The 70,704-nt window shown below is 45.6% G+C and overlaps 6 protein-coding genes across 8 annotated transcripts in view; 2 read left to right on the plus strand and 4 right to left on the minus strand.

The window, feature by feature from the left end:
- Positions 1 to 838: 838 nt before the first annotated feature.
- CLXN (calaxin) lies at positions 839 to 8,688 on the minus strand. The gene is made up of 6 exons (XM_061555322.1): positions 7,978 to 8,688; positions 5,100 to 5,255; positions 4,249 to 4,353; positions 2,913 to 3,064; positions 2,361 to 2,465; positions 839 to 1,389 (listed from the first exon to the last, which is right to left on the minus strand). Exons 1-6 carry the CDS (start codon positions 8,051 to 8,053, stop codon positions 1,339 to 1,341), a joined length of 645 nt encoding a protein of 214 aa, XP_061411306.1. The 5' UTR covers positions 8,054 to 8,688; the 3' UTR covers positions 839 to 1,338.
- A 1,652-nt stretch (positions 8,689 to 10,340) lies between these two features.
- LOC133345295 (glycylpeptide N-tetradecanoyltransferase 2-like) lies at positions 10,341 to 22,960 on the plus strand. Of its 2 annotated transcripts, none has more exons than XM_061555930.1 (12): positions 10,341 to 10,510; positions 13,516 to 13,627; positions 13,892 to 14,015; positions 16,669 to 16,787; positions 17,185 to 17,276; positions 17,429 to 17,545; positions 18,114 to 18,284; positions 18,812 to 18,920; positions 19,378 to 19,548; positions 19,851 to 20,021; positions 20,816 to 20,953; positions 21,668 to 22,960. In XM_061555930.1, exons 1-12 carry the CDS (start codon positions 10,401 to 10,403, stop codon positions 21,686 to 21,688), a joined length of 1,455 nt encoding a protein of 484 aa, XP_061411914.1. In that variant the 5' UTR covers positions 10,341 to 10,400; the 3' UTR covers positions 21,689 to 22,960. The 2 variants fall into 2 exon arrangements, with proteins under 2 accessions (XP_061411914.1, XP_061411915.1); XM_061555931.1 differs by having other exon boundaries at positions 13,895 to 14,015.
- A 1,031-nt stretch (positions 22,961 to 23,991) lies between these two features.
- Positions 23,992 to 25,126, minus strand: RPP38 (ribonuclease P/MRP subunit p38). The gene has a single exon (XM_061555932.1). The coding sequence runs from the start codon at positions 25,116 to 25,118 to the stop codon at positions 24,567 to 24,569; it is 552 nt and encodes a 183-aa protein (XP_061411916.1). The 5' UTR covers positions 25,119 to 25,126; the 3' UTR covers positions 23,992 to 24,566.
- A 5,303-nt stretch (positions 25,127 to 30,429) lies between these two features.
- On the plus strand, positions 30,430 to 32,470 carry LOC133345298 (acyl-CoA-binding protein homolog 1-like). The gene is made up of 4 exons (XM_061555933.1): positions 30,430 to 30,574; positions 31,577 to 31,694; positions 31,967 to 32,029; positions 32,222 to 32,470. The coding sequence occupies exons 1-4, from the start codon at positions 30,566 to 30,568 to the stop codon at positions 32,293 to 32,295; spliced, it is 264 nt and encodes an 87-aa protein (XP_061411917.1). The 5' UTR covers positions 30,430 to 30,565; the 3' UTR covers positions 32,296 to 32,470.
- Positions 32,471 to 36,800: 4,330 nt separating this feature from the next.
- RPL19 (ribosomal protein L19) lies at positions 36,801 to 40,814 on the minus strand. The gene is made up of 6 exons (XM_061555934.1): positions 40,732 to 40,814; positions 38,466 to 38,572; positions 37,985 to 38,107; positions 37,398 to 37,518; positions 37,155 to 37,265; positions 36,801 to 37,004 (listed from the first exon to the last, which is right to left on the minus strand). The coding sequence occupies exons 1-6, from the start codon at positions 40,734 to 40,736 to the stop codon at positions 36,878 to 36,880; spliced, it is 594 nt and encodes a 197-aa protein (XP_061411918.1). The 5' UTR covers positions 40,737 to 40,814; the 3' UTR covers positions 36,801 to 36,877.
- A 7,617-nt stretch (positions 40,815 to 48,431) lies between these two features.
- The window catches only part of LOC133345300 (corticotropin-releasing factor receptor 1-like), a 34,698-nt gene continuing 12,425 nt past the window's right edge, over positions 48,432 to 70,704 (minus strand). The window contains exons 4-13 of one of the 2 annotated variants that reach the window (XM_061555935.1): positions 69,024 to 69,109; positions 66,648 to 66,751; positions 65,029 to 65,146; positions 63,840 to 63,993; positions 61,953 to 62,013; positions 60,531 to 60,603; positions 60,329 to 60,414; positions 60,060 to 60,195; positions 54,509 to 54,550; positions 48,432 to 52,280 (exon numbers count right to left, since the gene is read on the minus strand). In XM_061555935.1, the coding sequence (XP_061411919.1) occupies positions 52,140 to 52,280; positions 54,509 to 54,550; positions 60,060 to 60,195; positions 60,329 to 60,414; positions 60,531 to 60,603; positions 61,953 to 62,013; positions 63,840 to 63,993; positions 65,029 to 65,146; positions 66,648 to 66,751; positions 69,024 to 69,109 (1,001 nt within the window). In that variant the 3' untranslated portion in view covers positions 48,432 to 52,139. The remainder of the gene's footprint in view (positions 52,281 to 54,508; positions 54,551 to 60,059; positions 60,196 to 60,328; positions 60,415 to 60,530; positions 60,604 to 61,952; positions 62,014 to 63,839; positions 63,994 to 65,028; positions 65,147 to 66,647; positions 66,752 to 69,023; positions 69,110 to 70,704) is intronic. The other variant, XM_061555937.1, reaches the window with a different exon arrangement.

Consider the following 70,704-nt stretch of genomic DNA (forward strand, 5'->3'; position numbering starts at 1 on the left):
ACTTCAAATCTAGAACTATAATTTTTAATGGAAGAAGAACGGCTAATACACTGTAACATGATAACAAATGTATGTTAATAACTTCAAAAAGTCAGAGTCTCCACTTGTTCGCCATCATTGTCAACACGTTGCCTGGAATCTTCTCCAGGTGGTCTCCAGAGCCTGGAGGCAGCAAATTTATTGTGGTGTTGTTGCAAATTCTCGGATGTGTTCACATTTTTTTTAGGCACCCTGTACATTTAATATAGGGAACGTATGACCGAGCTACGAGTACAATATTGGACGCTTACTTTTGTAAATGCAGTTTGAATGTGAAATTGAAACGTGTTTTTACAACACTACCTGCACTAATGTACTAAATGGCACATGACATTCAGCGCGAGGCTGATCCATGCTACAATGTTGCTGGAAAATCCGTTTAACACGTAGACTTTCGCGACCAATATCATCCAAAATACAGGGGTTTTTGGAGGGGTTAGATAGTGTAAAGATATAGACGTGTCTTTCTGGAAAATATCTTAGGGTTTCATCGCATTCAATGGAGGCACAAATATAGGACGTACTCAGTGGTTGATTTGTATTCAAGAGGTGCTGCCAGATTCCCTTCGCATTTCATATATTTCCAACGTTAGGGCTGCATGTGCATCGTTTCAAAGCACTGGCCAGAAGCAATGGGACACCCACGTAATGAAATGTGTCTGTTCATTACACTTTTACTTTTACTGTGTAAACACTGCCACCTTGTGGCAACTATATGGGCGGTCGTTGCCGATCCAATGCAGGGAGCATTTCATCATCAGCCTGTGATGATGATGATTGAATATATTGCCGCTTATCCGTGAGTGTATATTTTCAAGATCGGCGAGATTTTGTTAATTCGTATGCAGTGAACATACGTGTTGAGACGATCACTTCCATGTGCTTTAAAAGGCATCTAAAGTTAATCAACTTTGAACAAAATGACCACACTAAAAACGTCAACATCCAAAAATACGTTTAGATGACAGCGTACTGACACAGAGATATGTACTACAAGCACGAAACTTCGATGAACACAATCCAATTCCAAACCTGACTTTGCATTGCAACAATGTTTCGCTTGACAAATGTTTTATTGACAAAATACGAGTCGACATTTTGACAGCAATATTTGTAATATTATAGTGTGCAGACTTTAAAAAAACAACCATTGACAAGGTAAATTATATCTGGATTTGTAAATGCCGGTCATTACATGATTTGTTTGTAGGCACCTGCCTGTAAACATTACTTGAGTGTAAGAAAGTAAAAGTATAGAAAGCACAGAGAGCGGCTTGGGTCCCTGGTCGGGGGCTTTCTTCAGCTGCTACTCTTGTCTTTGAAGACTTGAGTTTCAAACGCCGTTGCACTCTGAATCACAAAGGGATCAATGTCATACATTTTGCTCGGATAACAAAACAGCTGTTTAAATATTAGGCAATTTGCTTCACTGTATTGCCCGTTATTAGGCAGCTTTACTACCATATTGTACTGATCAAAAATGTTCCGTATTTTATTCACCGTAGAGATATGTTCACAACATGGAGTACAGAAAGGAGAAAAAAACAATAATAAAAAAACATGGCCCAGCATATTTGCACACTCCCGATTCGTAATTGCTGTTCACAAAAAATGTTGCCGCGATAAGTTAACAGCTGCGCCAAACAGCTTCATGTGCGTACTCTATTTGGGTCATGGTTTCCTTAAAAAAAGGTGTGCAGTTAATTTGGTGAAGATTGTTTACATAACAATATCGTGTAACACAAATATGGCAAATACTGGGTGGGACGACCTCCAGTCACTATTGCATGGGTCTCATGTGTCCAGTAACGTGTGATGACCCCCACACAATGCTCAGCTACAAATACGGGGCACTGTTATAGCAAGATCCTTGGTGATGCTTAATGTCGTAAAAAAATCTATATATATTAACGGGAAATTTGTGAATGTGTGTCTGTTCGAAATGTTTAGCATACTTCCTGACAAGCAACAAACTTGAAATTTGGCATGTGGGTAGCTTCCAGACTGTACACAATGCTAAAAGTATAAAAATAGACTTTTGTATTTTTTTTTGGGGGGGGGGGGCGCAATAATGGATATATTTTGCACGACAAGTGAGCGGTGACGTCACATCTGTGATGTCACCCGCATGCGGCAGCATTACGAAGTGTGCCTGCTGACGTCACGCATCCCACCCTCCGCGTAGGCCGTGTATTAATCCAAGACAAGAATCCAAGTCTCGGGCGAAGCCGGCTAGTAAAGCTAGTATAATATATAATGGGATGTTTAAAGCTAAGATAATAAAATCAAAATTGCTGAAAAGGTGTGTTTTATGTGCGTACTTTGGCATCGGGCAGACATGGTCCAAATGCTTCCAGCAGCAAATTATCTTCCCGGACGGACTGCTCAAAGTCAGCATACGAGAGTCTGCTGTCATGGTCGTGGTCCTGAAATGTCAAGAGCACAACAAATACAACACAGGCTGAAACTATATTACATATTGATCCAGTAATCTTCAACACAGGGCACCGCTTGAGGCAAGGTTAGTAAGTACACAAGCTCTAAGCTGTGACATAGGTGGAAGTGTGTGTTATATACTCTTAGTGTACACAATAAAAAGTCAGCTGGATGGCATTGTGGCCATACGAATGGAAGTTGCCAGTGAAAATCCCAGTTGGGCACCAATCCAGCCCTCACGTCCCGAGGCGATCAAATGAGCAGCAGGTTGTGTGGAAAAAGGCCACATTGGATGTCCTCCAAGGAGATTGGTTTGAGCCGTAGCAATGTTGAATTCTCACCACTGACTCAAAGCCAGCAACTAATATGGGACATACACAATGCTTGTTTCAGCGTGGGGACACACTTGTTATGCATTTCCAGGATCGAAGAGGTACCATTTTTTTGAGAGTGATTTCAACCAGGTCTTTGATGCCTTCGTCAGGGTCCTCTTCAGATGGTTGCTTTATCAAGCTGCTCTTCAGCAAGTGGAACATCTCCTCCCGTGAAACGTACCCATCTCCATTAAGGTCGTATACCTCAAAGCAATCTGTCGTCCACAGGAGCATATGCATGTCATCAGTTAATTTCAGTTAGTGTGCATAATCCAAGTAAAAACATCCATGTTGGTTGATATACACTGTGTATTATTTGAAATATGTTCTTATGCAGTACAGCAAATGTCCAATAATTTGTAGTCCAATAATCCGTGCATCCCTGTATTTCACAGATCAATAATTGGTGGTTTGCATCTGTTCCCGTAACAAGTGGTACACCGGCGACAGATTGAAACGCTTAGTGGTCTGCAAACTGTGATCCGTTTAAGTGGGCAGGGTTAATGGAGAGTTGCAGAGATACAGCTGCAGGAAAAGGACTAAAGTAACACTTTTATTGTATTGTATTTTGCAATTCTTTTATTTTTTACTTACGTCGCAAAGCCTACCTCTGCTGACATAATTTTTTTATAAAAAACGATTTAAGCATTTTTTATTGTCTTGAATATTATATCTAAAAATGCCAAAAGAAATTGCTTCAACATACACTAACATACACCTATTGGTCCATATAAAAAAAAAAATCATATAATCTGCAAATGTATTGTGGATTAAGTTAGCCATAAGTGGTTTTCCACGTTTTCCCCCTGTAATCTGCAAACTTTTCACAGATTAATGGAATCACGTGGATAATTCCAACCAATTTCCATGGCGCACGGCGTCAGCAAAAACATTGATTCGTGGGTTATATAAGTTTAAGCTCACGAGGTGCACCAGATTATAGAAACTGCCATAGTGTCTGAAGAATGAAGCTACATCTGCAAGTTGGCCAAGAGATGGCAGAAATGCAATGGATTCATATATTGATGCACAGGAGCTTTTCATGTTATTCTCTCGTGTGTGGGGTTTCTCCGATTACTCTTGCCGCATGCCAAACACTCATTCATGAATTTTGCTAAATATCCCAATGCGGGACCTTCCTTCAAAAGTCTGCAGACTAGAGAGACTTTACTGGTTTAAATAAAAGGGCATTATAATGTGTGGGATGTTTATTTAGTGTTTAATAAAAAAAAAATTAAATGTGCCTCAATAATGCAGCTTATTAAATCCATTTGTGTCTTGTGTAGCCTTTTAAAAAGCAGTAGTAAGCAGTACAGAATATTAAAACAACTTCATATCTGTGTGAAGAGCATGTGCAGATGCACTGCAGTCACACAGAAACATCAATGAATGTGCTTACATTTCATCCTCTCCTCCAGCGTTCCACGTAAGAAGATTGCGAGTCCTTCTACCCACTCTTTGCTGCTGATGTAGCCATCGTTGTCCTTGTCGAACGCCCTAAAAACTTCAGTGAAACACATCATTGCAAAAATAAGTTCGTGGAAGACCAATGGCAATATGAAGGTTATGAGTTGAAATCATGGTCGTGGGTTATCTCGACTTAACATCCGTCTGGGTTTAATACATTTGGTACAATGTTGTGGGTAGTCAAATATGATCATTCCTGTGGAGGGATTGGTCCGTATCATGGAAATATTATTTTTATCAATCAGGTGGTCACTGGTGGAGATGAGCATCATGCTCATTTGAAAAGTGGGACACTTTTTGTTACTTAAATCAAGTATCGAAGATTAAATGTCTCCAACACGCATTACACTTTCTCATCAATGTGTTCCGATTTCCGTCTCTGAAGGTAGATTTTAAGCATGCATCTCTCCACGCTCCTTTGTGCACTTATCAGCGGATTATTATTTTTCCTCATCAGTATATGATGATTAAATATCCAATGTTTTGTAGTGTTTGAACAGTTGCAAGCCTGTGCTGCTGAGACTTAAAACACATCCACGCTAATCAATATAAATAAGCAGAAAATACACCTTCCCATATCAGTCCCTCCACGTGCAACACCTTATTTAACATCCCATCAGCGGCACGGCTTTCTTGAAGTGCGTAATTTCATCAGCACTGGCTCAACTCATCAAACTCCATATCGGTTTCACCATTCAGTGTACCGTCAGCCCTGAGGCTTGCTTCAACCAATGTTAACCAAAGAGGGGAGGGGGATGGTGGAAGCGTGACAGCGTTAGCCACCTCTATCCATGATCATGTCGTCCGTCATGTTGAACATGTTGTGCAGAATGCTCCTGAAGGGGTTTCGCTCCAGGCCGGCCCTGGGTCGTCTCTCCGTGAAGCTGGAGAGGAGCTTTGCGTAGAACCCCAGCAGATCCTCCACTTCCTTGCGGGTAACTGCACGCATTGCACACACATACACACACATGGGGACAGCAGAGAGCTCTCAGAGGGCAGCCTGATTGACGTCAGCGTTGCGAAGTGCGATTTTGTCACTAGATAGAGCGACTTTTTGGGTATTTCCTCGTGACAACATTGTGTAAAAGTGACGAGCAGTAGCGAGCGACTTTTACTGGAGGCAACAAATGCATAGGGGCCGTCCATAAATGACGTCACGCGATTTTGGACGATTTTTGATCCCCTCCCCCCCTCGTCACACGGCGTCACAAAAAGTCAGACCCCCCCCCCCACAAATATGACGTCACAAAGCTCTGCCCCCACCCCCCAAAAAATAAAACATGCTTCAAATCGCTTTAAACTACTGTCATTGCAGTGTGTATTTAATGTGGCGCTGCACTCTGATGTTGTTGGAGAAAACTATTATAAAAAAGTATATTTAATTAAGTAGAACGTGTTGTCTATATTTATTTAAAGTTGCGCATTTGAGGTGACGTCACATTTCTCAAACTCCCCCCCTCGTCACACGTCGTCACAATTGTCTGACCCCCCCCCCCCCAGGTGCGTGACGTCATTTATGGACGGCCCCATACCAGATTTAAGAGCGATTCCAGCTATGTTGTACAAAGCATCCCGTGTATGCGTTTTCATCAAGTAATACTTGCCATAACAGGCTTCAGCAGCAGAGCAAGCGCCTCGTAATCAGGTTATAAGTTCATACCTTGGTTAACTCAGCAGATCATCCCACTTGAGGGTAGATAAAATAGCTACCACTTTCTGCTTAGCGTAGTGAATAGTGGCTGTGCTATAGATTGGCCGACGCCATGGGAATGAGGAATATTCACTTCACTCCAAGGCCGCAATATTCTAATATGCTCAAAATGTCCCCCCCAATATATTGCTATAAAATTGATTTCTGTTTATATGATTGTGGTTATGGTTGTACTTTATTAATCTCTAATTTCTGCCATTACATACAATGAAACAAGAAAAGGTAAAAAAAAAAAGAAAAAAACAGAGCACTCTAATACACTATTAGACATTATTGTTAAAATAAATAAAAAGTCCATCCCATGTGTTAGTGAATTTTTTTATATTTTAGGCAGGAAATTCGTTTTAAAATTTAGATTTTTTTTCTGGGGGGGGGACCGCCAGACCCCCTGGAAGATTTTGTCCCCCCCAATGTTGACTCCATGGCTACGGCCTTGCTTCACTCTCATAAGAGAGTTCAAGTTAATTTATTTCAAGTTCATTTATTAGGTATTGCCCTGTGAGCCATTCGGCTCTTGAGAGGACGCCTCAGAGACGCGAGGAGGAACCACAGACGAGCGGGAAGGCAGCAGCAGCAGCAGCCACGCGGTGAGCCAGAACCACCAACAAGTGCCCGAGCTCTGCTGTCCTCTAAATGTGAATGCGTTAAGGGCCCATAAATGAGTGCGGGAGGAAACTTGGGCATTGGGGGAGAAAACCCGGACACATGCGATGAGGGGACAACACAGCACTACCCCGTACGGAGAGGACAGTCCACACTTTGTTTAACATTTTTGCGACCAATATCATCCAAAATAACGGGGGGTTTTTTGGGGGTTAAATCGCGTAAATATATAAATGTTGTGTCGTTAAAACCCGCCACCACCCGACACAGCCAACTAGTAAGGGTTGTCACGTAAACAGAACGTGGCCAATTCGTCACTAGTACAGCACACGGGTGTGTTGGAGAGCCAAGCCACAACATTTACAATCTGAGTACGACGTTTCGCCACTGACCCCCCCCCCCCCCCACGGGAAGAAGAGGGGGGGGGGATTTTGCAACAATCCGCGTCTGATCCACCAGCCCTGGCCGCTGCCTCCTCCACAGTGCGGGGTTTAGAGGCCACGCGCGTAGCGAGGAGGACATCGCTCAGACTCGGCTGCCGTGATCGTGATGCTGATCATTCAGTTTTACTGGTAGGAACCTCCTGGTTACACCAGCCCACAGGGGATTATTGTGTCCGTCCGTCGTGCATCCAAAAATGGGAGGGGTGGGACTGAGTGGAGAGAGGAGGGTGGAGAGGGGCTGGGTGGGGAGGGTGGGGAGGGGCTGGGTGGGGAGGGTGGGGCTGGGTGGGGGTGGGAGGGGTGGGGCTGGGTGGGGAGGGGCTGGTCACCCCGTGGTGCCCTTATAAAACTCAACGTTTAACCTACTCACGCCGGCTTGTGCCCGCCCTCACAGTCGGGCATATTTGCGGAATACACCACGCCGCCGTTGACCCTGGCCATTGACCGAGCAACCCAACGTTCCTACCAGCTCCCTCCGCAGGAATGTGTTTTAGTTTCATTTATTTGGTATAGCCCTGTGAGCCATTCGACTCTTGAATCTGGTGCAACCACAACAAACAAAAACATGAACAAGAAAACATCTTAAAGTGAACAAAAAAATCCAGGAAAAAACTGCAAAGTCTTCCAAAAAAAGCACCGTACACCAACGCTGTGTGCAAAAATCCCAGTGGGATGCAAGTCAAACAAGAACAACAACCACAAGACAACTTAGATTAAAGCCATCAGTCTAACTCCGTACTACAACAAACAAAACATGACCAAAGCAAAACACGTGTTCGAAATCACCAAAATAAAGCCACAAAAGCAATGAGACAGTGATCATAGGAACTGCCCGGATTTTCACAATAAACGACACAAACAACATGTACCACCAAGCCCTGATGATGATGATGGTGTCACTCACAGTGCTTGACGCGTTTACTCAGCGACTCGGCCAGCTCCTGCAGCTTCTTCCCACTCAACGCGGACGTTTGCGGCATCGCGGGGAGGAGGTGGGTGACGAGATGGGTGACGAGGTGGGTGACTAGCTGGGTGACGGGGTGAGTGACGAGGTGAGTGACGAGGTGGGTGACTAGCTGGATGACGAGGTGAGTGACGAGCTGGGTGACGAAGTGAGTGACTAGCTGAGTGACGAGGTGGATGACGAGGTGAGTGATGAGGTGGGTGACGAGGTGGGTGACTAGCTGGGTGACGGGGTGAGTGACGAGGTGAATGACGAGGTGGGTGACGAGGTGGGTGACGAGGTGAGTGACTAGCTGGGTGACGAGGTGAGTGACGAGGTGGGTGACCAGGTGGGTGTCGAGATGGGTGACAAGGTGGGTGACGGGGTGAGTGACCAGGTGGGTGACCAGGTGAGTGACGAGGTGGGTGACGAGGTGGGTGACGAGATGGGTGACGTGGTGGGTGACGAGATGAGTGACTAGCTGGGTGACGAGGTGGGTAACGAGATGGGTGACGGGGTGAGTGACGAGGTGACTAGCTGGGTGACGAGGTGAGTGACTAGCTGGGTGACGAGATGGGTGACTAGCTTGGTGACGAGTTGTGGGTGACGAGTTGTGGGTGTCCCGGACACGCGGGCGCCCAGTGTATTCTCGTCTCCCCGAGCGACCGAGCACGCCGCGCATGCGCACAGCGATTCACGAATCGAACAGTGGAGAGCGGCGAATCGATAATTTTCGATGTGGCGCGGATACTCAGTCAGAGCTACACGGTGGGACGACTGCGTGAGCAGACTTGGTGAACGTGACAGAGAGAGAAGGGGTGTGGGGGGGGAGGAAACGATAAACAATGCAAACGAGTGGGTCAATTTGAGACAATTTGTTCTTGAATCGATTTGCAACACGGAATCGTGACGAGTTCTAAATTCGTTTGGGGTCGTGGATCGCGTGTACCGCCTTGGGGCCGTCCATAAATGACGTCACGAGATTTTGGACGATTTTTGACCCCCCCCCCCGCTCGTCACACGGCGTCACAAAAAGTCAGACCCCCCCCCTCAAATATGACGTCACGAAGCTCTGCCCCCCCCCCCCCAAATAAAACATGCTTCGAATCGCTTTAAACTATTGTCATTGTAGTGCGTATTTAGTGTGGCGCTGCACTCTGATGTTGTAGGAGAAAACATAAAAAAGTCTATTTAATTAAGCAGAACGTGTTGTCGATATTTATTTAAAGTTGCGCATTTTGATTGTGACGTCACATTTCTCAACCCCCCCCCCCCCAGGTGCGTGACGTCATTTATGGACGGCCCCCTTCCAGTCGGGGCGGTGTTAACGGCGCGTCGAATAATCGATTAATATCGATTGCAATTTATCGATCACAATATCGATTGCGATAAAATACTCGCGTCGAACCCCGTGTATTGGTTTGTGTTCGTGTCTTATTTTTCGATTTAAAGCTTTCGTGACTGCAGGGATTCATCTTCTTGGTTCTTTCGGTAAAGTCACGTAGAAGGGAAGTAATAAAATAATAAAAATAAAACATAATAAAATAATTCTCACGACGTTTCGGCCACAACGCAAGCAGCCGTCCTCAGGTGAAGAACATGTCTGTCATTTAGACTCAGGTGAAGAACATGTCTGTCATTTAGACTCTGTCTTATCGACATACATGTTCTTCACCTGAGGACGGCTGCTTGCGTTGTGGCCGAAACGTCGTGAGAATGATTTTATTATGTTTTATTTTTATTATTTTATTACTTCCCTACTACGTGACTTTACCGAAAGAACCAAGAAGATGATTCGTGTCTTATGTTCACATGGTAAGACACACACACTGTGCAGTGCAGCAGATCGCATCGCGAACGCAATGCCTGCACTCTTGACACTCTTTGCACACGAGATGTTTCACATCTTAAGGGATTACTCCGGGTAAAATATTCGAATAAAGTTACAGAAGAATCACCGTGCGTCGATTATTGCAGCCAGCAGTGGATACACAGCGTGCTGACGTCACCACGCCGCCCACCCGCTCACGTTGCGTGCTGACGTCACCACGCCGCCCACCCGCTCACGTTGCGTGCTGACGTCACCACGCCGCTCACCCGCTCACGTTGCGTGCCGACGTCACCACGCAGCCCTCACACTTTCACACGGTGCATGCTCAGTCGGCCGGCTCACGAGAGGCGCGAACGGGTGGGGGGTGGGGGGCGGGGGCGGCAGCAGCAAACGGAAACCGGGGGGGCCGCGTGCGCGGTGCATGATCGCTCTCTCCGCGCACCGCCTTCGCCGCGTAACACGTGACGGCGTGCGCGAGCGCTGATTGGCCGTGGGCACCTTCGCGCAGGCGCGCTGGACGCGTTGGGGGCCGGGACCGGGCGGTGCGGCCGCGATGGCGGAAGACTCCGAGTCGGCGCTGAGCGCGCAGAGCCTCGAGCTCGAAGACCCCGACACGTGCGGCATCGACGGCGACAACGAGGACGAGGCCGAGCACGACGACGGGTACGGAGAGGATGTGGTGGCGGACGAGGGTGTGGGGGTGAAGGCGGCGTTGAGCGAGGGGTTGTGAGGGGGGTTGCGTGTGTGTGGGTCTGGGTGGCGGTGGTCGACCCTGCGCGACCTGAGGCCCAGGAGGAAGGAATGGGCGACTCGGCTTCGTCGGCTTCGTCGGAATCATCGGCGGTGTTTCGTTACGCGTCTGTTGTCTTTTCATTGAGTCGTGGTTGTACTTGGTCGTTCTTGCAGCCGGTACCGTCACACATCGGCAGCAGCAGCAGCAGCATTTCACCTCGTCATTATCATTACACCGCCGATTGTTGGACCTCATTGTAATAATTGCGTTGCGGTAGTATCAGGTCAAGCTCGTCACTATCATTGTTAATCGTCAAGTGTGACGATTATTGCGCGTTAGTCCTTGCTAATTACCTCAGATATCACACATTGTATTTACGCATTCGTAGCATTAACTCGCCATCGTCCCACCTCGTCACATTCGACGTGAAACACACCGCGCGATTATTGCACTTATCGTTACAAACATAACACCTAATCAATAACACCTCATCAATAGCACCGCTTCACATTAAACATCAGCGATCGTGAGACGAACACATCCCCATCATCTTCATTATCGCCATTAAACGTCTTATCCAGTTGCCAAAGTGTCACTCTTGTGGCCAGCTTGGGTTCTCGCCTGATTATAAATAAACCAAAACTATTACAATCTTACATACACCTCGTGAATTAGAATGTATTATCATTTATCTTAACCAGCGACATTACCGGCTCATCGTTAACCCCGTGATTTATTAACGTTGCCATTATCAAACAATTGTTCGCAGCGCTACAACCTCGTTGTCATAGTTAAACTCCGTCGTTTTAAAAATCAACATGAGGTTATTCATTCATCTTTAACACCCCCCGCCCCCCCCTCCTTAATTAATCGATCATTACTCGATCATTGGCACGAGTACAACCGGGACACGATGGTCGACTTCACGATCACAGAGGGCGCACGTGTTACAGTGATTGCTGATCTTCATAACCGTCGTCATTCAGTCATCATTCATCCGAGCTGTCATTAAAACCTCGTCACGCTTCAAGACGCCTCGTCCAAAGAGCATCTTCATCTAAACGTGGCGAAAAAGAGCGGCCAACTTCTCATCCGCCGTCGTCATCGTCGTCTTCACACATCAACATTACACATTTTGTCATTACGTATGATCAGCGTCGTCGTCTTCACCACCACCACCATCCCTTTTTTTATTTTAGTAAAGCCACGATTGTTGGTTGCGGGTCGTGGCGGTCTTTTTGGCCATGCGTCGTTCGCCACGTGGGTTTCAGACGAGCGGGCGGGAGGGAGCATAGAACGGACGTCCCGAGTACAGTACAATTTTTTTTAGTTTGCTGCATTGCCCCCCTCGTGTTCGTCACACGTCGTTCAACACGGCGATCTGAGACGCACACGGCTCGTCATCAATCGCCATCGTTAAACGCGATTGCACATCATAGGCCATACTTCGTCGTCCCACATCATCATCACACATCACACATCATCATCACATCATCATCAATCACATGTCAAGATGAGCGGGGAGGGGATTGCTCCTCGTTACGGTGATGACGATACACTTATCGTTTACATGTGTCGTCGTCGTCTTTATACTCGATGATCGCACCTCACCATTGCACACCACGTGCATCATCATGACAAATGTTAAGGGGACGGCCCCCGCATCATACCGAGCATCATGACACTTCGTTGTAATTGCACTATCGCCACACACACACAACGCTATCGCTGGGGGTTCCAAAGCAGGTGGGAGACAACTCTCACTCTCATTGCACCTCATCGCACATTCAACTTGGGCATTGTTAACCTCGTAATTACGCACCATTATTATTCATCTCATCACCGCCACAAACAAATACACTCCCCCCCCCCTTCACCGCGCGCATCCTCTCGTCATAATTACACAGACATTCCGTCACCAAATGCACGCCGGGTAATTACAACGTTTCGTTAAACATACACTCAAATCGCATAAACATGCCGATTGTTTTTTTTTCATCATCCCACAATAGAAGAACATCGTTATTACTCATCGCATGGCCAACTGAGTGGGGTCACGAGCAGTTGTTGGTCACACGTCATCACACCTCGTCATCATCGTTGACCTTGCCATTGCACGTGCACCTTGTTAAATCCCACACATCGGTGCGAAACATATAATGGATCACCTTCACACACCGTGCACACGTACAACCCTTTTTATCAGCCCGCTGCTGGGTGGGAGCCTCTTCCATTATTTAAGGGGAGTGATCTTCCCAAACTTAACTTCGTAAGTCAATGCGGGTTGGTGCAGGGCGTAGGAGCGTTGAAGTACAGTACAGTCAAACAATGACGTTTTCTCCATCGCCGTATGCTGCCCCCCATGGTATCCCTGCAGCAACAGCCTGTAACACCTGCCCATCCTCGCTATCCAAGCTCAACTCTGCTTAGTGTCATTTTTCTTGCACCTCCCAGTAGCATGGTTGGCTACGTACGGCGCGAAAGAAGTTCAACGTATATCGCAAGTTGTCTGTGCATTTGCGTCATAATTATACGTCACACGTCATCATTATACTTTATTACAGCTACAAATCATCAACCTACACTTGATCAGATCAATAACATAACCTGATCATCACATGTCATTATACCTCATTGTTGCGTATCATTTCACCATCTGTATCCTACACTCGTCATTCATCATCATCTTCCACTTCCTCCCCACCACCTATCTCACATCACTCTACACCTGAACGCACAACCCACTCCATATTCCTCTTCTACTTCCTACATTGTAACTCGCTCTCACCACACGTCGCCTTAAAAACTACCTCCTCATCTCCTCACTGCCATGTGCTTGACCCTATCCGAGGTGATTCACTTCCTGAACTCTCACGCTCACCTCTCTCCAGCTTGCCACGCTCGCCCTAACCCGTGCTGCGTGTTTATGCGTTAGGAGTCCCAGTGGGGATCCCGCTTCAGCAAAGAAGAAGAAAAAGAAGCAAAAGAGAAAAAAGGAAAAAGGACTTACGAAGTCCGACTCTGCTTCAGACTCGCAGGATGTAAAGGTAGATCCAAGACTTTTAGTCTTCTCTGCGGTTGTGCCACACTGACGTGCACTGGCGTGCTAGATCTTGGGCTTTGATTGACTGCTGATTGGTTAGAGTTTACGTAATATATTCTCTCGCAACCATATAGCCGTTGGTTTGGCATAAAGCTCGTGCAGTTTCGGCGAGCACGTGGCAGTCCCATAGTTGTAAATCGTCTTTGTTACTTGATGCGGGTCACTGCCGTATGTGAAGGGTAATGCCGTGACCGCCGTTCCGGTGCAGAAGCTGCAGGATCTGCAGCGCGCCATGGAACTTCTCAATGTTTGCCCGGGCCCTGCACGCAACTTGGAGGAGGCCAGCAAGCGCAACTACCAGTTCTGGGACACCCAGCCCGTCCCTAAGCTTGGTACGTGTCGGCCGGTGCCACCGCACATGCACAGTTGTGTACCCTTGCTTTCTCACTGATGGGGTGGACTTGCTTGTAGCTGGGAGAAGGGCACGCGATACATTGTTGTGACTGCCTCATTTTAAAACATGACTTGGCATACAACAGTGTGTGTCTGTTGCATTTAAAAAAATGTTTAATGTAGGAGCGTTCTGACAGGATGATGAATCTCATTACTTTGTTTGTCCTGAACAAAATACATTTAATCATATAATTCCAGCAAACCTTGGTCCAGAATGACAACCCATTACATGGATGTGGTTAGCGACGGGCCACGTCGCATATTGTCGACGAGTGGCCCCTGACTGGACTCAACGGTGGTCTCAGGGCCCTCCACGCTGCTGATGAAGCAACGGTCGCCTGTCTTGCCAAGACAAACATACGATAGTATAACACATAATAGAAGCAGACTAATGTCAAGCCAAACAAAGTCGTTCCTTCAACTGTATTCCTAACATCGTAGACAATGTCCGTTTAAGTACTAAAAATAATAATCATTGCACGTTATTTCCATTTCTCTAAAGACACATTTCTACGAATGGTCTCTTGTCAAGTGCACGTGACGTGTCAAGAAAACACAGCCTGCATTGTGGTTCCTATTCTCAGCCATGTTAACACAACGTAAAATGAATAAAACTAATGATACCGCATTACACATTCTCATCATCGTGCTGAAATATTACAGCGTATAGGCAAATATTCAAGTCCTGATTACTTCCAGTTATCTTCACAGATATTTTTATTCTAATTATTCGGTCATACTGCATCGTTAGTGGTGCACAAATTACAAAATAAATGCATTCATCAATAACCCTGTCTTAAAAGGAAAATAGTGTGGGGAGAGTGTGATGATGTGTTGATTAGGTAGGAGTATTGAGTCTCTTAGTTTTCATGTCACATAAATGGTTAGTGTATCCTCTTGGATGGACTGGCTGATGTCCAAAAAGCGGAGGCTGTTCACACCAAAAAGGCAATATACAATTTTCACAGTTTCTCCACCTCCAGCGCTTATACAGCAACGATGGAGATTTTGATAACTAAGCCAATGAAATGAAAGGTTTTTCACAGCAAACCAATTCCCTGAAGAGGTAGTCGACTGCATACCAATGTTCCTTCTCAGTAGATTGTGAAGCAACATGCAAGTAGTTAAGCGAAAGACAGGATAGGGTGTCAGTTGTCCTGACATACCACCCATCAAACCTGTATATCAAAAAAGTCCTTAATTTGAATATCCTAAGGAGTGATACAAACTGACAACATGATTAAGGAAACCACCCACCAGGTTGCGTTCCAGAGAACTTGCAGAACAGCTCTACGTGAAACACCAACAATAGCATACCAGGCACCTTCCCATGTAATCGGAGAAGCTGTAACATGTGTATCTTCTTGTCGACTGATACACAGATCAAATTACCCAGAGCATAATTTTTGACATACCATAAGTTTACATGCACAACCAACATTCAGTTTTTTTTTGCGTCACGCGCAAACACTGTGGCCTCCACTGCATTCAAAAACACTGGTGAATGCCTCGCTGATAGCTTACCCAACATCTTCGTTCAGCTCACGATGCAGACAAGCCCAAACCACTGGCTCGTCACTTCCACATTGGGGACCATAGCCCCAGTGACATGTCAGAAATATGATAGAAGGCCCACCTCATTTTCAAATTGAATACCGTTCAGCTAGCAGGACTGAGTGAACACCTCGCCTTCATTTCAAACATTGCTTTATTATTGCATGCTAGACAAACCTTATCCCTTGTTAAGTTAAAATATGGTGTACCTCATTTTGGAGCACACATTTGTTTACATAAGACATTTAATTTAATTTCTCAATAATATTGGAAAGCAAGGCTAAAAATACGTATAGAACTCGTTTTTATATTTCCTCTGATCAATGACCCTCCCCTGCTTGCAAGGTGCAGGAAATTCAAACCATTACAAAGTCCCTTTATCTCTTTTGACCCTTACATGTCTGGAGAATTCTTATACAATTTGAACTTATAATTGGGCCCAGGAATGCATTCACGAAGTTGATTGCGCATTAACCTCACAGTTAGCTACGTACAGTGTGGAATATGTTCAGCATGCATACGTCCACACTTGAACCATTCTTGCGATAGCGCAATGCGCCAGCAAGATTTTATAATACTTTCAATACTAACGTGTTTCATACTGTTTTTGATTATTGAAGGGTTCGTTTATGAATAGCTACTAATAGGTAACTATTCATATGCCAATTCAAAAATAGTTTAACAGGAAACATTTTTTGTATTTTCCTTTCAGGCCCCATGGTATAAAGTGCAGCCTCCAACTCGTACCCGATATTTCTCTGCCACCTTCATGTACTATGAAGGAGGGCCATCATGCTGAAGCGTCGCCTGTTATATATTCTTTTCAATTTAAAGGCAGCGTTATTGACGAATTGTTTGTTTTTAGATATCGTTACGAGTTGGCCTTAAGACATCCGCAGCCTCTCCATTTCTGTGTTCATGCACATTTTCATTCTGGTGGCAGAGGTGAATTATAATGTGACACTTTGACGTCGGGAATCATCTGCACGGTGTTATTAATTTCATTTGAAGATAAGCGTGCGTGTGTGTGTTTTACAGATGAGGATGTCACGGTGCATGGGCCCATAGAGCCCGACAAGGATAGTGTGAGGCAGGAACCGTACTCCCTGCCAGCTGGTTTCGCGTGGGACACTCTTGACATCAGCAATGCCGCTGTGGTGGGTGATGCATTTACCCCTAAGACAAGTGTCATACAATTGACTATTTCTAGTAGTTTAACATTCAAGTCATGCATTTTATGAATATTAGAATTCGTATTTATACTGGAGAAATCCGATGAGCTCTTTTTCACAGATGTATGTCCAGTAGGGGCCGGTAAGAACCGTTACAACAACAAACAATACAAAAACATTATAGTAGTGCAAAGTACAGGAAAGGTAAAAAATCACCCAAACAATGATCAGTTGGCAGTGCAATGGTCATTAGAAAACTAGCAGGTGACTTCATTAAAAAAATGTACAGTTAAAGGTTAAAGATAGGTCACTAAAGTTTAAAGAAATATCGTGAACTGAAGGTGTTGTAACTGTAATGGGTGTTTTTGTGTGTGCGCTGTAGCTGAAAGAGCTGTACACACTCTTGAATGAAAACTATGTCGAGGATGATGACAACATGTTTCGCTTTGACTACTCCCCAGAGTTCCTGCAATGGTAAGTGTAGCAACATTGCCTCTTTTGAATAAAACAAACTGTCGTAATTTTGAATATTAGTATGCATTTGTGGTAATGTCGGTAATATTATTTTTGCTTTGTTCCTTTAATATGCTGGTAAGGTTAACATCGAATCTCTCTGAATGCTCCAGGGCCCTGCGTCCGCCGGGTTGGATGTCCCAGTGGCATTGCGGCGTTCGTGTTGTCTCCAACAAAAAGCTGGTTGGTTTCATCAGCGCCGTTCCAGCCACCATCCGCATCTACGAAGTGTGAGTGGGGGGAAACATGGGGCAAGCTCGTATATGCATTTGTGGTCATTGGCTAAACTTTTGATGTCATTTAAATCCTGAAGTTAAAATCGGATTGTCTCCTCAAACAAGCAGGTGTGTGATACTCATCTCCATTGGTGGCTCTCAGGCAAAGGTGTACATTCCACATTTCCATTGTAGAGGCAAATCTTGCCCAAAGGTCAACCACGGTTGTCTTTTCAGTCGTACGACTAATTCAATTAGGCAACCTTTCAATTGTTAAACAGGCGCACAACTCACAGTGGCATTTGGCCATAATACAATTATCCCCTGCTGCACATTTCAAATAAATGATTGCAGTCAAATCAATGACTTGCACCTACAGAAACATAATTTATTCACGTGTTGCTGTGGCCAACTGATTACTTGAATTGCCATGTAAAATTTCCTTTTAATATGTTAAACATACAGAATTTGTAGATGTGCATCATATATTGTCACATCCATTATTTTCCATACAACAACACACAAAACCTTGTCGCAGCCACCATAAGCCGCGTTTTAACAAACGCCCGTTGTGTGTGCGCAGTATGAAGAAGATGGTGGAGATCAACTTTCTGTGCGTGCACAAGAAGCTGCGCTCCAAGCGTGTGGCGCCCGTGCTGATCCGGGAGATCACACGCCGCGTCAACCGCGAGGGCATCTTCCAGGCTGTGTACACAGCTGGCGTCGTGCTCCCCAAGCCTGTGTCCACCTGCAGGTTTGCCTCCCCTTGCCAAGCGCGCCCACTCCGCCTGCCTTCTGAAACAATCACTTTTAACTGCGTGGTGCCCCGAAGCACAATGTGGATAAAGGCATTGGAGGGTAATGTTATTTGTATACACATGCTCTTTGGAAATGTCACTAGGTTTAGTGTGTTCGAGCTGTTTGAAGGGTGAAGCATTGTAAATGGAAATATACTTTAACATACAGTCAAGTATATAATTATGACACAATTGACATTTTGTCCTTCCCTCGCACCTCCGATTAGCACGATTGGCTATGTACGGTGCGAAAGAAGTTCTGCATAATACATACATCACTGTGGTGTCTCTGACCATAATTAATAAAATAAAATGTAATTGTCAGAGCCTCACACTTGTGCTGGACAGCCCAGCATACACAGCCTACTTATCTCCAAGGTAACTATTTTTGGGGTTGAATCTTCCTTCAAAACAGTTATTCATCATATCCATCTGGTGTGCGTGAGAGAGAAGTGTGAGAAACGATGTTGGCCTTCCCTTGCAGGTATTGGCATCGCTCGCTGAACCCGCGGAAACTCATCGAAGTCAAGTTCTCTCACTTAAGCAGGAACATGACCATGCAGCGCACCCTGAAGCTCTACCGCCTGCCAGAGGTGGGCCACCTTTATTCTTGTTGGTAATTCGTACACGTGTGAGGACAATTGGCAATTACAGTCATCTGTGCAATTTTTTTTTCTTGAAAAAAATATGCCGTTGGGTGTTCCTTCAAGAGTTATTTTCGGCCTATCCTGATGCACACTTGCACCATGCCGCCAGTAAAGGGCTTGCAGCATCAACACATTCGCACAAAACGTATGGGGTGTAAATGAACGGCAATACGATTAGGTAGGGAGCCTTTCAAGCCCAGGTGACAACAAAGTGAGACAATAAGCCTCTTTTTAAATGGATAAGTGGAATAATACGCGAGACTATTTCATTGTTTCACGTTTCTTTTGACGAAGTATTGATTTAATTCGAATGTTTAGTTTATCTATGAGTCTGTTTGTTATACAGGAACTTATTATTATTGTTGTTGCTTCTCCGTCTTTCGTCCACTTCCCTTGAACCCAGGATCTGAAGACGCAAGGGCTGCGGCCAATGGAGGCGCGTGACGTGAAGCGCGTGCACGCGTTGCTGCTGCTCTACCTGCAGCGCTTTCACCTGACGCCAGTGATGGACGAGGAGGAGGTGTCCCATTGGCTGCTGCCGCGAGAAGGCATCATCGACACGTTCATCGTGGAGGTGGGAACACAAAGCCAAGCCGCCACCCCTGATAAGATCTATAATTCACAAACTAAGTTCTGTATCCAGTTTAACACGTAGGCTTTTGAGGCCAATATCCAGGTTGTTTTGGGTTGGATCGCGTAAATATAAATGTGGTGTTAAACCCGCCACCATCCGACACAAACTTGACTAATTGGCTGTCGGGTGTTGGCGGGTTTAACGACACATTTAAATGTACGCAATCTAAAAAAAAAACCTGTTAATGGAGAATTCTGTATCTGCTAACGTGTTTCACTTGTAACCTTTTCCTGCGAGCGCAGAATCCTGAATCAAAGGAGATAACGGACTTCCTGAGCTTCTACACGCTCCCTTCCACCGTGATGCACCACTCAGTGCACAAGACTCTGAAGGCAGCTTACTCCTTTTACAACGTGCACACCAAGACGCCACTGCTGGAGCTCATGAACGACGCGCTAGTCCTGGCCAAATCGGTGAGATAGAGGAGTGTTTACAGGCTTTGTATTTTATTACAAACAGCAACTACCCTATGCTATATTCTTGGTTCTTTCGGTAAAGGCACGTAGAAGGGAAATAATAATATAAAACAAAAAACATTTATATTTTTATTATTTCCCTTCGTGACTTTACCGAAAGAACCAAGAATATGAATCCCTGCAGTCACGAAAGCTTTCAATCAATACTCTATGCTAGTTTACCAAATACAGGTCCATCTCCGTCGGTTTTTCCTTTCTGCAAACAAACGATATAACCCATATATTAGTGTATTTGACTTTAAACTCGATTCCTTGTAATACTAAATCGATATGATAAAAATATGAAGTTACATCATACTGGTGTTTGGTTTATTGTAACACTTAGTCTTAATGTGCTGTTTAACCAAATGTGTTATGAATGATTGTTTTAAAACTGTGTCTCTCCACACTTTTATGATCTTATAAATAACCTTTACCATCATACAACAGAAATTTAATGCATTTTACTGATATGAGTGCTGCTCAGTTGAAGATGGAAACGGTTTGAAAGATTTCTAAGCTTGGCTTTAAGCTTTCGTGACTGCAGGAATTCATATTCTTTGGGTCTTTCGGTAAATTCACGTAGATAGACCGCTTGTGTTGTGATCGAAACGTCGTAGTTTTTTGTTATTTTCTTTGAACCTATCTACGTGACTTTACCGAAAGTCCCAAAGCATATTTCTAGGCTTTGTGTGTTGCTGGCCTCTGGAAATTCTATACTGTAACTCCCTCCACACCTTGTCTCCCTGCAGAAAGGGTTCGATGTGTTTAACGCGCTAGACCTAATGGAGAACAAAACCTTCCTGGAGAAGCTTAAGTTCGGCATTGGTGACGGCAATCTGCAGTATTACCTCTACAACTGGCGCTGTCCCCAAATGGGGCCCGAGAAGGTAAATCATCAGTTAGCATCTTTACAAAAATAATTAGTGATTGCCTAGGTCTGACTCCTCCGTTGTATTTGTAAATTCAAGTTGCTGAAGACCAGTCTAGACACCGGTAATGAGTTCGCAAATTTAGTAGGACTTGGAATGAAGATGCACAGTAGTTTGTGTGGAAAATCTCGACTTTCAGCTTCAATCTAGTCTGGGCTGCTGATTTTAACCATGGCTGATGGGGTGGTGGTTGTCTAGTCATTACATTTCCTAAGTGTATGATGGAAATTTCGATTTCATACCTTAGTCTGGATGCTTAGCAAAGTTAAAGAACATTGGGGACTGTTGTTGCTTTATTGCGGGTCATAGTTTTCAAATTCCATAATACATTGGTTGACAATAAGATATTATTTTAAAACGGTTCGTTTTACCTGAGATTATTAGATTGGTTAATTTATATGTGATTGTATTCAATTACATATCAGTTCACATATCACTTGATATATGACAGGGTTGTCTGGCTTGACCCCACCTGCATGTGAACTTGTAGTTGATCTGCATCTACATCAGACATGCAAAAGAAGCTTTAAACTCTCTGAAAACAGCAATATCAAAATCATTGTTTTGATGAGTTTGCGAGCGGATGCCTATTCGCACGATTTGCATCTTGACGTTCACCAGTGGTGTGATTTGAATTTGAGTGCAACCTGTTTTTATTTTGCCCTTATACAGGTGGGCCTCGTTCTGCAGTGAAAACTTGAGGAATTCCTGAGAAGCCAGAAGACCTAATGGAGAAATGTATGCTGTTCCGCAGCAGTCCGACTCAGTGCAGTAATTTGACTATGGACAGCTTCATCATTAAACACAAGGAGGATGTATGGGGGTGTGGAGCCCAGTTATGGTGTTTTACAAGTGAAAATCTCATAGGAGCCATACAATTTGGTAATCCAGCAAATACGGGTGGTGTTTAAACAAGACATATGGCCTTGAATAAACACTGAATACAGTATGTAATATGGAATACCATTGCTGGGATTAGTGTCATAAACATGAACATATTGAAAGGAAAACTGTTGTGAACAATTTAATTAGGCTTGATATTTTATCTGCAGAATGGAAAATATGGCATTTTTACAGATGTGTAAACAACTTTAAACATTTGTTGCATTTTAAAATTGCCTGACTCAGTGTTGCCCTGTTTTTTTTGTACAATTTCTAAGTTCTAACACTGTAAGAAATTAAATCCTGAGCTTACTTTATTGAGCTTGCATATACAGACTGCTTAGTTCCGTGCAGCTGGGGGGCTAGACATATTTATTATTAAATACTTTGCAATGACATGACAGATGCTGAATTGTACCATTGTCGTTGGTAAAGTTGGTAACTGGTAATTTAGCAGGACAGTATTCAAGTTTGGGTTTCAAAAAATTGATTGACCTTACGAGCAATACTGAAGCGCTTTTGACGAGTTATCGCACACTACCCACAGGCAGCGCGTCATGTCATCACTACAACTCTGCTGAGATTCCCTTGATATAAACGACATGAAAGCAGATATATGGGCACACCACAAACAGTTGCCTAACATTCACATAACTTGGTAATCTTTAAATTGTATAGCCTTAGCCCTAAGATATTAACATCCATTGCCATGTGACAGCAATTGTTAAATACTCATTGCTGTATCTTACTTGGGTAATATATCGATTCAGCGGCAGATCCCAGGGGGTTTTGAATTGAACTCCAATACAGTGTTGTGTTGTCCAGCTATTGATAAAATGTATACCTAAGGGCTGATACAGAAAGTTCAGGAGTGAGCGTTGATTCGAGAGCATTTTGAGTTTTTGCAGAGGTTTAAAAGTTGGAATCCCCCCCCCACCTGCCCTGGATCTGCCACATCAATAAATGCAATGTGGTACGTAACAAAAGCAAGATGCATTGTGGGGTGTCGGTGTTGTGCAGTGTGTGCACTGAATGAACGTGTCAGGGCAACTTTACTGGGCAATAAATTCCAGTGAGCTAGTGGACTGCCATACTTTGCCGATTCCATTTTACACCCAACAATCACTACACCGAATACTCCTATGTAATCATTTTAAGGCAATTGTTTATTGCCTTGCTGTTATTATTCACGCTTGTAAATGTGGTGGAAATTCCTGCCCTGTAATGCAGCGCCATTGGTGGCAGGATGAAGATTGGCATTGGACAGGAAACCAGAATGCACTGCAGCATTGGTTGACATTTTACATTTTTTACGTCATCCAAAGGTTTTTTGGGTAAGATCGCGTAAATGTGTCGTTAAACCTGCCACCACCCGACAGCTAACTAGTAAGCGTTGTTACGTAACAACGTGCCAATTCTTATTACTACAGCACACCGGTGTTTTAAAAAGCCAAGCCACAACATTTACAATCGGATTCCGACATTTTGTCAGTAATTGCAACTCGCTTCATCAGGCGACAGCCAGATTTTTTACGTCTCTGCGTGTGCATGGGTTGTTATGCAGGTGCAGTCATGTAATTTGCACGGGTGTAATATTAAACCATTTGGGCCAATTAATACCCCGATTTGCGCGCCCACTCACGTGGTTTTGCAGACACCGTACGGTGTCACTTGATGGATACAACGACCTGATTTGCGTCGCCTCCACCCCCACACGCGTCACTGACGGCATCCACCCTCTCGCATCCGTCGCCTCGGCCGCCACCTAGCCTGTAGATTGCCTTGATTGACGTTTCGATATTCGTCGTCGCACATTTGAGGAACGCATCCCCGACGTTCAGGCGGCCTTTTACTGTTATACCGTTAAGGAAATTCTTGAAAGTGCTTGCTACCCCGTCATGTTTTCCTGAATGAATGACAATGTGGTTTGACAGCAGCAGCGTGACCCTGCTGAAAGCAATGCACCACGCAAGCTGCCTTCAGTTGGGCAACTTTTGCTTTGATGCCAATGAGTTCTGCTCTAGGTTTTTGTAAGTTACCCGATATGGAATTTTTTTTAAAGGGTTGGGTATCCCACTTAGTAACGTATTAATTTCAACAACGCAATCCGACGGTGCATTTAGACAGCAATTTATTACATTAGCACTTTCACGGCAACATATGCAAATGTACAGCTTACAACCATTGTCAACACAGATTAAATACAAGGGTATTTTCCAAGCATATCAAAATAAGTTGTGGATCGACAGTCTCAAAGCTGACTTTACTAAGGAACGCGTCTCCGATTTGAAAATCACACGGATGATGTTAAAACTGGTTAGTGAAAACCATTCAACTAAATAAAAACTTACGCTCAAACCATTTCTCTAAACTTTAAATTAGAACGCAGTTTAGGTGGCAGTGGTTTCTTGTTGGTAAAAAAAAAACTTGCGCAAAACCAGTCCACGTTCTATCGTGTAAACAGTACTTTGGCAGACGCGTTGTACGTTGCAATTATAATATTTATTTGCGCGCACTTGAACTTAATTCAATTCGATGTTGTATAACAAGGCGCTTCTCCAACTAAGTAATCCCCCACTTTGGCGGCACGGGATGAACCCCGCTGTCCGCCTCGAGTGAAGCCATCCCGCCGGGTTCGCTTCACACAACCACAGCGGTGCGCGGGGTGGGAAATCCCAAACTCGGGACCTCAACTCCTCTTGCGCTTCCTGCGAGCGGGGTTCGACACGATCTTCTTCACGTTCGACGGCATCAAGCGGCACGCACCGACCGCGACATCCACGCCCGTCCCAGCGCCGGGCGCCTCGCCGCTCAGCAGCCAAGGCGCACGGAGCGGCGGCAGCCTCCGACCGATTATCTCGGCGGCCTTTGCGAGCCTCGGTGCGTCCCTCCGCACCCCGAGCGCCAGCACGGAGCGCAGCCCCAGCAGAGGCGCCACGGCGGCGCTCAGCGCTCCCAGCTGCGCTGCAGACACCGCGCGACTTGCGCACAGCGAGGCCAGGAGTCGCGGCAGCAGCGGAGGACGCGCGGTGCCGCACACGAGCACCAGGCTCAGCTCGTCACGCTCCAGCCCGCGGATCACCTCGTTCACGCCCAGCGCCACCTCTCTGCGCACGGACGCGTCGCTCCAGCCACCGCGACGGGGGCCAGCCGACAGCCCTGCGTCACCCGAGGTCTCGTCTGAGACGACTTTGGCGTGCGCCTCCTCGTTCGCGTCGTACACAGACTTCGCCTTGTCCATCCTCGACGCTGGAGTTTTGTCAGTCTTACCCTCCCCCCTCCTCCTCCTTCACCGTCCTGTTGACGCTATCTTCATCCACCGCTTTCTCCTTCATCTCCGTACTGTCATCGTCCACGCTCGACCCTAGATTGTCCACCATCGCGCACTCAGCCCTGCCGCCCACCTCCATCTTCTCGTCGCCCCCCTTTAGCCCCTCGCCCTCCATCTTCTCACCCGTCGCCTTCCTCCTCTCGCTGGCTCCGTCTCCCCTCTTTGCCCGGCGCTTCCTCCCCCCGGCGTCCCCGTGCCGGCCCTTGGCCCTGCCGAGGCCCGCGGCGCCGAGCGCCTCCCTCAGCTCCTCCACGAGCTCCTCGCCCAGGGTCTCGTCCAGGAGAGGCCAGGCCAGGTGGAACGGGTCGCCCAGGGCCGCTTTCACCCGCGCGGGCCGCTGCCTCGTGGCCTTAGCCGCCATCGCCTCCGCGGAGTCTCGGGGTAGGGGGCCGAGGACACGGAGAAGACGGCCCCGGCACGGTCGGTGCTTGCTGAGGCTGCGATGCGGTGCACCCGTGGTCGGACTCCAACTGAGACGCACGTGGCCTGGGAGCCCACGTGGAGCTGCCGGTTCCGCCTTCTCCCCACGAGCGATTCGACTCCGGCGATTCCGGAAATTATTAACCGCAGGAATCGATTCCTGTTCGATTCGAGTCTCGTTCTGCAGTGCCCGTGTTTGTTGGACGGTACTCTCTATGTACTCTCTATGTGTGTGTGTGTGTACTGCCTCGCCCGTACTGCCTGAAATAATTGATTCTTGGCACTATTTGATTACAGCGTACACTTCTAGATTTTAAGCTTTCGTGACTGCAAGGATTCATACTCTTAGGTTTTTTTCGGTAAAATCACGTAGGAAAAAAATAAATTTAAATTAATAACATTAAATTAATTATTATTATTTTATTTCTATTATTAATTTTATTTTTTACAGCCGATGCATGTGCTCAACCCTTCTTAGCAATACACAATAATACAGGTTTTTGGGTTATATCGCGTAAGTATAAATGCGTCGAACCCCTCCACCACCCGACACAGCCAATTAGTAAGGGATTTGTCACGTAAACAAAACGCCAAGTAGTTACTACTTTCAGCCCACCGGCGTGTTGGAGATTAAATCCACAACATTTACAATTTGAGTAGTACGATGTTTCGCTGGTAATTTCATCCAGCATCATCAGGCGATTTGCCAAATCTAAACGTCGTCCACTACTCAAATTACCGACTAATCACCCAGAAATGTCTGTCCGTCCCGCGCGTGACGTCACTCCATATGAGCCCCCCACCCCGCGTGACGTCACCCCACATGAGTGGTGGATTTTTACGCTAACGCAGAGGAAGGTCGAGCTGAATTAAATAATTGATTACGCAAATTCGCTTTAAATATGACGACGTTTCCTTACAGAAAGTGACGGTAAAAAATTAATCTACGTAGCACAGTGCTACATCCGTGCGTGACGTCACTGCAAAACAGCCCCCCCCCTTCATTAATATTCATGCCCGCAGGTAAATTTGCACTCACGCACAAGAAGGTCGTGCACTCCACACACCGCATCCCTCCGCTCATTAATAATCATGAGCGGGTGACGTAACTCCACATGCCGCACCCCTCCACAATAACCATGAGGGAGTGACGTCACTCCACATGCCGCACCCCTCCACAATAACCATGAGCGGGTGACGTCACTCCACATGCTGCACCCCTCCCCAATAACCATTGGCGGGTGACGTCACTCCACATGCTGCACCCCTCCCCAATAACCATGAGGGGGTGACGTCACTCCACATACCGCACCCCTCCCCAATAACCATTAGCGGGTGACGTCACTCCGCATGCTGCACCCCTCCACAATAACCATGAGGGAGTGACGTCACTCCACATACCGCACCCCTTCCCTCATTAATAATCATGAGCGGGTGACTTCACTCCACATACCGCACCCCTCCCCAATAACCATTAGCGGGTGACGTCACTCCACATGGGGCACCCCCCTCATTAACAATCATGAGCTGAACAATTTTCTATGGAATATTTCAGATTTACTGCAATATACAACCGTCCTTGGACGGGCAAAAAATGTTGTGGATTTACTCTCCAACACGCCGGTGGGCTGAATTAGTAACTAATTGACGTTTTGGTTACGTGACAAATTGCTTACTAATAGGTTGTGTCAGGTGGTGGAAGGTTTCGACACATTTATACTTACGCGATCTAACCCAAACCCCTTTATTCGGGGCCATCCATTTAGTAGGTACGCAAACCTCTGTCAAAACTTGACCCCTCCCCCCCTCCATGTACGCACACGTACTTTTTACACCCCCTCCTCCCACCTGCGTACGTACGTCTGACGCCCCCCCCCCCCCCCCCCGCCCGAATCCTATAGAACGGCCGATATTTAATCCATGCAGAAACGATCAAGGATGTTTAATATTAACGTGGTTAAGCAAACAGATAGTCCACCGCCGGACTATCGAACTCATCTGAATGCCAATGTAGACACATTATTATCGATGCTTCACCCCCCCCCCCCTGTTTCCTCCTGCGTACATTGTCAGTAGACCCCCCACACGCAAGCATACGCATTTGGGTTAACCCCCCCCCCGCCCCCCTACATGCGTACTGTACTGAATGGATGACCCTTTATGAATAATATTGGTCGCGAAATCCTACGTGTTAAACCTTCTGAAGCAAGGTAGGGGGGGGGGGGCATTCCCACATTCCTGGTGACGGGAGACCAGCCTATCCATAAACAAATCGACCGCCGTTAGTTCCCCACAAAATGGTATGTATTTTATTCACCCAGAATTATGGGCTGAGTCGACCCCCCCCCCCGCCCAATGGGATCTAACCGTCGGGCGTGAACTCGACGACCAGCAGCAGCTGAGAGCTTTGGCAGCTGCACCGAGAGTCCAAATCATCGTTGTGGCAGGAGGCTGTCACAAAGGGGCTCCATGTGTCATCACACCACGATTGTAGTCTGCCAGCAAGGGGGTGCGGGGCGATCTAGCAGTGCGAGTTTATATAATACAGTCACGTCTACTGCTAACACCACACCGACACCCATGCGAAATATCACGGTTGTCTATATACGGTGCGAAATAAGTTCAGTATGTATGTCTATGCCTTACGCAATACAACAATTGGCAACCACGCCAGTGGAGTGGGGGTTTTTTGGTGTTCACAAGTACTGATTGTGATTCAGCCAATGTGAATGCATTGCCAACACGATGCAATTCGACGGACGAAACTGCTCAATTGAAAGTCGGTGCTGCGTTGCCAAGCACGGTTAAGTTCGTGGTTCCAGTATTCCGTGGGTGCCCATTCTTTGTCCGGTTCACGTTGCGTTGGGCATGCTGGGGGGATTTTTCTTTGGCTCTCGTGTTTCTGCTTTGCCACGCGTGGGCGCAGACTTTGCACCGTCTGCGTAATGCAAATTAGTGCTTTCTTTTTTGATACTTTATTTAATTCCCGCACGAAATACAAGCAGGAGGTGGCGAGTCAATAGACGTAGCCTTGATCGTTATTCGACAAAGCGCCCCACAAAAAGAGATGCCCGTTGCTGAACTTTACCCTTTAACGTCTCAGCTCTTAGAGGAGACTTATGTAGGCTTGGTTATCATCGCCATGCGACCCAAACTGTGGGCCATACAGTAAGCCACTGCAGTGTGTGTTCTTTCAATGGAGGAACAGTGCGATGACACGAACTCTCTCTCTCCTGAAGCCCCACTGTGGCTGGAAAACCTCGACATTGGCATTTAAACTCCTGAAACATCTCCAATCTACTGCTGGATAGCCTTTCCAAGCCACCGCCACCTCTCGCCTTCCTGCGATGTATAATCCAACGAGCACCCAGCACATGAATGAATTGCATCGCTCCATCTCGGTGGACATGCAGTTTTACGATATATAACCTGAAAAGTCACGTAAGTTTGTGATGAGTGTTGAACCGAAAACCAACAGCCTTTTGTTGATTTAATTTATTTGCTATTGTACTATTAACTTTATTCAGCATTGTTTTTTTATGTTTACATTACTCTTTTCTGCAAACAATCCTTCAAAAAACATAGTTCCGATTTTTTTGCAAACGTTTTATTTGGTGAAATGATACTGCATTGCCACTGGTGCACAATCACAATAAATACTAATTTGTCAATAACACTGTGGCCTTAAAATTTTAAATTATATAATAGGTGACGTTTGGGGCAATGGGCCTTCATCACACATTTGAAATGTGTTTTCTTTTAAGGCAGTTTTACTGACGAATGTGCTGATTACACTATGTAACACGATTTTCGGGTAGTGTCATGTTTTAATTGCTCATGCCAAAAAATATAAAATGGCTGTTATTCCCCATAAACTTTGCTTTGTGACCAGGACTTTACGTGAAGGAATGACACAAATACGTTTTCTCATTGAAAATCGGTAAATTTCAAAAGATCACTGTCCTGGTCACAAAAGCAAAGTTTGTGGGGAATAATAGCCATTTTCTGTACTTTTGAGGCATAAGCAATTAGAAGATAACACTACCCAGGAACACATTTTTTCGTTCCACAGTGTTATTTCAGTGAACATCGACGTTTCCATAAAACAAAGTATTTGACATCTCATTTGTTTTTACTGGTAGGAACCACCTGGTTCCACCAGCCCACAGAGGACTATTGTGTCCGTCCGTCGTGCATCCAAAAATTGGAGGGGTGGGGCTGGGTGGAGAGGGTGAGGCTGGGTGGGGAGGGGCTGGTCACCCCGTGGTGCCCTTATAAAACTCAACGTTTAACCTACTCACGCCGGCTTGTGCCCGCCCTCACAATCGGCCATATTTGCGGAATACCCCACGCCACCGTTGACCCTGGCCATTGACCGAGCAACCCAACGTTCCTACCAGCTCCTTCCGCAGGAATGTGTCACTTTCGCTATCCCACCCCTATTCTGAACCACGCCATGCGTTATTCCACTGCTATTGGACTCCAATGCTGCAACCCCGTGTCTGCAGAAGCCTGGTACAGGCTATTGAACCCTCAACCTCCACGTGTCCTGGGGTGACATCGACCGCAGACCTTCTTCTCAAACGATCGCGTGACATCACCTCCGCCAATCGGCAGCGTCGCTTGCTCCAGTCGTAACAAAGGTCAACGAACCACGTGATCGCCCCCCCCCCACCTCCACCCAATATGGGAACGGCCTACTTAGCTCCGCCCTCGCTAAGCCCACGTGATAAACCCCAAGTTGCTCGCCCCCCCCCCTCCTTAAGGGATCTCGACCAATCGCGGAGCAGTCCGCAGCGCACGTGACTCGACTCCTCCCCCTGCGCCCCGCCCCCTCTACCCCGCTACAACCGCCGCCGCTTCACTCGCGCCGTGCTAGTCCGCGCCCGCCCGCTCGCCGCCTCCTCCACTCCGCCAGAGACTTCCGCGCCGTCAACATGTCCCAGGTGTGGCGGTGCAGCAGCAGGCTGCAATTGCTGCCCGCTTGGCCAGATTCGGGTGTTCGGTTATGTGGGTGTCAGCTGGAGCTCGGCGTTGGGTTTCTAGAGGTCGAGTTAGAGGCTGGGCGAGGTGCCAGGCAGCGTGCTTCTCTGTGTGTGTGTGTCTCGGATTTCGTGATTGCTGATTTTTTTAGATTTTAGAGGCACCGTCTGGTTCCGTATCTCGTTGCAGTCACCAACATCTGGGTTCGAGGTTGTTGTATTCTGGTTTCGTAGCCAGTTGCGTACAATTCCGTTGAGCGAATCTGCCCCTGTGATTAAGATCGCGAACAGAGAGAGATGAAAGCTGCCTTAAAGATATTTACCGACCGCCGATGTTGTTCAAAGTGCATATCTCTGGTTCTCGAGTGTGCCATGTCATACACCTCGTTCGGGCCTGGTGGTGCTGCTGCTGCAGAAGCTGCCCCAGGATGTTGGGCTGCGTTGTGCTTGGGATTGGGCTTGCTTTGCGTGACGATCGCACAAAGTGTGCACTATGTGTAATAGGTTTTATTGTGCGTTTATAGGTTTTATTGTGCGTTATAGGTTTCGTGTGCATTTTGTTAACGAAGTCGTGGGTAGGCGGGTGTAGTTGCCAAATGCAATGCCTCTTCGTGGTGAGGCCTCGACACTTTATCGATCACAATCTCTCTGCATTTTGCATCGGTCGCCTGAGCACGCATAATGAGTCGGGGTTTTTGTTTGTTTTGTTTAAACATCCGTAAGCTCATTGCCGTGCACGTGGGGGCGATGGGATGAATGTTTGTGAGAAAATGTGATTTGATTTACAAATCCTGTCATTGCTTTGGTTTGACATTGGGGGGCGAAAATAAAAAAAACCCATGGTCATGCCAGGTCTGGCTTCATTCCAGTCCCATATCCACCCACACAGTGGCCGTGGTGATGTCGCTGGCAAAACGCAGCCATGTCTCGATGGGCTGGTGACGTTGTGAATTGTCGTCTTGACAGGAGAAGTTTGACCAAGCTGCCGCCGATGTCAAGAATCTGAAGACCAAACCTTCAGACAACGAGATGCTAGAAGTGTACGCCCTGTTCAAGCAAGTCACGGTGGGGGACAACACGACCGGTACGTGGCCACGGACAGCTTGCCGCCCATCGGCCACTGGCAGCTTTTATCTTTGCAGCCTGTGATGGATTTGACAGCGAGTTTGGGTTTGACAAACCCGCAGGGTCTCTGCCATGGGACGGCCGGGTCAAGTTTGATTTTTGTTTTCTGGAGAATCTTTAAACGAAGCAAAAAAAATCAAGCGTAATTGTCCAACTCGTTTGAATATCCACCGTTTTGAGATGTTTTTGCTTTTTTTTTTACACACGTATAAAAATGTTCCCCGATTGCAGACGCTCCAGGCATGCTCGACTTTAAAGGAAAAGCCAAGTGGAATGCGTGGAACGCCAAGAAAGGTAAATCCTGTTGTGCACACGATTCTTTTGGATCAGAAATTGCTGCTTGATTAACAATAGAGCCCACTTTTTGTAACAGCCGCTTCAAATCCCTGGAATGTGAGCACGCTTATTTCTTACGAATTTGCACCGCATATTTTAGCTTGATGGATTGAATCCTAAACTATTTTGTTCTCCCTCTCATTCATTCAGGCAAAAGCAAGGACGACGCCATAGCAGCATACATTGCGTTGGTGGAAGAACTCAAAGTGAAATACGGATTTTAGTAAAGTCCTGGCGATAGTGTGAGCCCACTCATCCACCCACACACCTTACTATATGCTGGTGACTTTTGAGCCAATCATGAACTTTAAATATCAATAACATTTGTCGTGCTTTCCATTTCCATGTTAGTGTTTTTTTTATTGTGATGTAACATCGAATAAAAGTCACTAAAACCTATTCTGTGTTTGCTTCTCGTTGCTCTGCAAAGTTAAACCTGCTCACAGCAAAGGTGGTGTACACAAGCAATGCTGGAACTGTGTGTGAAATGTGTGTGAGATTAAAGTACTGATCTGCATGTCTGGATTAGCACAGCTCCAATATTTTAGAACACACTTTCCAAGTTACATTGCAAGCAGGGTAGAATGTTGAACAACTCAAAAGGTTTTTTTCATCGAATGCATTAATATATTTTCTGGCCAAATATATGTCATTGCTCGTGTCCAACTTGTCACATTGGTTTGAGGTTTCCAACAAATGAATCCTAAAGTAATTGAAATATTCATCTTGATTCGTGAACTGAACCATTGTGAGAATCGTACCTACCCTGAACGTCTGTCCATGAATTTCAGCTCTATCGGTTTCTGGGGTGAAATGTTACAAGGAGTGAAATTTATCTGCAGGTCAAAGTCTTTGGAGCTGTTTAAAATGTTTGATAAGAGCCATAACCACACTTTCAAAGTTCACCCTAGCCATATCAGTGATTGGATCTGTATGTTTAAGAGTTTAAAAGACACGTCTTAAGAGAACGGCAGGGTTTAAAAATGTGTCTTTACTGAAATACTTATTTTTCTTTCATTTTTTAAAAGTAGTTTCTTAATTATTTCAAGCTGTATTTATAAAACGTAACTTTTCTCATTCAGCCATTGCTAAAAAAAATTATTAATGACCGCTAACCTAGTTATAAAGGTTATACCTTGTCCTCAGCACGTTGTGGTAGAACCAAAGGTTATACTGGTAGGAACCTGGTTACACTAGCCCAGGGGTCGGCAACCTACGGCTCCGGAGCCGCATGCGGCTCTTTACGGGCTGCTTTTTGACGATATGTACGTGAGTACAGTATGTACTCAGATGCATTGCGGCTCTTGAAATACTGAATTGTGTACCGAATTGGAAAGAAATGGCTCTTCTTGTTATTTTGGTTGCCGACCCCTGCACTAGCCCATAGGGGATTATTGTGTCCGTCCATCGTGCAGGGAGGGGCTGGGTGGGGGGGGGGAGGGGCTGGTCACCCCGTGGTGCCCTTATAAAACTCAACGTTTAACCTACTCACGCCGACTTGTGCCCGCCCTCAGTTGGCCATATTTGTGGAATACACCACGCCGCTGTTGACTCTGGCCATTGACCGAGCAACCCAACGTTCCTACCAGCTCCCTCCGCAGGAATGTGTTTTGGTTTAACACATTGGCTTTCGCGACCAATAGTAAAGGTTTTTAGGCTAGATTGCGTACTTAAGGTTTCTTGGCAAAAAGAGTGAAGCCCTTGTGACATTTTGTTCTTGCTTGCGGTTGTGGTGCGTTATTAACTGCGCTTTGATTTTCTGTGTGCTCTCGTGTTAAAACATTGCAACATGGGTGAGTAAATTTGTTTGGTGCGATCCATCAACTCACTTTGCAAGGACATGAAGAGGAAGGCACAAAGGGCACGGTCTGCAACCCACCAGTCAAATGAAGGTCATATCAACATGTACCCGAGCAATGCAATGTGGAACCAGTGGCCGACGTTTTCTATGATCACGAAGTGAACACCTCATGTTGGGGTAACGTTGCAAATGGAAACGTAGGGATTAATGGTGCATTTGTGCCCATCTTGACACGTGCACCGTCAAACACATGAACATTAAAACGTATGCAATGGCAGACCAAAAAAACAACACGTGTACATGGTACACAATTGCGCATATGCATACCTCACAAAACGATGCACACCAGGTACCACTATAGATGTCGCTGTTACGGCAAGTGCCGTTTGTAACATTCAAACCGAGAACTGCTTTGCCTGTCTTTCCCGTGCCGATATTGAAATGCCCGCACGAGATACTCGTTTAAAGCCAAGTCAAGCTTAGGAAGGCCAGGCCAGGTTGAGATACGAATTGCCACTGACGTTATCTGCGGAATTAAACTCTGGTCAGCTGGGTTGTGGTTCAGTAAATCTCGAGGCCACCGCCACGCCCCAAAACGTAAAGATCCCAACCAGCCGATGTAGATTGTTAGCAGGTACGACACGCACGGTGGGTCCACACACCACATTGACACCTCTCCCCAGTGATGTTTGCACACAAAGCCATTCACCCATTTCAGGCTGAACCACCACTCCCCGCAACACGTGATCACCTTCCCAAGGCGCAAGCTGAAACGCATATAAACTCAAATGGCCAAACACATTTCGCTATGCTGCAGTGGGCATGAAAGATCCCATGACATCATTGTGTAAAACATAAGGTTGCCATGGGTGGGGCTTAGAGGTAATTGAGCTCGGGTAAAAAAAGCGTACTCCATTACGTGCAGCAGGCAGCATATCTTTCGTACCGCAAACAGGCGAACGAGTGAACATACGTAATTTACAAGATGTCCATCCATGACGTACCTCCTAAACGGTACGCCGTAGGAAAAAATAAAATATGGTTACTGAAGGCATTTCCAGATACTGTACTGGCTTTCCCACAAAACCCAGAACGTCTACTCTTTGGTTATTTCGGTAAAGCCAAGTAAAAATAAAGAATTGCTTGTGTTGCGATCGAAACGTCGTGATGTTTGATTTCTACATACGTGACTTTACCGAAAGAACCAGAGTATGGATCCCTGCAGTCACGAAAGCTTAAACCAATAATTTCTAGTCAATCTTTGCACATTGATCAAACCGGATGTGATGTGCTTCAGTGTAGGCCAGGAAGTGTCACTGGCAAAACATACAGCACCTTCAATTTCAGTGCAACTTCAGACTTAATGCCGCTTGAAGAATGGTAGCTTGATTTCTCATTACCAGTTGGACCTCAATGTAATTTGTTATGCGTTAAATTCCAATCCGTGTGGCCTCTGCTCCAATGATCACACCAGCGTCATTCAAGAAAATTGGATTGCACTTGCCTGAACCGGTTTTCACATGCCCAGGTCAACTCTTGAACACAGGACAAGATTAATGATCAGAGTACCACACGTCCAGTTGTCGACCCATCTCATGAATCACTTCAAAGCGCACACCTCGTCATTAATAAAGACACATTGCAAGGGGTTCAAACAAAATCCCTATAACGTGCATTTATATTCTGCGCCAATTCACGAGCAATGCCAGCAATGTTTACATAGCAATCCCTAACTGCAAAAACTTGACAATACCCTCCTGAAAGTCTTTATACTCGTGAATCTTTCAACGCGAAACCAGCACAACGGGGTACACAGCCCTAGAAAACCTAAAATGTCTTGCTTCTGCCACTGGTGGCCAAAATGCCTCCATTAGAGAGAGCTCTAAAAAGGCCTTCGAAGGGTCTTGCTTGGCCTGCTCTTCCAAGGTAACTACACCTGGTGGAAGAGATAGTAATACTAACTCTTGACCTCTGGCAATCAACTGTTCTGTTCTCATTATACAGTAGAACCTCGGAGATCGAACGCACCAGAACTCGAACAAATCGGTGCTCGAACGATATTTCCGAACATTTTTTGCCCCGGAAACCGGACGAAATTCGGAGGTCCAACGGGCAATCGCGACTCGAAACCTGTACGGAAGAGACGCGTATGGGCAGCGTGCATGACGCTTGCCCAAAGCTTTTACCGTGAGAGGCTCAGTTAACGCGTAGCTCTCACCCAGTGCAGTTACCCGCAAAACATCGTTCCTTAACTTTTTCGTTAATTTCCTTTATTTTAGTGATAAAAGAAATGTGCAAAATGTTGAGTTACAGCATTTTTTAGAAAAATATCACCCAAATAAGGCCGTAGCCAACCAAGTGAGCAATCTTTTTCATGATAAAGCAATGTCATTTTCAAAACACCCTAAAACAGAGGCAGAAACAAACCTCTTTAGGCAAGTTTTTAGTCAGAAAGAGCTCAAGTGACTCAGTTAGTGGCAGAAAAGAGGCACAGAAGGGCAGTTACCCGACATTATTATGGAAGGGGACTTCTTCCAAACAATAACACCACCACCTTCCACTCAAGCCATCAATTTTATTTTTCATTTATTCCATATATTTATTCATTTATTCCATGTTTCTTGTTTTTTTTGTATGATTTTATGCATGTAATTACTGTAAACTTCGTGTAAAAATGCTTTGAGATTTCTTGTGTCTGGAACCAATTCATGACATTAACATTAATTCTTATGGAGAAAACTAATTCGGTGTTCGAATGGCCTTCTGGAACGAATTAAGTTCGATCTCCAGGGTACCACTACTGCTCGGTGCTCAGTTCAGCTGTCAGCGGCCTCTGGATTTCAAGTTCAGTGGGGATAACCTATTACACCATGGCATCCAAGTACAACAAAACTCGCATTCAACATCAAAACCAGGAGACAATGAGTGTGGGGTTTTCATAGTTTATTGACTGACAAGAAGATACAAGGTTGATGATGCGAGTTGACCTCCCCAGCAGGGAAGGCTCACTTCTTGGAGCTCTCCTCCTCCTTGGACAGAGTCTTCAGGATCTCCTCCTTCTTGGCCAGGAGGCGCTCCTCACGGCGCTTGCGTGCTTCCTTTGTCTTGGAGCGACGAGCCTCTGCCTGGTCACTGCAGAGCAAAGCAATCAGGACGAACGTGGGTTAGGTTTACAGCGAGTGAAAATATTCACATGTTAATCCATGATTGTGAGAACACACCGTATATCAAAGCCAGGAAAGTGCAACACTTCTAAATTCTCGGGTTAGCACGGCCACTTACGCGAGGAGCTTCTTGCGGGCCTTGTCAGCCTTCATCTTGTGGATGTGCTCCATCAGAATGCGCTTGTTCTTGAACACGTTACCTTTCACTTTCAGGTACAGATTGTGGTACCTAAAAATTACATTCATAAAAACAGTCAAGCCATGAACCACATACATTCACATAACAAAAATAATTCAATGTGTTGTAATGTATATTTGGCTGTTCTTAGGTGGTCCTGCTTTTTCTGCGAGTGGCACTCACATGTGGCGATCGATCTTCTTGGCCTCACGGTACTTGCGCAGGAGACGGCGCAGAATCCGCATGCGCCGCATCCACACCAGCTTCTCTGGCATACGGGCGTTGGCTGTACCCTTGCGCTTACCTGCAAGGACAGCAGAAAGAAACATTAGAAAGGCGTGGGTATGATGCTTAATCTGAATTCAGCAAATTAAAATCCAACTAGTTCGTTACAACTTTGTACTTTTACACTCTAAAAGCTACACCAATCAATATTGCATTGTTCAGGGCTAGCACAGGATTCATGCAACCATAAAATAAAGAAAACATGGGGCATCCTGGGACACCCACATTACCTCAGGTCTTGCATTATTTCCCACCTAGAATCGGTGTTCACACACTCAAGAGCACCCCCATAAGCACACAGATTTCAAGCAACTCCTGCCAACTATTAAAATTATATCACATGGTAGGCAGCTTTTTCAAGAGGACAACATTGAGCATGGCTCTTTTACAAGCATACACTAAGGGTGTGAGAGAATGTAGAGCACTAAGAAGAGAGACGGAGTGCCCAGGCACAGGGTGAGCGGGGCACCAGGGTGACCGCTTACCGTAGCCCATGTGCCGACCCTTGCGCCGCGCCTCCAGGTTCTTGCGGCAGCGTGCACGCGAGTGCACCGCCACCGGTTTGCGGATGATCAAGCCATCCTTAATCAACTTGCGGATCTGCTGCCCTGAAGACAAAAAGAGAACGAGGTTAGAACACGCAAGTGGGGTGGGCGAGAGTTAACGATGATAAATGTAGTTTTACCCCCCCTTCTCATATGGAATTTACCAGAGGCTAGTTTACCCACGTTTTACCACTATAAAAGACTTATTCAAAGTCAATGTCTAACATATTCTTAGGTTTTTTCGGTAAAGTCACGTAGGTAAACAAATTAAAATTAATAAAAGTAAAATAAAAATCACGTTTCGGAGGCAACAAGTCTCCGTCATCAGGTGGGACCGTCACAGCTAGATTTGCTGTATCAAGTGAGCCAAGTATCAGTTTCCACAATGTTAAGACGCCGTGGTTTTTGTGGCGATCCTTACTTGAGTTTGCGTTTGCGATCTCGTTTGTTTCGTTGGGGTCCAGCCAGACCTTCTTCTTTCCACAGCGCAGCACGCTGGCTGACAGCCGCTTCTGAAGCCGTAGCATACTGTTGAGCGACAGTCAAGTTACATGTTAGTTCATGACGAGGACCATCTCAACTTTAAACGTTATTGAAGCACGTATAGAGTATATTTTAGTTGATGACGAGCACCATCTCAACTTTAAACGTTATTGAGGCACGTATAGAGTATATTTTAGTTGATGACGAGCACCATTCTCAACTTTAAACGTTATTGAAGCACGTATAGAGTATATTTTAGTTGATGACGAGCACCATCTCAACTTTAAACGTTATTGAGGCACGTATAGAGTATATTTTAGTTGATGACGAGCACCATCTCAACTTTAAACGTTATTGAGGCACGTATAGAGTATATTTTAGTTGATGACGAGCACCATCTCAACTTTAAACGTTATTGAAGCACGTATAGAGTATATTTTAGTTCATGACGAGCACCATCTCAACTTTAAACGTTATTGAAGCACGTATAGAGTATATTTTAGTTTATGACGAGCACCATCTCAACTTTAAACGTTGAGGCACGTATAGAGTATATTTTAGTTGATGACGAGCACCATCTCAACTTTAAACGTTATTGAAGCACGTATAGAGTATATTTTTCAGTTGATGACGAGCACCATCTCAACTTTAAACGTTATTGAAGCACGTATAGAGTATATTTTAGTTCATGACGAGCACCATCTCAACTTTAAACGTTATTGAGACACGTATAGAGTATATTTTAGTTGATGACGAGCACCATCTCAACTTTAAACGTTATTGAAGCACGTATAGAGAAGTGTTTGCTCCCACTGTGGACAGTTCTCCAATGAGGGACGGGCGAAACCAGAGATTCATTTCAGTCAGTCAGCAAATCCTAGTCACGTGCTTATTCCAGTCTACCAGCGAGCCGGAATGATTCACTCACATTTTACACCTTGCGTGAAACAAAATATGAAAGAGCTACAAAACACGAGGGATATAACACGTGGAATTTTGAATACACCGGCACATATCACATGGACTGCAATTAAAAGGCGTATTATTAGAACCCGTCCTATAGACGTGTGTTATACATAATTCGGGCTTCAACAAAGTCAACTCGCAGATCTCTTGCGAAAGTATCAACGCGCTCTCCATCGGTCTTTATATAAATTATATTTAATATGCATCGACTGCAAACGATTATAGCACGGAGTAGCAGCGTATACAAATGTACGTATACAGCCTTCAGTCAAGCCACTACTGAGGGCTTCCACATGCCGCGAGTTATTTAACCAAACTTGTGCAGTTCTGCATTACAGCTATGTAGACCAACTTGGTTCGGGTGGTGCCCCACAACTTAGATATAACTGGACAAACGCGCATAAGACACGTGGTTAAAAATATGCTTGTACTGTATAGCGCGCATAGGCCATACAACACACAACTGCCTACGTTGAGCAGGCGAGAGCCTACGGCCTAGAACGGCGTGTTGTACAACACGTGTGTTCACACATCAGCGACGTTTAAGTCGTGTCATCCAACACTGTTGGGACGTGCTGCTCAGGTACAGGAGTTGCGTACATCAGATTTTGAGGTCGTAACCCACGTAGTGTCCACCACATGAGTTGCGCACATCAGATTTAGAGGCACAGAATGCAACGCAGAGGTGGGCCAACGCAGCTCACGTACACCATTTCTAAAACTACATCATGGGCGAGCTGTAACAAAGCACGCAGCAACATCGCCGTCCTTGTACGCGCGTGTTTAACACACTCCTTCGCCTCAATGCAACAAACGTAATCCACTCCCGTTATCGATCGCGTCGATAACTGTTGCTGGCCCCCGCCTGGTATTTCGCGTGATCGATTGGGCGGCAATTGCGATACTTCTTTAAACCTCACTCGCTGTGTAACGTTTATAACAAACAACAACAACGCACTCATAGCCGTGCCATCAAGCGCGCACGGAACGCCGAAAGCGCGGGGCGAGGCGGCGGCGGCCACGCGGCCACTCGGCCCCAAAGCCTCGGCCTAAGGCCCAAGCCCGGCCCGCGCATCGCTCAGGGCTAACATCCCGTGCCGCGGCGGGGGACGACCGAGCAAAGGTCGACGCAGCGAGACCCCGTGGCTAAGCATAGCGCAAGCCCCTGGCCGTGAGGGGACGAGGGACGGCCGAAGATGGCACGCGAAGCCTCCTCGGGAGCGAGGAGAGCCTCTCACCTCATGGCGTCTTCTCGGGGTCCCACCAGCAAGGACCTTTGCGCATGCGCGGCGGCGATACCACCCCGCCCTCACAGGCGGGGGGGGGGGGGGTGAACAATGACGTTGAGACGCTTATTTTAATCTTTCGCTATTTTGAATTGAATTAAAGGGTGATTCTAGATTTGAAGCTTTCGTGACTGCAAGGATTCATACTGTTAGGTTTTTTTGGTAAAGTCACGTAGGTAAAAATAAATAATAATCAAAATAATAGAAATAAAAATTTATTGATGATATATTATTTTATTTCTATTATTTTTAATTTCTATTATTATTTACTTTTACCTACGTGACTTTACCGAAAAAAACCTAAGAGTATGAATTAAAGGAGAAGGCGTTAGGGGGTAAATGCAACGAATCGCACGCACTGCACGCGTTGTGATTACGTGGAGACGACGCGTAAGGCGACTTGTGTTTGCGTTCTACTGATGGTACGGTCCATTGCCCATCCCCGGTGGGGGTGGATGGTGGGGGTGGATGGTGGGGGGATGGTGGGGGGTGGGTGGGGGATGGTGGATGGGGGATGGTGGGGGGGATGGTGGGGGGATGGGGATGGGGGAGACTTGCGATCCTTAGGTTTCCAGGGTACACGTGGCTCGCCGCCGCTAGGGGGCGCGCCCGCACAGCTGCCTCGCTGTCAATTGTCGTGTTTGGAGGTTGCCTTCTTAATTGTTTCTAGATTTGAAGCTTTCGTGACCGCAATGATTCATACTCTTAGGTTTTTTCGGTAAAGTCACGTAGGTAAATAAATAAATAAATAATTAACTGATAAAAATATATAATAGAAATAAAATAAAAAATCACGACGTTTCGGAGGCAACACAAGTCTCCGCCATCAGGTGGGACCGTCACAGCTAGATTTACTGTCTCAGTATTTTTCCTCACTTGATACAGTAAATTTAGTTGTGACGGTCCCACCTGATGACAGAGACTTGTGAGTTCTTATTTTTGTTGTATTTTTTTTGTATTATAATTAACGTTAAGTTTTCATGTTGAAATTTGAGACACGCTCGGGGTTTCGTTTCCCCGTTGGATTCAGAGGCGTTGAGACACTGCAGAAGGCAGCCCACCCAGTAAACGTTGGGCCAACGCGTGCTTTTCACGTATTTCAGGTGCATTGTGACATTGTCCCTGTCAACCCCTTATCAGTGTCTACCTTCTTCATATCTGTCAATCCCTTACCAGTGTCTACCTTATTACAGACCAATTCAGACCTTATTTGGTCACCCCGTGGTGCCCTTATAAATGTTCATCCTACAAAGTCCCATCACAAGGGAGAAACACAAACAAATAGACAAAAAATTATGTCACGAAACAAACACTGTTTTATGTATTAATTTTGATAACTCGTGTCCATGATGCTGTCTGTGATCTTGCATGCTGATGCTGCTCACTTAATATGTGGATGCACACACTCATGTTGTAAATGTACAACAATAAACAGAAAAAAAGTGTCCCACGACTTTTTTTTTAATTTGGCCGTATGATTTTTTTTTTGCCCGTATTGAAACAGCTGTACACAGTATGGATCTGAAAACTCAATTTCCCTGCACAAGAATATGGCTAAACGGTTATAGGTTGACAGGTATGCTGTACGTGGTACAGTTGTGAGTAACTTTTAGAGGCCTGTCCATATTTTGTTCTATTGTATTGTAATTTTTTTCGACTTTTGTAACTGTAAAGCATTTGATTATTTTTTTTTTTACAAAATGAATAGAAAGCCTGCAAAATGTGAAAATGCACCAATTTAAATAATGACGAGTTACGGTTAGCGCGGTTGGCTGCGTCGGCTGCAAGATAATTCAACATTTAAGATTTCCAGCACTTGCACGTACGCTGATGGATGGCATTGCTTCATTTCCACGGCGGATGACCTCAGCCATGTCGCCTCCAATTACTGGCAATCCGTCTCTCCGTAATAAATACGCCAACGTTGGCTCAACGTTCGGTGCGAAAGACGTTCAACATACGCAGATAAACTCAAACATAACATTCCAAATGTTCACTACTACACATTAACATTCCTATTGTATTTAAAAAAAATCAATTTACGTTGAATGTATTCATTGAAAATGTGCTAACAAATAATCTTGGCAGTCTAAAATTAAACCAACAAGTGGCAGCAGCGAGTAAAATAATGGACATGCTGCAAGATGCTATTTTTAGTGCTGCCTGCGGTGGTGAGAGGCTGTGTGGGGAGGGGTGGTGAAGGGCAGCGCTGTGGCCTACAGAACATCGGTTAAATAAGTAATATTTAAAAATATATATTTTAAAACACGCTTTAATGAAATGTACCGTACTCGTAATGGCAGAACTCCACGACTCCAGGAAGTGGCCCCGAGGCTTGCCATGACGTAAGGGGGTCGTGGTGATTCACAGCCAACGTCAGTTGACCGTGGACAATTAGAGCCAAGCCGAAACATCAAATACACAAATGAATGTTTAAAAATACTTTTTATTTGATTTTTTATGATAGAATATGGTATTGTCATCAGCATGACATAAGTATACCAAGTTTGCAGTCGATACCACATTGGGAAGTGGGTTAAAATTGAGTTCCAAGATTTGAGGATACGACAACAACAGAGCGAGTTGAATAAAAGCGTGTAACAACAACAAAAAGAGCTGTTATAGCTCTTTGGATTCCTCTAGTGTACATACAAATTCTGTTCTCTTTGGTTCTTTCGGTAAAGTCACGCTTGTGTTGCGACCGAAACGTCGTGATTTATTTTATTTTTCTACCTACGTGACTTTACCGAAAGAACCAAGGAGTATGGATTCCTGCAGTCACGAAAGCTTCAAATCAAGATACAAATTCTGAATACGTACGTGGTGCAGGGGCTGTGGGGCAGGCAATACATACTTACAGTGGTGGGCCAATGTTATGCCGATTATGATGGTTGCAACCACATGCTTGCGACACCACGCGGGCGAGATGTTAACTACCTCGCCTGGTATGCAGAAGGTCGTGGGTTCGATCCCAACCTCCGACGCCTGCTGCTGTATATTTGGAGTTTGCGTGTTCTCCTCGTGGTCTCGTGGATTTTTCTCCAGATCCTCCGGGTTTTCCCTCCCCAGTTAGAAACATACGTTTAGAGTATTTGGCTGCGATACGTTTCCACATGATAAGCCACTTCGTTGAGCTATCATTTGTAGCCGGGTCGCTTCTGAAAAACAGCTACATGCCTCAGTGGGCCTTACCTGCTTTTATAAACGTAGTTAATAGTTGGTTAGGTCGGCTGAACTGGCACGAACAATTTCCCAAGATCTCTGACCCTACACGTGGATGTCTGGCCAACTACTATTCATGTGGGAGGAAACTGGAATGTTATCGCAATCGTGCAATGCGATGAATAATGCTTTCGGATGGCCGCGGAAGAGATTTATCACAGCGCTCACCCACGTGTCGTAATACCCCGGTTTGTGCCGGCGATGCATTCCTGAAGGGTGCGACAACTAATGAAACGACGTAAATCAATGCAATTTACAGGCTAGGTGGAGGCGCAGGTTGAGGTGACGGATACGAGAAAGGAAGGATGATGGTGTCAGCGACGCAAGTGTGGGTTGAGTCGACGCAAAACAGGAAGTGGTATTAATAAAGTGACGTATTTGCAAAACGACGTAAAATTTGGGAGACGTAAATCTGGGTTTTAATGTAACTCATATCAATGTTGCGATGTTATCTTTGGTACCGTAGGGTGCCCATTTCACTGCACCAATCATAGCTAAATTAGGCGAGTTGAACGATGTGTAAATGGTTTTTGTTGTGTGTGCAGCCATCAATGACCGAGCAGAGTCTATCCACGTGCTACTTGAGAACCTGGTTCTCCAGTGACTCAAGAACCTGGTTCTCCAGTGACTTGGCTGGTGGCTATGATGAGTGGGGAGATATTATGAGTGGCTGTGGCTATGCTGAGTGGGGATATGAGTGGCTGGGTGGCTATGATGAGTGGGGATATTATGAGTGGCTTGTTGGCTATGCTGAGTGGGGATATTATGAGTGGCTGTGGCTATGATGAGTGGGGGATATTTATGAAGGGGCTGGGCTATGCTGAGTGGGGATATATGACGTGGCTTGTTGGCTATGCCTGAGGTGGGTATTATGAGTGGCTGGGTGGCTATGCTGAGGGGGTATATTATGATTGGATTGATTGGCTATGCTGAGTGGGATATTATGAGTGGCTTGTGGGGCTATGCTGAGTGGGGATATTGAGTGGCATGGTGGCTATGCGAGGGGGATATATGAAGTGGCTGGGTGGCCTATGCTGAGTGGGGGATATTTATCGAGTGGCTGATGGTGCCTATTGCTGGGGTATTGGGATATTATGAGGTGGCTGGTGGCTATGATGAGTCGGGGATGATTATGAGTGGCTGGGGGCTATGCTGAGTGGGGATATATGAGTGGTTGGGTGGCTATGATGAGGGGGGATATTATAAGTGGCTTGGGTGCTATGATGAGTGGGGATATTATGAGTGGTGTGGTGATGATGGGATATTATGAGTGGCTGGGTGGCTGTGATGAGTGGGGATATTATGAGTGGCTGGGTGGCTATGCTGAGTGGGGATATTATGAGTGGCTGGGTGGCTATGCTGAGTGGGGATATTATGAGTGGCTTGTTGGCTGTGATGAATGGGGATATTATGAGTGGCTGGGTGGCTATGATGAGTGGGGATATTATGAGTGGCTGGGTGGCTATGCTGAGTGGGGATATTATGAGTGGTTGGGTGGCTATGCTGAGTGGGGATATTATGAGTGGCTGGGTGGCTATGCTGAGTGGGGATATTATGAATGGCTGGGTGGCTATGATGAGTGGGGATATGAGTGGCTGGGTGGCTATGCTGAGTGGGGATATTATGAGTGGCTGGTGGCTATGCTGAGTGGGGATATTATGAGTGGCTGATTGGCTATGCTGAGTGGGGATATTATGAGTGGCTGGGTGGCTATGATGAGTGGGGATATTATGAGTGGCTGGGTGGCTATGCTGAGTGGGGATATTATGAGTGGCTTGTTGGCTATGCTGAGTGGGGATATTATGAGTGGCTTGTTGGCTATGCTGAGTGGGGATATTATGTGTGGCTGGGTGGCTATGCTGAGTGGGGATGTTATGCGTGGCTGGGTGGCTATGCTGAGTGGGGATATTATGAGTGGCTGGTGGGCTATGCTGAGTGGGGATATTATGAGTGGCTGAGTGGCTATGCTGAGTGGGGATATTATGAGTGGCTGGGTGGCTATGATGAGTGGGGATATTATGAGTGGCTGGGTGGCTATGCTGAGTGGGGATATTATGAGTTGCTGATTGGCTGTGATGAATGGGGATATTATGAATGGTTGGTGGCTATGATGAGTGGGGATATTATGAGTGGCTGGTGGCTAGCTGTTACCTGTAGTTTACAGTGAGGCTAGGAATAGGTTTGCTAATGTGCTTGGCTCCCAAACGACTTCCCCACCTCGCCATTGCAATACATGTATAGATATACCATTAAAACGATGGGAAGAAATTCACGTATTACATAACTTAATGCTTTTCTCTGTAATACTGTATATAGATCCATCTCTTTCACAACATTCAAACACGAGTTCAGACGAACGTCATTCTAAATGGATCACCCAGTGCGTGGAATTTCAATGTGTGGCCACTTTTAATTTAATGGTGTTGACTGCCACGAAAGTGAGGGTGGCGGTCTAATGTCAGGCAATGCCCTGGCTACCTGTGTGGCACCTTCCTGCCAGTCCAGGCTGCTGAGTGCACTGTCGCACTGGTACGTGTGTGTGTCTAATGTGTGTGGTGTGTGTGGGTGTGTTTATGGGTGTGTGTGTACGTGTGTGGTGTGTGTGGGGAACGAGAGCGTCGTGGTTAGCGCACTGCACTACAAACCCGGCGGCCCGGGTTCCATTCCCGCTCACGGCCAAAACCAGTGACGATTATCTGAACCGGTCTTGGGCCTCCCCTAGGTCGACTCAGCCTCAAATGAGTACCTGGGTGCGGTGTGTAAACACCACCAATGGGGAGACAAAGGCGGCCGGGCGTGGTGCTGGCCACCCACCCCCTCGTGTGCCGTTCCGGCCTTCGTAGGTGCTCGCTAACAGCACTTGCCCCTACAGTCTGTTAAGGCTATACGGGGGATCTTTGTCTTGTCTATGTGTGTGGCCTGCTTATGTCGCCTGCAATTTAATTGCTTTCAATCAACATCAGCAAGTGACGACACGTGGTTCATCGACAAAGGGAAGCTGCGCATTGGAGAGCGATTAGTTCAAGTTGTGGCCAGTTGTTTTATCCAGGCGTGCTGAAGTGCTTCCGCACAAAGATAATCTCAGTGTTCAAGCTCATTTTGATTAACCACGCGAGACCTGTATCACGGACATGACAACATGAAGCCAAGTACAACAAAGGAGCAAAAAGACACCAGAGCACATCAGAAGTGCATCTCCAGCTCACTCCCACCAGGCTCACTGTTCATGAACTCTTGGAAGTGCTTGCACAAAGGATAGTAACATCTCATCCTGTGTTCTTTGGAATAAAAAAAACACCCACATTGTGCTCGACTGAAGGGGCCTCGTGTTGCGTCATGCATCACACGCTTCGATTCAGGCGCATTAATTCGAGTGCCGCTGCCTTCTTGGCGCACAGAAACACTGCGCACACTAATAGCCAATCAGTCAAAGATTCATGTATGACTACCAATGTTGTTTTTCCTAATAAAGTTCAACGAGTTTCAAAAATTTTTTTTTTGGGGGGGGTGTATTGGGCAATTACTTGTTTGGCAGAGGCAATGGATGCTTACTAAATGGAAACGTAAAAACATATTTTATATCACAAACATAAGAAACATAATGGTGGGAGGCTATTTGGTCAAGCGTTTGGAGTAGGCGTAAATCACAAAATAGATGGCAAGGCGCAGTGAACGTTGATGTTGTAATTCAAACAAAATCTCAATATTAATTTATCTGTTCATTGGCAGTCATCTTCAAACATGAACAAAATAGCCATTGGGGGTCGTCTATAAATGACGTCACGCGATTTTTGACGACTTTTGACCCCCCCCCCCCCGTCGTCACACCACGGCGTCACAAAAAGTCAGCCCCCCCCTCATATATGACGTCACAAAGCTCTGCCACCCCCCCCCTAAAAAAAAAACATGCTTCAAATCGCTTTAAACTATTGTCATTGTAGTGCGTATTTAATGTGGCGCTGCACTCTGATGTTGTAGGAGAAAACATTTATTAAAAAGTCTATTTAATTAAGTAGAACGTGTCGTCTATATTTATTTAAAGTTGCGCATTTTGATGTGAAGTCACATTTCTCACCCCCCCCCCTCGTCACACATCGTCACAAATGTCTGACCCCCCCCCCCCCAGGTGCGTGACGTCATTTATGGACGGCCCCTTTGTACTAAACGTTATTCACTAATTCTTTGTGACCAGGTCACTTCTGAAAAAGAGCTCTATAGGTCAGTGGGACTTACCTTGTAAGCAAACACAACATTTTTACAGTTGTATTATTTCCTAAGCATAAATGCCTTAAACTCGATATGTATATAAATATGTATATATGACGACGGTGGTGATTCGTGTTGGTGTTGTGTGTGTTTGTGACATCGTCCACTCACACCGCACAATCCCAGCAGGGGGCATGCTGACTCCTGGATGATATTACTTGTACTGGTGCAAAACGGAACTTTTATTGAGGAGGTATCATACCACGTTCACGGGGCAATAAATTACACAGCGCACCTATCACTTTAAACAGATAAATAATTGACACGTCCATATACAACGTAAACAATGCATACGTTTAAATGAATTCAGAGAAATATGGCGTGTGCTCATTATATATGTGTGTGTTCTTCCAAAATGTATTTCTCCCAAAAAAATGCATGTGTGCGGCATATAGAGCAAGAGAGAGAATTCATCAAATCCGCCGACAGTATTTTGTCGTAATAACAACACAGTACTGCATAAACTGCAGTCGTAATCACGCACGCGAGTGAAACTCTCTCACGAGGATGCGACGAGTGGTATAAAAATAGTAATAGCGCCTCATCGGGCCACTTTCCACTTTCTTAATATTCAACACCGCGGCGGCAAAGCTGCTGTTCTAATAATAATAAAAACGTATGTACACAAAGTCTGGCCTCTTCTTTTTTTACACACACACACAGATATATACCGAACTACAACGCAGCAGCAGCAGCTCTCTTCTTCCAGAGTGTGTCAGCCGTCCATCCCGGTGAAGTCAGCGACCGCTGCGTGACTTGTGATGGGCGATGGGCACAGTGCCTCTGTGCGTGCACATTCACCGCCACGAGCCAAATGGGCTCCTGCCCAGCGTCGCTTCTGTCGAAGTGCCCCCATTGACTTTGTGTTAAACAACAAGGCCATGTTAACGGCCCCCAGCAATTCAACCCAAAGCATTCGCTGTCACGCGAGTACGATCCTTAATTAGACCCCCCCCTCACCGCTTTGAACGGACAACTCATTTATAATGTTTCAAGCAAGAAAAGCGTGAAATGCCCCACAAACCCCTCGTTGACGATCAGAATCAACCGTCACGCCGCTCATTGCGAGCAGCAGCATAGCGCGCTGGTCAATTCTCAGACGTGGTCGCACCGTTATTTGCAATTCATAGACACACACACAAAAAAAGACCCACATTGTAATCCGGTAATTATTTTTAGCGACTTTGAGTACCCCCAGCTTGTATTCTACGTTGATACGTCGCGGTGTAACCTTGGATGAGAATGTTCCAGTGACTATTTGATGTTCTACTTGTAACCGTTACGGTGATTTCTGGCTGTCAAACCGCTGTAAGGTGATGATACATTTGATTCAACGTAGGTGTTGAGCTCTCCATTGTGTTCTTGCTGGCAGTTTCTTCAGAAACTGAATTTAGAGCGACATTTTGTACGAAACTTTGTGGCCGCACAACATTCGGTACAACCAAAAAAAAACCACATCGGAGAGGCATACAGCACAAGCACAACAAAACAAAAACCTACCCCACTAGTACACGTGTAGCTGCCACATCATGTTTATAAAAAAATGTTACACACCTGCCATTAATGGCAGTCGTTTGAATAGAGAGGCGCCACCTCGCACACCGACACCAAACCTGTGCTGACAACCGACTCACACGGGATAAATCGGCACCACCATGAGTGTGTTATAAAACAAATACAAATTAAATATCCTGACGTTAAGCAATGACCATTGGCTTAGATTGTAAGTGTTCCCAACGTTTCTAGACATTTTTCACAACACACGATGCACCAACAATGTATATATATATTTTTTAAAATGTTTTAAACTACTTTAAATCGTAGTAGCTGCACGGACTGCTTCCCACGGCCTTGTGACCACTGGTCGTCTGAAAACCACAGGCTGGGAAACCTCTGGGCTAGAAGACACTGGGCTGGGCCAGTGCCTTCAACTGCAACAGGGCTGCAGCTACAGTCCCTGGTTTCTTTGTAATTTTACAGCTGTTTGCAGCTATACCAACAACACAGCGAACACACTACTCCGCACGATTTAACCTACATGCCAAATGTATTATCTTGTTAATATTGCTGCCATGATTTGCTTAAGCGACAGTAAAAAATATGCGTAAAAGTGTAAAACAGTTTCCTCCAGCGAAAGTTACCGGTAACAGAGGACAACTTTAAGATGTAACCCACTTAATCAGTCAATACAATATATGCACTATATGGATTAAGTGATAGAGAGCGGCACACTATGCACTCACTCGATTGTACAACCTGAAGCACACATCCTCAAGCGCACACTTCGACACAGCCACCACGACATCATCGCTCTCATAACGGTGGTGAGGCCGCAGCCGTACCCCGACGCTGTTAACGCGACACCCTGCATACTTAAGTGCGACGCAGCACAGCCAACACAAGCCGCCAAGTGCAACCCCCCCCCCCCCCACTCTCGTTGGACCACTCTGTCTATGGCACTGCAGCAAGTTTGAGTTGAGATTTTTTTTTTTTACAAAAATTAAAACATTTTTTGAGACAAAAAAAAGCTGTCATTGGTTCACATGAATTGGCAAACATGTTTTAAAACCCTATTTTCCTCTCGTCAGTGTGGCGATTGCTAATCTAATTTGACATTTTCAAGGACTGCACAGTTAATAGGGGTCTAAGGAGCTAATTGACCTCTGTAAAAAAAAAAACCTACAGGCCCCCAGACACAGTATTCACGTGTTATACCGCCACGTGTACGTATAGTATATATTTGATTAAATATAAAATTAACGTAGGGTTTTCCCCTGTCTCGGATGAAAAGAGGAATGTTGTTGGTGCCGACAAAGTACACATTAAAGCATTGTTTTTATTTTATCAGAAACTGCCAAAATTGGTAACAGAAGCAACTACCTTGCGTGGGTCCTGCTGGTCTCCCAGGGGCCCACACACGGGAGCTTATTGTGAATGCAGGTACTGTACTGCTGATGGGACAGACTGTCCCTGTGCACAGCTACTCCGAAGCGGCCATAACACAACAGCAGCAGCAGCATCATTCCCCTCCAGCCCACGAACACCACAGAGCTCGCGGCGAGGCATGCTCTCAGTGACGCACGCACGCACGCGCCTGTTTACACCCATCACTTGTTATACATCAAAAACGCAGTGGGGAGAACATTGACTGCATCCAGTAGTGCTGGTCATCGCATTTGTCAGTGCTTCTCCGCCTTGATATTGACCGGGAGCTTAAGTGCGATAGCACCACCCTTAATGTAAAATACCCCTTTCTCCAAGGGTATTAAGCTCTCCTGCGCTGCCAATTATCCTATTTCATTCTACAACGCTCCCCACTACATTACATCAGTTCGTTAATCCAGCTAATGCGCCCGATGTACCTGCCTTGAATGTTAATGACAACTCCTGCATACAATGGCCCGCGTATCCGTCGATGAAGTTCCACAGCCTAGGAGCTTCTCACCACCTGGGTTCGCCACCCGCTGTTGAAGAGCGGGCTTTGTGGCATCGCTGGTGCTTTGTGGATACACTGGCCAATTCGCGGTTTAAACGCAGCACGGATTCAGTCTTTTAGCTGTCTCCGACAGGATGAAATTTTTTTTTTACCCGTTTCCAAGCTTGCATTGACTTACATTAGTATACTTAGAACCAAAAATTGAGACTCTGAAAAACTGAATAGCACTTTTTTTTTTTACCGAAAACTGCACTTTTTCCAGAAATATAATCTCATTCGAACGCAATCTCTTTCCAACAATGTACAGTACAGCATCGAGTATACATGTAAAAGTATATTACATTACCCCTTGCCCTATCTATGCGTCATTAGGGAGCATTGGCTGGAGGGGGCCTCTTCCCGGCTGTCGCAGCAGCAGGCTGGGGCTGGGACGTAATCAGACAGCCGTGGTTTGCTTCACACTGTGAAAGCTTATGCGGCTCGGCGACGTGGGGATGGACATGGCACGCGTGACCCGTGCGCGCAGGCTGTGCTTGTCCTCCCAGCGGTGCCACCTTTTCCGCACCGCTGACCGCACCTAAGGAGAGGATAAGTGGCGAGATGTTAACTACCTCGCCCGGTATACAGGAGTTTCGTGGGTTCGATCCCGACCCTGACGATGCCGACCCTGACGATGCTGTTGTCTATGTTTGCATGTGCCCTCTCCCCGTGGTCGCGTGGATGTTTCTCTGGGTTCGCTAGGTTTTTTTTTTAACCTCCACGTTTATAAAACTACGCGTTTAGAGTATTTGGATGTTTTAAATTCGCACGTGATGATAATCTACTTTGTTGAGCTGTCGTTTGTGGCCAGGTCTCTTATGAAAAAGAGCTATATAGCTCAGTGGGCCTGTCCAGGTAAAATAAAATTTAATTTTACTTAAGTCCATGTTGTGTTTAGTTTGTTGTCCTTATCGCGCACCTCCGAGTAGCACGGTTGGCTACGTACGGTGTGAAAGAAGTTCAACGTACATACATACATGTCACAGTTCCTGCGTAAGGCACATCCTCGAAATTGAAGTTTTCAACCTTTTCATATCTGCGGCTCCCCTGAGAGAGTGGTCTTATTTTTGTGTTTCGGTGCACTTATCAAAGGAGAGACGTAATCTCAAGTGACATTTGTAGACCTTTGTACTACCAGGCCAGCCATGGGGTGGGTGCTATCATGCCGTTTTGTCAGATTTCCATTATTTTAAAGCCGCCCACCAAATACACACTCAGCGTGCGTTCACGTGCCGTAAAGAGCAGTTGTCAATCATCAATTTAGGCGAGTTGCTGCCAGTGTTGCTGGAGCAGCAGCAACATTATCTTAAGGGGAGATCCAACTCAAATTTCAACGGCTCTTAATAAAAGTGTACAGCCCTTTGTTTATCCACTCCGGGAAGAAGGCCTCCCGTTGGCATGTCAGTCGTGGAGGTTGACTATACTTCACCACGATGGTCACTGAGGGTTGGTACTGTGTCGTGGGCTGTTTGACATAAATGTGACACAGAGGCGTGGTTTCTCTGTGTGCCTATGTACGTCTCTCTCTCTCTCTATGTATCTCTGTGATATCTGTCTCTACTTATATGTCTGTCTATATGTCTCTGGTTCTGTGTTGTATCTCTCTCTCAAATTTATCATTCTCAGGAAGAACATAATCAACCAGGTAGGGTGTTTGACTGTTATGTTATCCGACTCTCTATTGTATTACATTACATTTCTAAGTATACTATATTTGTGTTTCTATTTCATTTATACCTGATGATGATTGCTTGTGTTGCAATCGAAACGTCGTATGCTAGTATTTAATGTATTATTTTCTCATTATACGTGACTTTACCGAAAGAACCAAAGAATAAATGTGAACCTTTGTCGTCGAGAACATGAGACATGATAGTCACGGCCAAACACATCACTGCGACACGAGTAACATCACTCGTGTGGGATTTAACTCGTCGTCCATGCATCAATGTCCCTGGAGTGCAATGACTGAACGTCCGAAGCCTGGCTGCTATTGCATTCTCGTTTTTCTTCCCAATGAAGATTTCGACTCATATCAGACAGCCTGGCACAAACACAGCCTCGCAGTGCATTTATAAGACACGAGCCATTTCTCTTTTGGGTTGCAGCTCCCCTGAACATATTGACGAAAGGAATTGCGTGTACATTACAGCACAAGCACTGGGTAATTACCACATCGTAATGGGTATGAAGTTAATTCGTATATTGAATATATGGGTCATCATTACATATATGTAGCCTATTTTAATACCCATTTTTTTTAAACGTAGGTAGTCGGAGTGATGTTTTGGGTAAAGTCGTAATGTTTGGACATTTCACAACCGCTGTGTTTCCTTCCACGTGTTCCTTGAGGTTTCCCGTTCCCGGTGACGTCATAGTTTAAAATGTATTCTGTTGGTGACGTTGCTCCCCACACTCTGGTGGGGGGGGAGGGGGCGGTGATGGTGGTGGGGGGGGGGTAACGGTTCAGGGGGTAACCGGTTACTCCTCACGCTGTTACGCCTTGAAACCGTGGCCAGATGCAGCAAAACCCATCAATTGTCATCTTGGGACTTGAATGAACAGAAAGATATTCAACTGTGGTCATTCAAATACCTTGAAGGTTACAGTGATGCGACATAGTGCGCAGTCCCGAGGCCATGTTTAGTGACAGTACGGTGTAAGTATGTTAGGTCTATCGTGAATGCACTTCAAGTAAATTGAGATGAAAGGCCTTGTTGAAATGCGTGTCCTATCGGCTTATAAACGATGTTCTCACATGCTTACCTCTCCGTTTAGAAAACAGTAAAAGACAGAAACAAAGAAACCCTACAACGAAAGAAGCACAAGTGATAATTAAGGCATCGAATGTCAAATCACAATGGCAATTTTCAGTTCAATATTCATCGACTACGTTTTGCTTTCATCTTCAATTAGTGCCCCTTCCGAGAGTGCAGAACTCATGCCAAGTGCAGGAGCTCAATGGATCCGTCCTGCTTGAACAGCTGCAGAAGCACCATGCCACCAGGTCGCATAAACAGTCGCATTATCCCTTCAGCAACACGATATCATAATAATATTATGATAATAGCCTATATTGTTCCAAGAAAACTATCACTTAGGATCCAGACTATTTTCACAATGGCCCTGCATTGGTCGTTTAGTGGTTTGCGTGTGGAAGGAAACTGGAGACCTGTGCCTTTAAAAATATATAATCTATTAGTCTGTGAGCATAGCACTCAGAATCGATAGACATGTCAGAAATATACTTGCTGTACTGTTATATACTGGCCACTTCATACCACCACAGATATTTATGTGTGTGTGTGTATGCATGTATACACACAGTTGCTGAGTACAAGCCAAAAGGGACCCAAAACGTCAACGTTGCAAATCGCACACCATAAACACGTGTATCTGTGTGGTTAACACCTCGGCTTCTAGGTGTGCTTCACTAACACCACCTCTCAAGCACCTGAATTACAGGTGCGAAGCATTTGTGCAAACCGCTCTCTTTAGCCCGCGGTGGGGAAAAGCCCCTTGGGCAAGAAATGGTGAATGCAGCCTCGAGACGTAATTTATTTACCGCTGATAAATATTGCAACAACGCGTGCGCAGAAGGACAGCCAAACACAACCCCAAAACAAACTTTAATTCACCTGCCACGGCGAATTTGCTGCTGGCATGGGCTGCATTTACCACCCCCCCCCCCCCCCACGTGGGCTTGTGTGCATTGGCCATTACCAGCCGACCCAAGGACCCGAGGCCATTTCGCCCACTTTGTGGCCTTTATAAATAGCCGCACCGTTTACTAAACAGGTTATATCAATATTAGAGCCATTATTTATCCATTGCTAGCGGAGAAAGTAGGTCTGCACAATTATTAATCCGGGCAAGTGGCCAGGACACTTTGTACTTGTAACTAATTTATATTTGGTAGTCGGGAGTTCCATAAAAAAGGCAGAGTTGTTATTGATTTATGAAAAAATAGCATGTGGACGTTTCCTTATAATTTTTCCATTGTCCACAGTAGTCGGTGCATTGCTTGTGCAAAAATAAAACAGCGTGGAACCTTGTGAGTTGTGAAAACCATCCATACTGAAGCAATCTGTTGACCCATTAAGTTCCCCTAATTTGTTTGAAATTTATATCCGTCACTTCATTTGGCACGTTTGGTGTTTTCACGAGGAGAGTAAGCAGCAACACAACTGCCTACTCGTGGCCTCGTTAACCAACTGTTTCTCAATCCACAACGTTAATGCGTTCACTGAGCGTGGTTCAGCTGCTACCGGCATTGAAGTCAAGAAGCTGATTGGGTATGGAAATGTTAATTGACGCAGCAATGTATTTTGAACTGCTGTATAAATATATGTAAAAATTATATTGCCAGAACGTATGTCATCAATCCACTGCTGGATGAAGGCCTCCTCAACCCCCATGTCTGGTCATGGGGGTTAGTTTGAGTGTGGGTCGGTGAAGCGGGAAGCCTAGAATGGGTTCGGATACCACTCGCCACTGATGTTAGCCGTGACTGTGAATCAAATTTATGTCATACGAGGTTCACAGCGCAGTGCCCTAACCACCGCTTCCACCCACCCAGCAAACATGAATATTTAATTCACCCATTTCATCCAAGCTGCTAACGCCACTTTCAGGCAATCTTCTGCAAATAAAGTGCCAGCGTGTCTTCACTAAAAGCCCATTTTATCCGATATTACACACTCAACCAATACCTGGCACCCAACGAGTTAATGAATGCGCCCCGTGCTCACATGCTATACATTCATATTCAGCAATGATGCAAGAATGGTTTAAACCATGACGATCACTTAGAGGTGACACACACACATAAGGCCAAATGTTTTTTTTTACGACATTAGATATGTATTTGCCTTCTGGATATGTCGTTTTAACACTTGATACTCATGTATAATAGTTCACATGAGGTCATGGGGCTTCATTCATGTATTTATGTTGTTACCCTAAGCCAGTGTAACTCATAGAAGGTAAATTATTTCGTAACCAACGGGGAAAACAAGAAACAATTCTCTCTATCATGAATAATGGAATTTATCCAGGAAGGCCCGAGTCCATAAAGATACATCACATGTTTCATTTTATACACTAATTATATTGTGTTCTACGTGGGAGATGTGGGTAACACTTAAAGGTCTCCACAAAGGAGTTCATGAACCCACTTTGCTGTAAAATTACATCTTTGCTCTCGTGTTGCGGGAGATTCACAAAGCTGGGCGATGCATCAGCCCAGTTGATTGTCGACCAAAACTTGAGAGTCTGAAGAGTGGGCTTCGGATCGATGTGTGGGCAACGATTAGCACGGTTGGCTATGTACGGTGCAAAAGAAGTTCCGTTCAAGGTAAGGAGACTTGCACCTCTATCTGAGCAACAGGCCGACCTCCATCAAACACGAGTCGGTGTTACGCGTGAATGCTCCAGCAGTGGTTCATTAACTTTTAAATGTTGTTGCAATGTCCTTGTAACATGTATTGTATTTTAATGTGGAGCAGTGCTTAGGGGGGAATGGTGGCTCAGTGATTAGTACACTGCAACACAAACCTGATTTCCATGCCCTGCTCGGGACGAATAACAGTGGCAAACATTTGAACTGGTACGGGGCCTGCCCTAGGTAGACTCAGCCTCAAACGATTTCCTGGTGCGGTGTGTTAACATCAGCATTGGGGAGGTGAAGGTGGCTGGGAGTGGTGTTGACCACTAAACCCCTCGTGTGCCATGCTGGCCTTCACAGGTGCTTGCCCCAACAGTCTGTTAAAGGCTACGCGGGGGAATATTTGCGTTTGTATTGCTCAATGAGAGGGGGGTGGATCTTTGAATGAGCAGCTGAGAAGATGGAAGGGTTAAAAGGGCATATGAATAAGTGAATGGGGTGGGTGAGTAAGCGGACAAGTCAGTGAGTAGACGAATGGGTGGGTGGATAGAGTGAGAAGGTCGATGAGTGCATGCATCGGCGAGTGATTAAGTGAAAAGCATGATACAGAACGAAGTTGGCAGGTGAGTAAGTGAAATACGTAGAGGGTTAGCAGATTTAACTCAAATGCAGGTGTTTATGTTAATGGTTACGTTTTTTAATGTTAATAGTTAGTTGAGTAAGTGGATGGCGATTGACCAAATGTTGATTGATTAAGACTCTAAATTGTTTATAATGACCAAAATCTGTCAATCGACTGTTAGATGATGGCCATCGTCATGCCGTTTCAGCTACGAGAGGCTATTTGACTATACTTCACCACACTGGTTCGTGCGGGTTGGGGAAGGGTTGCCCCCAGTACTGGTTCACATAATCATAGACACGGTGGCTCGGAGATGTTAACTACCTCGGCTGGTATGCAGGAGGTCGTGGGATCGATCCCTGACGCCTGCTGTATATTTGGAGTCTGCATGTTCTCTCTTCCCGTGGTCGCATGGATCTTACTCAGGGTCCTTCGGGGGTTCCCTCCACAATTAGAAACACGCGTTTAGAGTGTTCGGCTGCTATACATTTCCACGTGATAAGCCACTTCGTTGGGCTATCATGTGTGGCAGGTCGCTCCTGAAAAAGACCTAGACAGCTCAGTGGGCCCTTTCCTGGTAATAAAATTTCAAGTTTAGTTTTTTTGTTTGAATACAGGTTACTGTGCTAACCACAGCATCCACTGAGCCTCTAGTAATAATGGAAGGGTCCCAATTAAATATGAGACAGTCAACAATAACAGATGTCTCCACTCCCATTGATTTGCTTTGAGAGGCAAATTTAAGAATATCTACTGATATTTGTGCATACATTTTCTTTTCCACAGTCATCTATATTAACACCTTATCACGCAATATTAGATGATTAATATGTAATAGAAATGCAGGCTCCACAATAAGGCTAACGTTAAGTCGTCCAATTTTCTTTTGACCACCATTTATACACACCACCACCACCATCCACCATTGCAAGACAACCACAAATAATGTCGTTGTGGTGTCAGAGAGAATTCTTGAGCAAAACCGCCGAATGTTTGTCTCGTGTTACAACTTGCTTTACGCTCAGCGAACGGCACACGCTCGTAACACCTCCGTGATAGCTCTCCGCCGTTGTGCTGCACGGCTTTCCGATGTGTTTTCGGGTCGTGCCACAAGTTTGCTCAGCATGCCGTCTCCTGACGTTTCGCCGCACCACCCCGGGAGCCTTGCTCATTTCCCATTCAGTTCCCGGATTAATCAGTTCACGGAGAAGCTCCCAGCATGCTGAGCGAGCAACCCCATGCCGAACAATATGCGGCGCACTGTGAAAACAAATCGCAGAGCCACGGGGCAATGACAACCGCCCCTTGCAGTAACTGGCAAATAGCATACAAGACAAGAGCATTGGCTCAGCGTATTCCATTTACCTCTCTTAAAAATGTCCCAAATGCCATAATAATCCAGGCGACGACCACATTTGCAATGAACATTTGAAACAATACACTGCTACAATTTTTTTTGTTTCTAGGTAGTAAATGTTATTTCCCAATTGCTTATGCCTCAAAAGTACAGAAAATGGCTATTATTCCCAACAAACTTTGCTTTTGTGATCAGGACAGTGATGTTTTGAAATGTACCTATTTTCCAGAACATTCTAGAACTTTCCAGTAATATAAATAGTAGTATAAATACAGGAGCCTTAAGCCCACCAGTTTGGTTAAGTTCCAGCTGCCTAAGTGGCTACATATCTGCATTTTGATAAGATGGCATCAAGAGGCTGCAAGAATCCAGCAGACGATTTGTTCTACGTCTGCGGCCAATTTATCAAGACAATAGCGAAAAAGCACTCTGTGGAAGCATCTGCTAAGATGTGTGAGGCCTACAAGGCATATTTCGGCATGCCTGTTGGGGATCAAGACAAACCCTGGGCACCTCAATTCAGCTGCGAGCAATGCAGAAAAACTCTGGAAGGTAAGATGGACAATTGTTGCTCGGAATTTTTTGTTATAAAATTTGTAAAATTGTAAACGTTTTTAATTTAAAAATGTTTTACAATTTTTAATTTTATTGAAAAAATATATTATACATGAAAAATGTTGCGAGAATCTCTTACACATTAGTGGGGAATAATAGCCATTTTCTCTACTTTTTAGGCATAAGCAATTACGAAATAACACTTACTACCCAGGAACAAAAATTGTGTTACGTAGTGCTCAATTCTACATTTCCTGTGTTACAAAAGGAGTTATCAGCGGGTTCTGAACGCCGCTTACCATATTCATTCTACTCATACGCATGCCACTTCCAAATGCCGCCCGCAAACAGCTCTCTGTTTGCGCGTAAAGGCGGCGTGGGGAAGCGACGCGCTCACCTGCAGAGACTGCAGGATGGAGTTGAAGTAAATGAAGACGATCAGGGAGGTGTCGTCCTCGCCAGGGTTCACGAAGAAGAGCATGTAGGTGATTCCGAGCAGAGGGAGCAGCACCAGGGTGGCCTTGACGGCTTTCCTGCCGCCCAAGAGAGCAAATCACTCACTGGAAATGTCAAGCGCAAACCTGTCTGCTTTATTTAGAGCACGCGGGGGGAGGACTGTTAGCAAAAATAGTGCAATACGGAATAGGCAATTGCAGGGCCACGAACCTGTACTGGATTGTCTCTGAGGTCGTTGAAGCGCGCAACTTTGTCATGAGAATTCTCACAATGTTGAAAAGAAACGCGAAGTTTATCTGCGAAACGAACAAAATGAACACCGTCAGACGTGCGGATCTACCTTTTTTTTTTAACATCACCCGACACGGAACGTGTGCGATTGTACGGGGAGTTACCCAAAAAGATAACTCACCAGGAGGACAAGGATAACCGGGCCCTGGTAAATGTAATCGATGTGTTTCCCCGCTGTTTTCCCAAGCCAGCACCTGTTGAGGAGAACGCTCGGAATCAGAAAGGCGAGAAGCGTGGTACGGGTCAAAGCTTGGCGTGCCTCCTGCCCCCCCCCCCTCAGCCCCGCGGGTTTCCCCATGGATTTACATCCAAATCAACGGGGCGGTGAAGCACCAGAGGCCATCGCCGCGTGCTTAAAGGACATTGTGGCAGAAGTGGCATTTCATTAAAGGGCAAACGCGAATCTGTTGATGATGTTCTGCCATGGTGAACGTTTGACGCTAAACCACCTCTGAGTGAAACCCACGATCTACCCACAGAATCGGGCATCGACTTCGCAAACTTAAATTGCATCCTTGAAAAAGGTCTCATTATCTCGGAAATCAGATTGATGTGCACACCACTATATTAGTATATAATACAGTAGTATATAGTAGTGTATAGTAGTATATAGTTATATATATAGTAGTATATAATAGTGTATAGTAGTGTATAATAGTGTAGACATTTCATATTTTACACTTGTATCGGCTAACACCCCCAACTTAAGCGTATTCATGCTTACGTGGGGGTACACGGAACCTAACCCCCCCCCCCCCCCACCGTGTACTCTGAGACCTTACCTGTATATATAATCACACGCCTTATTCACATGGCCACAGACATGAGTGACATATGCCACCGTGAATGTGCATGCATGTACATACACCACACACATCACATATGTCCCACGTGGACATTAACATATCATTGGAACTCAAAGGATTTGTTCTTAAAATCTTCAATTACCTAAAACACTTAAAAATTAATGGTTTAATAACACAGACACACACACAGGCATATCGCCATGAGCTTATAGTCGAAGTTGTTTGCTAAGTAAAATATGAACGCCATTCTTCCATTCAGTGGGCCGTATTAAGCTCAACGTTGGCAGCACGGAGCATGGATGTGAAGAAATGCGACCGCCCACCCGCACACAGGCCACAGTGCATACGGGACAGCTTCACGACGCGTGCACTCCTTCAAGCACGATGCCGGGCGAGTGTGTTAACGTCGTAACTTACAGCCAGGGAGAGTAATGGAGCGCTTAAAGAATCGTGTGTGCTGCCGTGGGAATGCGCGTTATGTGCGGCAAGTGCAATCCACTCATTCCCAGCACTCTGTATTCACCGTCTTGTATATGTCATTAAAAATGCAATTAGGTTTGCAGGGCTTCACCAGGAAGGTTCGAAATTATTGCCGCACGCTGCAAGCCGAAGTACGTTCCCTTCATCGTACGCCTGAGCTCAGCAGATTGCAAAAGTTGTGGGTCGCCTTAAACGTATCTCTGCTGAGACAACTGGGAGTGCAGGTGAGACGTCCCGTTTCACGCAGTCTCACTCACTTCTCGTTTTCATAGTACAGCTTGCCCAGAGCCCAGGCAACCGTGATGGGACACGGAACACCTGCAAGAACATACGTTGTGAAGCACGTGCAAGGGCAAGCAAGGTCAAGCAAGCTAATTCCCTCTCCACCCATTTCCCACAAGGTGTTTGCAATCTCACGTCAGGTGTTTTCTGTACCTTACCCTTGAGATGCCCCATCAATGCTACTGGGGCTCTTATAAAGCCGTGCCCCTTGACATCTGCACGAGTAAGACTATACATCATTGACAATGGGGTCATATCGGCTGAGAAATGGCCTATTACGGGCCCGGAAACCACACCGTGGTTCAGGCCTGCATGCTCATTGTCCTTGAGCAATGTGGTTCCATGCGCTCGCTCTCCCACCAATGCATCTCCACCACTTTCCCTCCCGTACCTTGTGTGGTCAGGCCAGGGGGACGGGGGTCAGAAAGCAATCCTTAAAACTGTCTTTAATGAAGTGTATTGTCAGCATAGGTCAGGCTCCACTGTTTTCTTTCGGAATCTAATTGTTACGTATTTTTTGTTTGTTTACGATTGCCATGGCCAGGAAGTTAAACCAGGCGAATGACAGTCAGACGTGTACATCTGACCACCACCTTCACATGGCGACATCACAAGACCACAGGCTCCGATTATTTAGTTCAAGCTCAGTGGTCGAATCTTGACTTTCAACGGAGCGATACTCAATTCATCAGTCTTGGAGAGACACTCGGCCGAGCCATTAACTGGGATGTGTATTTACAGGCTTCTGATTGCCAGTCAAGAACTCTAACCGAGGCATCAATGTAACAGTGCCAACTAATTGAACCAGTGTAATTGTCTAGTCCTCACATTAGCACCACTGTAATGATCATTTCACAATATCCCCCTGAATGTTCCCAGCCACAATGCACACGTTCAATGCATTCACATTATCCTTAGATGAGCAACATTCAGCTAATTATTCCAACGAATACGCGCTTGAGTCATGCTGCACACTCACACGCAGTATATTCCTTTTCGATTTAAAGCTTTCGTGACTGCAGGGATTCATCTTCTTGGTTCTTTCGGTAAAGTCACGTAGAATGGAAATAATAAAATAATAAAAATAATACATAATAAAATAATTCTCACGACGTTTCGGCCACAACGCAAGCAGCCGTCCTCAGGTGGAGAACAGGTCTGTCGAGAAGACAGTCTGAATGACAGAGTCCTTGTGGCCGAAACGTCGTGAGAATTATTTTATTATGTTTTATTTTTATTATTTCATTATTTCCATTCTACGTGACTTTACCGAAAAAACCAAGAAGAAGAGTATATTCCTTCTCCGTTACAAAGGACAGGGCCCAAAGACCCCAAACACACCAAGCAGCCGGCGACCAAAACAGCACTTTCAACATTGCATGAGGTAAGAGTGAAGACGTGTCTTGCATTGAGCAAAGTTGTTGTACGAACCATCTCACAACAACTCCTGGCTCCTCCCCCCTCAACCAGTATATATACAAGGTCGGGTCTTTTGGGATTTCTCTTTACTTGATACAGCAATTGTGCTGTGACGGTTCCACCTGAAAACGGAAGCTTGCGTTGCCTCCGAAACGTCATGATCTATTATTTTATTTCTATTATTACGTCTATTATTTTCTTATTTATTTTTACCTACGTGACTTTACCGAAAAAACCTAAGAGTATGAATCCTCGCAGTCACGAAAGCTTCAAATCTAGAAAGTTGTTATTATTAATCCTACAACTACTACCACGAGAGCTTTGGGGTGGCGGGGGGGTGGAATAAACAAACGGTGTGGAGGAAATGCCACGTGCTGAGCAGCGCGTGAGAAGAAAGAGACGGAGGAGGTAGCGGCGTGTGCGATTGCCACCGGAGGACTCACCCCAGCCCAGGCACAGGAAGACCCACTTGCGCAGCTTGTCCGTGGAGTAGGTCATGACGATGGCCGTGTGCAGGTAGCAGCCCTCGCCGAACATCCAGAAGAAGTTGGTCACGTGGAAGTAGTTGTAGATGGTGCTGACCACGCGGCACCAGGGCTGCCACGCGGTGAGTGTGCAAAGAAAGAAGCTGTACGGTCGTGCGAAACGTCGGGAACTTTGCATGGTACACGCAGCTCACGCGTTGCTCGTTCACTGTGAGCTGATTCTAGATTTGAAGCTTTCGTGACTGCAAGGATCCATACTCTTAGTTTTATCGGTAAAGTCACGTAGGTAAAAAATGAAATTAAAATTAATAAAAATAAAATAATAAAAATCACGACGTTTCGGAGGCAACACAAGTCTCCGTCATCAGGTGGGACCGTCACAGCCAGATTTGCTGTATCACATCAGGTGGGACCGTCACAGCCAGATTTGCTGTATCACTTGATACAGCACCTGATGACGGAGACTTGTGTTGCCTCCGAAACGTCGTGATTTTCATTATTTTATTTTTATTAATTTTTATTTCATTTTTTACCTATGTGACTTTACCGAAAAAACTAAGATCACTGTGAGCTGCTCTGAGATCAGAATCGGAATCTTTTTGTTTTATGCTGGAGAACATCCGATGAGCTACGAAGCTTTTTTTCTCTTCTCGCAGATGTCCGGTAGAGGTGGGTCACAAGGTGAAAACGACGAACAATAAAAAAAATGATCGGAGGGCAAAATATAGGAAAGGTAAGCAAGTCATATTCTTGGTTCTTTTGGTAAAGTCACGTAGAAGGGAAATAATAAGATAATAAAAATAAAACATAATAACATAAAAATTATTTCTCTTCTACGTGACTTTACCGAAAGAACCAAGAATATGAATCCCTGCAGTCACGAAAGTTTTAAATCGAAATGTAAGCAAATCACTACAAATAAATAATTAAACTACAACTCAACGATTATGATTTTACCAGGTGAAGCCCACTTTAGCTATTAGTTCGTTTTCAGAAGCGACGCGGCCACAATTGACAGCTGTGGGAATTCACAGCTACAGCGCGGGTGAAGTAGCAACATCAAATGGCTGGACGTTTCTGTGTATCTCCTGGAAGGGTAGCAGAGTGCTTGAACCCAAACGAGGAGGGGGGCTGGGGGTCACCGCACCTCGTTGGCTTCTTGCGTTCGGAAGTCGATCAGCTGCAGGGTGTAGAACATGGAGTTGCGCAGGATAAAGGTGCTGATCAGGTTCCAGTGGATGATGTTTCTTAGGCATCGGATACTCCTTGAAAAATAAACACACACACAGAGAGACAAAGATCCCCCGTATAGCCTTAACAGACTGTTTGGGGCAAGTGCTGTTAGCGAGCACCTACGAAGGCCGGAACGGCACACGAGGGGGTGGGTGGCCAGCACCACGCCCGGCCGCCTTTGTCTCCCCACACCGCACCCAGGTACTCATTTGAGGCCGAGTCGACCTAGGGGAGGCCCAAGACCGGTTCAGATAATCGTCACTGGTGTTGGCCGTGAGCGGGAATGGAACCTGGGTCGCCGGGTTTGTAGCGCAGTGCGCTAACCACGACGCTACCGTTCCCCAAATACACCACACTTACACACACACCCACACACACCGCACACACCACACACACCACACACGTGTACACACACACACGTGTACACACGCGCCAAGTTGAGTGCTTTTAAAATAAACATCACAGAGCTCGCAAAGTCTGTCGCTAGAACAGGGTCGATGAACCTGTGGCTCTGAAATATGGCTGAGAAACGTGTTTTATGCGCTACATCTAACAATATAGATAAATAACTAAAACATGTTTTATACGCTGCATCTCACAATATAGATACATAACTCAAAACGCGTTTGTTCCCTAATCCGTGCCCTTCTCTTTCTGTTTTCCAGTGTGTCAGTGTGTCACCAGAATGCATTTCTCTATTCTCCTTTGCATACATTTCAGCTCTTGTTAATTTGTCTTTGTCAGTGGGTTTTATGTCTAAGCAGGTATTAAAATATGAATGAAAGCCGTCCAATTTAAGCAGACTGATGTCCTGTTTTTCGTTATCAAATTCAGATTTTCAAAACCACTCCATCCTGTTCTCATTCACCTATTTCGTAATTTTAATCCCATTACACCTTCAACAATTGCCCAAGGCAGAGATTCAGTACGATTTAACTCCGTTTAGAAAACTGTAAGTATAGAAGTGCGGGGAAAAAAACTACTACATTTTATGGGATTTATAATTTACATTTTCTTTAGGGATCTATCCGGTAAAAATGTATTTATTTGCAAACGATGCAACGTGTTTTTTTATGCCAGGCATGTGTGAGCTCAGCAAGTAGTTTTTTTTAAAATGTCGGTTGAGCGACCTCACTCCCTCTGATATTCATTACATTTTCCCTTACTGCCCGTACTGTTTTTCATTACCTGTGAAAGTAACCTAATTTTTTCCCCCATTCACATACGCAGAGTGTTTCCATTAGTCTTTTATCGCTAAGTCTCGTAAAGTTTTACGTCCAAGAAAACAACACGGCGCACACCGCGGACAACGCTACCGCACTATACATCTTTAGCCTTAAATCTTTCTCTTTCCTTGTTTCTGAAACGAGAAACATTGAGCATTAATGTATTCCGAAATAAATGAGACACGTCACGCTCCACGCCCCGTCGGCCCCATGACGGCCCCGTGACGGCCGTGCCCTCCGCAGGGTGGCAGGCGGGATGCGGAGCGAGAGGAGGAGGGGGCGCGAGGAGAGGGCAGAGGAGCCGCACCTGAGCCCCATGAAGAGGAGGAAGGCGATGACGAGGGCCGCGAGGGAGATGCAGTGGCCCAGGTAGTTGATGATGAGCGCCACCTCGTAGTGGAAACTTTCCGTCTGTAATTACGACACGGAGAGGGTGGAAGGGAGGGGGGGGATTTTCATTTCATCAAGGAGCGGGCGTGATAATTGCTGTGGTTGAGGGACGTTGCCGCGCTGTGATGGTGAGCACCCTGGACTTGCGACCCAGAAGGTGTGCACGTGCACGCGCTGAACTTCCTTCAGCGCCGCACGCGGTCGACCGCGCTCATCCGCGGTGCGGGTTTGATTCGATCTCTCGGTGCGGCAGCTGAAACAACGGTGTACGCTTCTAAACAATGACAAAAGCCCCTGTTTCTGTCCACACCCGGCAGAATAAATGGGCACACCACAGTTAGCCAATCGCCAGGTGGCGTGTGGTGGGGTGTGTTGTGGGTAGTGTAGTGGGTAGTGTAGTGGTTAGCGCGCTGCGCTGCGAACCCGGCCACCCGAGTTCGATTCCCGATCATGGCCAACACCGGTGACAATTGTTTGGACCGGTCGTGGGCCTCCCCTAGGTCGACTCAGCCTCAAATGAGTACCTGATGTGGTGTAAACATCGCCACTCGGGAAACAAAGGCGGTCAGGCGTGGTGCTGGCCACCCACCCCCTTGTGTACCGTTCCGGCCTTCATAGGTGCTCGCTAACAGCACTTGCCCCTACAGTCTGTTGTGGGTACCCCTACCTCTCCCGAGGTGTTTGGCCAGCATTACAAAGCAGGCCACAACAGCTGCTAGAGCCGTCGAATGTTTGGGAGTGATCGCGAAGAACCAGCAGCAGACAGCCGTCAACCCCCACCACCGGCCCTCCCAACTTCCTCGGTGGTGCGTGAGCAATAGGGCAAGCAGACAGAGAGACGCGCGCGGACGCGGAGACACACGGCGACACGCAGACATGGGAACAGAAATGCACGAATGCACTCGATCACTGTTGGCCGAATTGTCACGGACTTTGGTACCGCTTGATTTTCTTGTTTTACATAAGATCAATAAAAAACTGAGGATCGTGGGTTCTCTCTCAGCAACAACACATGGATTCCTGCAGTCTCGAAAGCTTCAAATCAAAATTAAAGTGCCGTTTGTTGTCAAACCCGTGGAATCTAGGAGCACAGGTGGACCGATCTTAGGCGGTGGCTGTAGGAATATAAACGGCTTTCCTTCTGAAAAATGTTTTCTGGCAGGATAAAAAAAAAAGATTTAAAGGCATATGTTAAATAATGAAATAAAGAGCCACATGGATGTAACCGTCCCAGGAGGCACATTCCCTCGACTGCAATTCTTCAAGAGGTGCGCTGAGATGTGCCGGCAGATAAAAATGGGATGAGCAATTCTCAGGCTTACACTCGTATCCCTGCCTGCCAGTAATTTAGCGTCGTTTGGAGAGAGATCACCTTCACAGCCAGGTAAGAGCCCATTGCGACCAGATCCTTCATGTTCAACGGGGACCTCGACTTTAATAAGCAAAGCAAAAGGACGCATACCAACGTGGAAACAATGTAATGCAAAAATATCAATAGCAAAATGGCACTGCGCTGTTAAGAACAAATATGAAATAATAAGTGATGTATGTGAAAATGATTACTGTATTCCCTGGATTATACGGTGAATATTTATCCCTGTATTTTAAAGCATCTTAGCACGATTGGCTACGTATGTATACGATGAATGTTTGTTACGCAAGATTTGTTGAAGTTTATCGACACCGGACGCGCGTTTCGGGTTGCATCTTACTTTCCGGAGCATCTTGCTGAACCCACCCACACTGGGCGTCTGTGCACAAGAGCTCCCTAGCTGATTCTGATCTTACACTCTGGAGGATGCGGTCAATATGAAGTGTTAAGTCACGTGATAGACAGAAACTGCCCATTTATCCCTCAATCGTTGGGTGGTGGGGTTCAGTGGTGGACAACGCCTGTCAGATCACAACAAACACTCAAACTGTATGATAATTAAATTTCGATTTAAAACTTTCGTGACTGCAGGGATTCATCTTCTTGGTTCTTTCGGTAAAGTAACGTAGAAGGGAAATAATAAAATAATAATAAATAAAACATAATAAAATAAAACAATATAATAAAAAAATATAATAAAGTAAAATAATATAATAATATAATAGATTTATATAATAAAATAATATTGTATATTTTTTATTATGCTTTATTTTTATTACTTTATTATTTCCCTTCTACGTAACTTTACCGAAAGAACCAAGAAGATGTATGATAATTGTATTAAAGGAGGTTCCAATGGTGACTCAAACTGTACTTCATTTAGCACGTGCGGGCATGTGTGTTGGTCAGAAGCAAGTGTACCTTGTTTTCCACGATGGGCTTACACTCCGAGTAGTTTGAAATGAGCGCCCATGTCCCATTCTCCAGACACTCTCGGTATACGGTTCCTGCAACAACAACAACAACAACGATTACTAATGAATTGTAACTCTCAGGAAAGTCGTGGGTTGAGAAGATCGAAATGGCTCCGTCGTTTTTGCATTTCACACCAAAAAAAAAACGCCAAGTGCGGTTAAAAGAGAGTGAAATTCACACCAGAGGAAAGTTAGGGTTAAGCCAACACGGATGTAGCATGCAACTGTAAACACACACTTATTTCATTTGTTAAATGGGAATGTACAGAACCGTGAAAGGCGCGAGACAAAATGCAAGAAAAATTTAATTGAAATTAAATTCAGCAAATTAAATTACTGTGGTTAATGAGGCATAATTCCTTGTAAAAGGTTTCAGTTTCGTGTTTTTATCATCTTAACACCTGTTTTGTTGCCAGAAAAAAGGGGAAAACCTATTCTCATATTAAAATGGATTTAATGTTTCCCAACGCCAGACATTTCAGTGATGGCAACTTTCTCAAACAATGTATTTTGCATATTTACCTATTTGTAATTTAAATATCTAACGATAAACCCACTTTTCACACGACAAACCACGTGCTTCGCCCTCGGTTGCTGCTCATGTGTAAAATTATTAACATACAAAAGTAAATCTCCGAATTTCTATTAAAACGTCTTATCTTGCATTTGGAATGGGGAAAACGTATCTTGCCGAATACAATACAGTGATGAAATATTGCGGGCACTTACGATGATTAAATTACTTAAGTAGAATAACGTGTCTGTGTTGGTTGAGAAGACGAACAAATGACCGCCCCCCCCCCCCCCCCCCCGCGTGTGCTATTGCCAGCCTTGTTAAGGCACTCGCGAACGACACTCTGCCGACGCAGTCTATAAAAGCCAAGCAGAACGTCCGTCTCTTCTTTGGCAAGGCCAGACGAGCTCGGATCCGCTAACCGTAGCGGGAAGGAATCACGCAGCAAGGGGCCTCGGATATGGAGGCCATCCTCTTCGCCTTTGGATGCATTCTCTAATGTTGTAATGTTGTACTCTGACACAATGGTCATGTTTCTGTACGGTTCCTCTCTCCCACACTATTGTAAACAACACAAAAATGTTGGTCTCAGTGGAGCAGTGCACTGTGGTGAATGAAAGATCCCATGGCCTCATTACTTAACTCGTTGGATAAATTTTACTTTCATGAGAGCGCCAACATTTTGTATGTGTAAATGACGGAAAGAACCCATCACAACAGAATAATTAGCACACGCTGGACAATGAGATCTCTCCGCGCACACTCACCTCTGAGGATGAGATCACACGCTTTGATTATCTTATACACAATGCCCGGTACTGCATCATGTGCGTAAACACTGCCGGGGACAATTGTGAGACCGAGGAGCTGAATCGTGTGGCGTTTCTTTTCATGCTTTTGGTATAATTGTGGCGTTGGCCAGAATTCCGCAAAAAAGCAATTCTGTCCAATGCATGCAGCAGCAATTTGTGAGGCAGTGTTTCTCCTGACAAAGTGGACGCAGCTCAATTTTCCATGAAAATAGTCGTGTCCTGCTGTGGGACTGTTTCCGTCGCTCCACTTATATTTTCCAAGCTTCTGGCCCAGCGGTTGTTGTTTGATGCCTGTACGGCTG

The sequence above is a fragment of the Lethenteron reissneri genome, chromosome 21 (genome assembly GCF_015708825.2).
Source record: "Lethenteron reissneri isolate LAM-NWPU_2019-01 chromosome 21, ASM1570882v1, whole genome shotgun sequence".
Classification (NCBI taxonomy): Eukaryota; Metazoa; Chordata; class Hyperoartia; order Petromyzontiformes; family Petromyzontidae; genus Lethenteron; species Lethenteron reissneri.

Bases quoted from the DNA above. Each gene is read 5' to 3' on its own strand.
- RPL19 (XM_061555934.1), bottom strand. The intron at 37,519-37,984 runs GTAAGCGGTCAC...CTGTCCTTGCAG, and splicing joins GGGTCGGCACATGGGCTACG to GTAAGCGCAAGGGTACAGCC. The intron at 37,005-37,154 runs GTAAGTGGCCGT...TTTGCTCTGCAG, and splicing joins GCCCGCAAGAAGCTCCTCGC to TGACCAGGCAGAGGCTCGTC.
- LOC133345295 (XM_061555930.1), top strand. From the start codon at position 10,401: ATGGCGGAAGACTCCGAGTCGGCGCTGAGCGCGCAGAGCCTCGAGCTC. The intron at 20,022-20,815 runs GTGAGATAGAGG...GTCTCCCTGCAG, and splicing joins CGCTAGTCCTGGCCAAATCG to AAAGGGTTCGATGTGTTTAA. The intron at 20,954-21,667 runs GTAAATCATCAG...GCCCTTATACAG, and splicing joins CCCAAATGGGGCCCGAGAAG to GTGGGCCTCGTTCTGCAGTG.
- LOC133345298 (XM_061555933.1), top strand. The intron at 31,695-31,966 runs GTACGTGGCCAC...CCCCGATTGCAG, and splicing joins GGTGGGGGACAACACGACCG to ACGCTCCAGGCATGCTCGAC. The intron at 32,030-32,221 runs GTAAATCCTGTT...TCATTCATTCAG, and splicing joins TGCGTGGAACGCCAAGAAAG to GCAAAAGCAAGGACGACGCC.
- CLXN (XM_061555322.1), bottom strand. From the start codon at position 8,053: ATGCCGCAAACGTCCGCGTTGAGTGGGAAGAAGCTGCAGGAGCTGGCC. The intron at 4,354-5,099 runs GTGGCTAACGCT...GTTTCACTGAAG, and splicing joins CGACATGATCATGGATAGAG to TTTTTAGGGCGTTCGACAAG. The intron at 3,065-4,248 runs GTAAGCACATTC...TGTGGACGACAG, and splicing joins GCTGGAGGAGAGGATGAAAT to ATTGCTTTGAGGTATACGAC.
- RPP38 (XM_061555932.1), bottom strand. From the start codon at position 25,118: ATGGACAAGGCGAAGTCTGTGTACGACGCGAACGAGGAGGCGCACGCC.